The following is a 60,948-nucleotide window of genomic DNA, read 5'->3' as shown; positions in this document are numbered from 1 at the left end:
AGTTGTTGAAATTGTGATAAATTACCAATTTCAGCGCATTACTGTGCTTCTTTAATGTATAAAGCAGAAAAGGTCAGAAGTAAATCGGACAGAATAAGATGTGATTTGATTAGGTTGTCTTTTATATATACATGTATATAGATGGGATTACTTCAGTGTATTCCTTTTAAAGGGCTGTGAAAGTCTTGGCAGAGCATCACCAGCTTGAATCTCCAACAAGTCCTCCAAGCTGAACGACAGAACAACACACACACAAGCCCAGAGGCAGAACATCATCATTTGCCAGTGCCTCTCTTTAAAAACCTCTCCCAGTGACGAGAGCAGGAAAAAAAAAAAATCATGTGATCATTTTTGAACTGCTTTTTTCCTGTTTGTCTTTAAAACTGTGGCGGTGAAGGTTTAGTCAGGCTTTTAGGGGATAAAAATATCTCCTGGTTGAAGGTTAGGAAACTATCAGGGCCAGTGGCTGAGAGAAGAAGTGCTCACGTAAAAAGGAAACACAAAATGAACAGTGTCCAAGTCGCTATGGTCACCATTGTCCACACTCTCTGCAGTTGAGTGTGATCTTGCAGTGAATCAGCCCATTTATTAGTGTAATCTAAAAAAAAAAAAAAAGCAATAGGAGCCAGTAGAAAAAACATATGACCTCATAAGAAAAAGTACAAATTTAAAGTCTCATCCCTCCACAAAGTTTTGGTGAAAATCGGCTGAATATCTTTTTTTGTATCATCCTGCAGACAAACAAACCAGAGGCGAAAACATGTGGTGAATAAATTATATGAAAGGAAATGGAAAATGCTTCTGTGCTTAAAGCTGCAAGTCTGATCTCAGCTTTAAATGTGTTTAGTTGCTCAGATTTTATCCGTCCCCATTGCTAACAATCAGCCTATCAAAGCACTTTGAGTCCGTTTTTATTATGGTGCTTTACAGTGCATGTGTAGGCTACACCTTGAAACCTTGCCACTTAGCTTACATTACTTGTAGCTTATCGCCGTGGCTTGGCACTGGCAGCATGAGAGGAGCTCAGCGGAGACGAGTCTGCCACCCCGCAGTCCATCGCAGTGTAAGTAATGCGATGTAATTACAGTTTTACTCAGGCCAAATCAATATCTGCTGAATGAGAATGAGCTTTAACGAGCAATTTATTATTATGTTGCAGCGAAATGGACACCGTGCGGGTTCATTCCTCCTTTTTAATGCTCACATAAATTCATAAGGGAGGCCTCTGAGGGATACAATGCATGATGGGAACGTTATCTACACACGGGATAAACTCTATTTTAAGTAAATCTGGCATGGCAGCGTCTCCGCTCACAAAGAAACCAATTTAAAGTTGAAAATAAAGTAACAATGAAAAGATGTTGAAACATGAGTGATTAAAGCACCAAGGTCATAAACTGATTATCAGTCACAATAGCACATGCTACATACTGTACATGCTATAGTGCATAGTGAGTAGCTTTTATTAACATTCTGAGATATGAAGTGATTTCATTCAGTTTCCGCAGCTGAACATCCTTGACCTCCAAAGCAGTTGCGTGAAAATCCCAATAACAACTCAAAATCCACTTATTGGCTTTTACCAGAGCTTTATATAAGAAAGTGTTAATGAATAAAAACAAGATCCCACTGTTGTTGTCATGGCAATGATGAATACAATTATGATTACATGGATGTTTAAGGACTAAGTGGTCTTTTTTGTCACCAGCAGCTGATGGTGACAGGGTTGAAAGCTCTGGGAAAAAGTAGTCAGTAAGTTTTTTCAATAAGCCATTGAGAAGCTATTTGTGGATGTATTTACAAATCAACTTAATACACATCTAGAGCCGCAACAATTAATCAATTAATCAAACAATAATTGATTATTAAATTATAATTGTCAGCTATTGTGACAATCGAATATCGTTTTGGGTAGTTCTTTAAGAAAAAAAAAAGTCTCTTAAATGTGAATATTTCTGATTTCTTCATACCTTTATGACAATAAACTGAGTATCTCTTTGGTTTGTGGACAAAACAAGAGATTTGAGGACATCATCTTGTGGTTTGGGAAACACAGATTGACATTGTTCAACATTTTTTAACATTTTATTGACCAAACAACTCATCGATTGATCGTTTACATAATCGACAGGTTAATCGATAATGAAAATAATCGTTAGTTGCAACCCTATACGCGTCATTACGTATACTACTATGTTGTACTGTGTAATCAAGCATTCAATCACTGCATGTTTCATAGAAGTTTAAGGCTCAAAAAGATGTATTTATCTCTGCTTGATATAGTGTGTGGGAAGCTCTTACATGCTAAAGTAACAGCAAAAGAAAAAAGAAGATGTTTATAGATAATATTTCATCTTGTGTGTCTCTGAATTCTTAAAATTTCTCATATAAATATAAAATTCACATAAATGGCAGACAGGCTCGCAGTCAAACCGCAGCTGCCAGACTGAATAGACGTGATAAGATGACATGAGCAGCCTGCAGGGCGACATGTAAACTGTGACACCACTGTTGATTTCTAATATTACTACACCTCTCTGTGCAACTGTCACTAATATTGAATAACAGGTGCTTTCAGGCAACAGGGGCCCGTGTTTAAGGGCTCTGAAGACGTGTCAGAGTCGGGGCGGGGGGGCACGCTGAGGTTCATCATGTAACATCTGATGACAGTGATCCAGGCTGATGGGTTTTTCAAAATGGCGCAAATATTTAGACAAGACAATGACATCCATAATTCATGGTGCCAACAAAGTACATTCACAACAAATGATTGCAGTCAGTGGTGGCCACTGCACAGAGACGGTGATGAATTATTAATTGTATTTATTATTTTTGATGATGACTGACTGAGTTGCTCTTGAATCCCATTTTTCACAGTGATTGCTGGTTGTTTGGTGATTTTCCGGCATAATTAAGATGGAACAAATATGCCCTTTTACCAGACAGTGTAATATCAGGTGTAATTTGTCACATCATCAAAGGTGCGTTTAGGTTTTTTGTGTTTTTTTTTAGGTTTCGCTGCATTGTCAAACACAACCCACCTGCCTGATGATGGATGCTTGGTTCTCTGTGTCACCTCTCATTCCCATGCAGCTCTCACTCGTGGCAGCGTTTCTCCATAATTGCAGAGTGTGGTATGGTAGAGTATATCACAGCAACATGACAGAAAGGTCAAGATGGAAAATGCTGGGCTTTGAGATTGAAGAGCCAATCAGAGCGGCTGCTTTTTAACGGCATCTTCACACAATCTCATTAAAAAGAGACAAAAAATGTGTTCAGATAACCTTAGGTAAATGGATTATTGCTGTATAGCTGAAGTCTGCACAGGAAACGCCTTGCTGGTTGAGTTGACTGTCAGTGCCTTGTAGTCTCCTTTTTTTTAGCGTAAGTGTAACCAATGTTGCCTGGCCTGCTCTGAGTGGGTTTCGATGCTAACTGTTTCACCAAGAGGTCATTGGCCACTTGGCAAGTGGGTTAGCATGTTTTTTATGGGTGAGTGAGTTTAACTTCAGTACCGCTATAACCGCCACACGCTGTCATTTCTCCTTACTGGTATACCTTGTGACTGTGACTATACCCACGGACTTCCGTTACATAAGGAACAGCTCAATTGGCCTTTTTTGAAAGCCACAGGCCTGGAAAACACAAAACTGCATCATTGTTGCAGAACCAGATCTCCACATCATTTTTGCCCTATACCCTGCAGGCAGGTTGGCCCAGGATGGTGAAGAACGGAAAAGGAGGAGAAAGAGGAAGAGATTTTCTGTTGGGAGTCAAAAGAAGACGATAACTGGGATCTTTGTGTTCAGAATACAAGGAAAAGGCTCTGAGTCTCGCCCCGTCTTGTTTGTCTAGAGCCAATCGCAGCCTCTTCCACATCTCTGTGACTCTGCGTGTCCTCCAGTTCATGTGAGAAGTGTAATTTCAAGATGCACTGTGAGCTACTTCATCAAGCGTCACGCCCCGGCACTCTGCTGTTACCTGTCAGCTGGTTTTTTTATCCATGTAGCTTCCCATACCTCCCTCCCCCATCCATCATGGTTGATGCATAATGTGATGATCCTGCTCCACGCACCACTCCTGCATGAAGCCCACTGTAAGGTGAACTGTGTGCATGGGTGAGGTGTGTTGCGCAGTTGGAGTCAGCCAGAGCGGTATAGCAGATGGGCTACCGGGGCGTGACCTGAATGCTAAAAAAGCAGCGTTCAACATCTGCGCCTCCTGACTGTCAATTCAAATCTCACACAGGTTTTTTTGGAAAGATTTTTACCCCCACTCACACAAAAGAAACACTCAGACCGTCCCAGGACGAGGGTGAAGCCTCATTTCGATCAACTAGTTAGTCAAGTCGGCACTGCTGATCTTGAGTAACAGAAAATCCAGCTTTGAGATATTCATTGTTTCAGCTGATATTACACTTGCACGGTGCATAATCTTATGGCTGTTTTGTATTTCACCATGGAAACACTTAATAGTATTTAGATGAGGAGGATGTGAAGGTTAATAAGGGCCCAGGAAGCTTATTTTAGCTGCAGATCCCCTAAAGCAGGTTCAATGTTTTTAATTCATTTTCCAAAGCAGAAGGATATTAAAGAGAAATGTTATGGCTCACGTCTTCCTCAGTGACTGTCACAGTCCCACCTGCTTTGAACTGTTCGAATGTTTCTGGGGCAAATCAAACACTGATGGTGGTGGAGTGATACGAGAGTGCTGGTGATGTGGATGCAATATATATACTGTATGTGTGTGTGCATTCGTGTGTGTGTGTTCGTGTGTGTATACTGCTGCTAAAACAGGACCACCTGATGTGTATAAGGGCATATGTGAGCATTTGTTTTCTTTTCTTTCCATCTCCCTGAGCTCATTGTGTATGCATGTACAGTGGAGTGCACGTCTGTGTGTGAGGGTTAATTAACTCCCAGGACAGGGGCACACACACACACACACACACACACACACACACACACACATACACATACACACATACACACATACACACACACGCATTATATGTGATGATAGGCTTTGCATTTGGGGGATTCAGGACACCAGGACTTGCTCTGTGCATGCAAAGGCCTGGTTGCCAGGGGCGATGAGCGGCGCGTGAAGGATGACTTTTCTCTCCTTGTTTACCTTGAGAGGGATCATCCACCAGGAGAGAGACGACTATGTGTGTGTGTGTGTGTGTGTGTGTGTGTGTGTGTGTGCGCACGTTCTCTTATATTATAGATTGCCATCAAAGGCTGAAAAATGTTTTAATGTCACATCACATTTACATCCCTGAAGATCCAGTTTTAATCAGAAGCCATATGTTAAGATTTATGCTGCTGTTAACATTTAATTGTACGTGTAGCAATAGCGTGGTGAGAATAAATCCTGTAATTAACATGGTCATTCTCTAACTGGGATATGTACTGAGGGAAATCACATTCAATTACAATAAAACCTCATTTTGTTACAAAGGCCTCATTGTAATTGAACATATGTGATATCAGTTTGTGTCCACATGTCTACCCCTATGTAACACGTTTAGGTCAGAGACACCTGAACTGACTTACTTCGTATCTTAAAGGGATAGTTCAAATTTGCCTCTAAAACAACTCTGTCTTGTAACGTTCCGTTATTATCTCATAGCGTGGTGAATGTGCAGGTCACAACTTGTCCACCAGAGCATTTTGGAGTTGTTGGATTGTGTATTTGATGAGTTTGATGAAGGAAACCAAGAAATCCCATTAGCCTCCGTAGTGTAGCTCTGAGCAGCTCACGGCTCTGCTCCGCCGTTCTAAAAATAGCTTGCACCAACAATTAAAGGAAACGAACCTACTCCTAAAATATAGGGATTATGGCAATGGGCCAATTTGTCAAAATATTGAACTATCCCTTTAATATGTGAATATTCTTATGCATTGATTCTGCTGTATTGAGGCGTCTCCTTTAGTGGTGATCCATCACTGACATGCTCATTCTCATCTGCCAGATAGAGAGATATATGCTTTATTTAGCCCCCTGGTTCACTGCTACTTCTGCCACAACTACTAATATTTATAATAGTAAATGATCAACAATAAAAAACTGGATAAATTATGGGTGTATGCTTGTCACAAAGTCAGATTTAGTTGAGTTTGTGCTGCAATAAAGAAAATATTTTAAAAAATTCCACCACTATATTATTTAACAGGCCGGCCTACACACTGAGAAGCATAATGGGAGTGTGCATGTATAACAACGTCTCTGACCCTTATCGTCCTCAAACTTTAACAGCTGATTTACACATTGGAGGAAGCCTCCTGTGAGAGAGGCTCATGGGAAATGTCAAGGCATATTCCCTTTGTGTTCTACTGTGTGTGATGAGCCAGTTGGGGGGCGAGCGTCTGAGGCCGACCGGCCGGGTCCGACTCCACTTGACTGGGCAGAGGGATCCTGGGAGGTCGGGTGGAAAACAGCGGGGGAGCTGGGCTCACATCTCCTGGGGCATATGTGTGTGTGTGTGTGTGTGTGTGTGTGTGTGTGTGTGTGTGTGTGTGTGTGTGTGTGTGTGTGTGTGTGTGTGTGTGGGAGAGAGAGAGCTCATGGGCAGGTTACCCGCTGAGGGAGTGGGGGCTAAATTCAGGGCTGTACTGGGAATCCACACTGTGTGATGCTCAAGATTTCCCATGATGCCCTCAGAGTTACAGCATCTACCTTTAACCACAAGAGTCAGAACCCAGGGACCGGTGATGGAGTGTGTGACTGACAAGCTCAGGGTCTGTTATAATAGATGTGTATAATATGAGAGGATGGCGCCATCTTCTGGAAGGAAGACAAAGTGCAGCCACCTTGTAGGAAAACATTTAGGCAGTAATAGAGCGCCATCTGCTGCACAAAGGAGGAGCAACATCATCATCTAAACTGCTTTCGCTGTGTTGTCTCAGTTAGGGGTTTGGGCTTGTCTGCTCACAACACAACCACAGAGTATAGCTAAAATGTAATGTTTTATTCCTCATTATGTGTCATATATGAAGAGTTCATTTGCAAAAGCAGATAGGCCTAAGTGCCATTTAGCTGAAGCTTTGTAATTATTCTTTTCATAGTGTTTTTTGAGATATGTCTGTTTTGTTACATCTCAAAGTCACTCAACTTTGGTTTGACTGATATCACCTTAGCCTATGTAAATACAAAATGAAAAATGAAAATTCTAGATTTTTTTTAAAAAACGGATCTGCTTTTGCAAATGAACTCTTCATATCCACACTTTGTTACACAAAAGTGTGGTTTGGAGTCTCTGCTGTCAACATTATATGAATTATATAATAACAGAATTGGGTTGAAAAGGTAAGGAAATTAATTAATTTCCTTAATTAATTAATTTCCTTACCTTTTCAACCCAATTCTGTATTCAAAAAGCCAAATTAGTAGGTTTAGCTTTTTGGCAAAAAGAAGAGGGCCGGGGTCTGCAGCTCCCCGAGGCAGCTAGGCTGCCTCCCACCCGGGCAGGTAGCATAGGTCCCCATGAAGGGGCCCCGATACCTGCCTCCCTCAGCAGCTATGTTCTGCTCGGTGCTGGGGAGCGCCGAGCAGAACATAGCTGCCTACCGAGCTGCAGCAGCGGCTTGGAGGACCAAGCTGCTGCCTCCCGAGGACCAGGTCCCCGGGGAGGGAATCACGATCCAAGGGATCGTGAATGAAAATGTATTAAGATTGGGTCCTATTTACAACCTCGGTTCGGGAGAAGTTGTGACGACACAATGACGTCAAAATACCACTGTGCCAGTGAATGTGGCTTTGATGTGTGGATAATGTGACTGCGATGTGTGGAGGGATACCACTATGCCACGTCATTAGTGGCATAACTTCTCATTAATGACGTCATATAGTGCTAGCACTCCACACATCAAAGTCACATACCACTGGCACATTGTTTTGCGTCAGAATAGCCTATACTGTCATAAAATCTAGTGCTTTAATCCCCCTTTATGGTGGACTGGTGAAGACCACAAGTCATTTATTCTGTGCAATACTGTGTATTACTCATAATAAGTAACCTTGGTGAATATGAGCATGTTCTCTCTTTCACAGCCAAAGTTACAGGGGAAAACCCTTTTTTTTTCTTTTTTTTTTTACAGTCTATGGGGAAAACATATTATTTCAGACTTTTCCACCTGCCATGAAACTTATCCTCCCCTGTGGTGGACTGGTGAAGTCTGACCACCAATTAATTTATTCATTGATGCTGACTGGTCCCCCTAAATATGTGTACTGCCCTGTTAGGTTATACTAAAATCAAATAGCTATATTCAGGCCGGCCTACACACTGAGAAGCATAATGGGAGTGTGCATACAACCACGTCTCTGACCCTTATCGTCCACAAACCTTAACAGCTGATTTAGGCTACACATTGGAGGAAGCCTCCTGTGAGAGAGGCTCATGGGAAATGTCAAGGCATATTCCCTTTGTGTTCTTCTGTGTGTGATGAGCCAGTTGGGGGGCGAGCGTCTGAGGCCGACCGGCCGGGTCCGACTCCACTTGACTGGGCAGAGGGATCCTGGGAGGTCGGGTGGAAAACAGTGGGGGAGCTGGGCTCACATCTCCTGGGGCGTGTGTGTGTGTGTGTGTGTGTGTGTGTGTGTGTGTGTGTGTGTGTGTGTGTGTGTGTGTGTGTGTGTGTGTGTGTGTGTGTGGGTGGGAGAGAAGAGAGAGCTCATGGGCAGGTTACCCGCTGAGGGAGTGGGGGCTAAATTCAGGGCTGTACTGGGAATCCACACTGTGTGATGTTCAAGATTTCCCATGATGCCCTCAGAGTTACAGCATCTACCTTTAACCACAACCGTCAGACCCAGGGACCGGTGATGGAGTGTGTGACTGACAAGCTCAGGGTCTGTTATAATAGTGTCTAATATGAGAGGATGGCTCCATCTTCTGGAAGGAAGACAAAGTGCAGCCACCTTGTAGGAAAACATTTAGGCAGTAATAGAGCGCCATCTGCTGCACAAAGGAGGAGCAACATCATCATCTAAACTGCTTTCGCTGTGTTGTCTCAGTTAGGGGTTTGGGTTTGTCTGCTCACAACACAACCACAGAGTATAGCTAAAATGTAATGTTTTATTCCTCATTATATATGTCATATATATATATATATGAAGAGTTCATTTGCAAAAGCAGATAAGTGCCATTTAGCTGAGGCTTTGTAATTATTCTTTTCATAGTGTTGTTTTCAATAAAACTTTATTTTTTTGAGATATGTCTGTTTTGTTACATCTCAAAGTCACTCAACTTTGGTTTGACTGATATCACCTTATGTAAATAAAAAATGAAAAATGAAAATTCTAGATTTTTTTTTTTTTTTTAATCTTCTTTTGCAAATGAACTCTTCATATCCACACTTTATGTTACACAAAAGTGTGGTTTGGAGTCTCTGCTCCATTATACATTATATAATTAATTTCCTTACCTTTTCAACCCAATTCTGTATTCAAAAAGCCAAATTAGTAGGTTTAGCTTTTTGGCAAAAAGAAGAGGGCCGGGGTCTGCAGCTCCCCGAGGCAGCTAGGCTGCCTCCCACCCGGGCAGGTAGCATAGGTCCCCATGAAGGGGCCCCGATACCTGCCTCCCTCAGCAGCTATGTTCTGCTCGGTGCTGGGGAGCGCCGAGCAGAACATAGCTGCCTACCGAGCTGCAGCAGCGGCTTGGAGGACCAAGCTGCTGCCTCCCGAGGACGAGGTCCCCGGGGAGGGAATCACGATCCACGGATGGATCGTGAATGAACATTTATTAAGATTGGGTCCTATTTACAACCTCGGTTCGGGAGAAGTTGTGACGACACGAATTACGTCAAAATACCACTGTGCCAGTGAATGTGGCTTTGATGTGTGGAGGGATACCACTATGCCACGTCATTAGTGGCATAACTTCTCATTAATGACGTCACATAGTGCTAGCACTCCACACATCAAAGTCACATAGCCTGCCACTGGCACATTGTTTTGCGTCAGAATAGCCTATACTGTCATAAAATCTAGTGCTTTAATCCCCCGTTATGGTGGACTGGTGAAGTCTGACCACAAGTCATTTATTCTGTGCATTATATTGTGTATTACTCATAATAAGTACCTTGATGAATATGAGCATGTTCTCTCTTTCACAGCCAAAGTTACAGGGGATGGGAACATATTATTTCAGACTGTCTTTTCCACCTGCCATGAAACTTATCCTCCCCTGTGGTGGACTGGTGAAGTCTGACCACCAAGTCATTTATTCATTGATGCTGACTGGTCCCCCTAAATATGTGTACTGCCCTGTTAGGTTATAGCTACTAAAATCAAATAGCTATATTCAGGTCTAAAATATATTGTCTACTGTTTTGATAGAAACAATCACAGGAGTATGGCATTTGATTGATTTACTTATCAACTGCATATAGCTTACTTCTCCAATTTTCTCCATGTCTGGCGTCCATCATTTATCCATCTACTGATGTGTGTCCATAGGCAATCCCAAGCTTTTGCATGCCACTGTGTAGGTGACATTTTTCTCATTCCAAAACGAGCCCTTTAAACTTGCTTAATGTTTGTTTATTTGTTTTAATGGCAGGAATTCCTTGTGAACATCCCCCTCAGTTCTGCATTTCCCAACTGAACAAAGACATCATGTGATCATGATATGCTCAACTCAGGACACATGAATGCCATTACACACCAGCAATAAAATCCACAATCTTCCATTGTCATCATCCGAATATCTGCTTTTAGCTTCTGACGTCTCCTGACATCCCAATCTGAGAGGAGCCCTGAGGGCAGATGCAGCCGCTCACACAACACAGATCTTGGTATTTACAGTGTGTGGAGGAATTTTAACAAGCAAAGCCGTCGCTGATGAAGTGAAACTGACATCAATACAGTGGTCAGTCGAGTGAAAATGAGGGAAAACAAGCTAATAGAGTGGCCTGTGTCAGTTCTTTTTTTCTTGTTTTCTGTTGCCTGCTGTTCTGATTCCTGTTTGATCTTGGCAGAGGTATCGCAGTATTTTTAGCTCCAGCTCAAGCCAGGAGTGTGTGAAAGCGGAGAGAAAGAGCAGCTGAAATAAATGAACCACTTTCACGTTGTTTTAGAGGGGACAAGATTGAAATGCCTGTTGCAGCTGAAAGCGCAGCCCCCCTGCAGTCTGTGCAGCTGCCTCTACACTACCCCGATCTTCTCTCCTGGCCTCCCCCCCCTAACTAACCCCCCTGGACTCAAAAGGCCTCAGTCAAGCTGCACAGGAACTAAAGAGCACATGCACACATGCAAACAGTACAATGTGAAAACACGTCAAGGCTTTAAACTGCCCATGATTGCTTGCTGAAGCCTGGAAGAGTGCTGGCTTTGTTCCCTGCTCAGGCTCAGGCTGGGGCGGGCGGAGTTAGGACCAATGAGCGGAGAAAAAACATGCAGCAGAGGGTCAGGAGAGGAGGGGAGGAGGGGGTCGTGTTGTGGCCAGCAGCGTCGTCTCCTCCAGAGGGACAAACGCTGCTGATCTGTTGCTGCTGCGCTGCTGGGCAACAAGTGGGCAACAAGTTTCTCTGGAGCAGAGAGTTTTGCAGATGCACACATGGACGGGACGCAGGTGAAGAAAGAGGAGGATGACAAGAAGGGGAAGACGGAGGACGAGGTGGTGCACCTCCGCAGGGAGATAGGCCTGCTGCCGGCGGTGTCCTTCATCATGGGGACGGTGGTGGGCAGCGGCATCTTCATCGCACCAAAGGGAGTCCTGATGAACAGTGGGAGCGTGGGGCTCTCTCTGCTGGTGTGGGCGCTGTGTGGGGTCCTCTCATTGTTCGGTAAGAGACCAATCTATGGAAAAACTGTGATTTAAAATCGTTATCTATGAGGGATTTATGGAGATGAGATATGATGACAAACAGTATTTTCATATTTGTAGACAAAATAAATGACTAAGCATCAAATTTAGTGATCATATTATAACACTTTTAAAGCAATAATCAGTCAAGTTGATAGCTCCTTTGAGGACAGGGACTCAGAGTGAGTCAGTGAGGAACATTAATGAGTGCCTGCTGGGTAAATCACAATGTGTGTGTATGTGTGTGTGTGGTCAGAGCAAGTCTGCATGGACCACACTCAGACAACCCCCAGAAAAAGACACACATGTCTCTAAGAAAGGTTAATTATGCAATATACACCACCTACAAGAGGTTATATAACAGTATTATGACATATTTGTCCCGTGGAGATATAAAGAGTGTGTAACATGCATGAAATACTCTGTAAAATATGAACAGACTGTATTAAATCAAATTCATATGGTATGTCATTTTGCAACCATGTTTTGCATCCCATCCTGCAAAAGTGATCCCAGACTTTAGTCAATTAGTCATAGTTCCTGTCAGATATAATTCTTACATGTGTGTTTTCTGTATTATATGTACATTTCATTCCATACAATGTTTGAGACGACACACAGAGCTTGAATAGTTTGTGTTTCTCCTGCCTCTCCCATCAGGGGCTCTGTGTTATGCTGAACTGGGCACAAGTTTCACAAAATCCGGGGGCCACTACACGTATCTGCTGGAGACACTGGGGCCGCTGCCGGCCTTCTTGCGACTCTGGGTGGAGTTCATATTCATCAGGTTAGTTCTGTTTTGATGATTGCCCTAAAAATGAAGGTTGATTTCATTGTCCAACCACTGCTTCTCCTTCTTTTCCTCCTCTTCCTCTCAGACCGGCTGTGGCTTCATACGTGTCCCTGGCTTTCGGCCGTTACGTGGTGGAGCCCTTCTTTGCGCCTTGTGTTGCCCCCATGGTGCTGATCAAACTTGTCAGCATCCTCGGAGTGAGTGAGTGGTTCTTATTCCTCCCTCTCTCTACCCACAACATCTTTCCATCACTCTCCATGTGTCCATAAGGAGAAAGATAAACCTTTCTTTCACTAAATATCTCTTTGTGTGTCTGCAGCGTTTGTTGTGGCTGTCAACTGCTGGAGCGTGACCCTGGCCTCTCGCACTCAGGTCACCTTGACTTTCATCAAGATCTTCGCTCTGGTGCTCATCATCATCCCTGGCGTCATCGCTCTGGCCAAAGGTGAGCGGATATAATCGTTACCTGTGAGGGTCCAGGATGCTGTCACGTGGCACCTAGCTGGCCTCTGGTGATAACGACCAGTTTCTCTGTGTGTGTGTCTCCTCCTTTTCCAGGAAAGACAGAAAATTTCCAGAACGGTTTTGAGGTGGACTCGTTAACACTGGATAAGCTGCCACTGGCCTTCTATAATGGTCTATATGCCTATGGTGGATGGTAAACATGTTGATACTGTGCTTTGGAAGAGACATGGCAATGGCTGTAACATTTCTGTCTGTATCCTAGAGCTCTTTTCAGCCAGTAGGTTCGAAATGTAGGAAAATATAGTTGCACAAACAGAAAATACAAGGAATTAGTCCTGGTTTGTTGTAATGTAGCATCCAGGAGTGAAATTAAATATTAGAATAGCAGAATTAAGGTCAAATGAGAGAAGATAAGATTAAAAAAAGGGTTTTATTCAACCCTTAAATGTGCTGCTGTGTACTTTTTTGTTGTTGCTATTGCTACATAGCTAAAGTAGGCCCTCATTATGCTCTTATTTCTTTTCCAGAAATTGCATGCTAACCAGCTAGCCCCATCCTCTCCCATCTCCCGTCTTGTAAACAACAAGTTGTGTATGAAATATATCTACATAGACGGACAATACTTTTAAATTATTTTTATCTTCCAAATTTAGCTTTGTCTGCAACTGGGCGCTAGCCTACTTCCTTATATGTGGAATAAGGACTACATATAACATAGAAAGATGATTCAAGATGATTCAAAACTAAATATAGCCTATTAGTGGCACATTGACCTGCCTCACAACCATCCTTGTTCTAATAATTAACACATTTTAAGATAATATTCATATACAAAATTCTTCCCTTTTTCTCTTCAGGTTTTATCTGAACTTTGTCACAGAGGAGGTCATCAACCCTAATAGGTATTTCCCATTTGGCATCAGCTCTTCTGTCAATCCCCTTTTTAAAAAAGGGCCGTGTTGCCTTGGATGTGCTATTATGTCTCTCTGTGTGCGTCCTGTCCTGTCAGAAACATCCCGCTGGCAATAATCTGCTCCATGGTGGCAGTGACATTCCTCTATGTGCTCGTTAACGTGGCCTACTACACCATGATGACCCCCGCTGAGCTGCTGCTGTCTGACGCCGTGGCTATGGTCGGTAGTATCCTGGCATCACAAGGCAGAGTCGGAGGAAGTTAGAGCAGAGGCCTGATCCTCGGTTTCTGTGTGTGTTTCTCTGCAGACGTTTGCTAACCGTGCTCTCCAGGGTTTAGCCTCTGTGATTCCCATCCTCGTGGCTCTGTCCTGCCTCGGAGCTCTCAACGGCGGCTTCTTTGGATCGCCTAGGTAATCAGGGTGCAGAAAAACTATTATTATTATTGTCCCAGTGAGGCCTTAACAGCCTGGTTTCTAAAATCTTCATCGCTCATTGTTTTTTTTTGCAGGATGCTGTTTGTGGGAGCCAGAGAGGGCCACTGGCCACACATCTTCTCCATGATTCACATTCGCAGACACACACCTTTACCTGCTGTGCTGTTTCTGGTGAAAACACTTGCTACACAGCATGATACAGGAAGATACTAGTTTCTAATTTATAATTTCAAAGTCAAAACAATGCATTGATAAAATTTTAACTTCCAATTTACCATGCTGTGAATATAATGAGATTGAGGAGACTCATATAATTTATAATTTCCCAGATGATCTTCAGTCAGCTGGAAACTGAAACTAAATTCTGGGAAGAGTTTTATATTTGCAATTTTCTTAGATTCTTAGAAGATCAGCTGTATTGACAGATCGAAAAGATATTGAAATTATATTATATATAGAAATCCAAATCTAGAGATGATTTCCATTGATAATTTATAAGATATAATGATTTAAATTTACATCTTCAGCCAAACTATGACAGAAATGAAAAAGGATATATGGATAGGTTGATATAGCGGTGCTGTCTGTCTGCAGTACCCCTTGGTGGTGCTGATGTTAATCAACGGAGAGATCTACCAGCTCATCAACTTTGCCTCCTTCGCTCGCTGGTTCTTCATCGCCTTGGCAACCCTGGGGATGCTCATCCATCGTTACCGCTTCCCTCTCCACCCACGGCCTTTCAAGGCGAGTGTCTGACCGTCGCCGCTGCACTGGACTGTAAAAATACCTCTACGTCCCCACCAAACACTGTTGTTGTCTTACTCTTATCCACTCTGTCGACAGGTGCCGCTGGTCATCGCAGTCACCTTCACCGTGGTCTGCTTCTTCATCGTGGGTCTGTCTCTGTACTCGGACCCCTGGAACACGGGGAGGAGCTGCGCCCTCACGCTGACCGGAGTCCCCGTTTACTACGTCACCGTCCACCGCTTCCGTCTGCCCCACAGATGGAGACGAGTCTTCAGTAAGTCCCAACAGGACCTGATCTGACAACTTGTCACTGCTGAATCGATGTATAAGAAAATTAAGTGCATGAAGACAAAACATCAGCTGCAATGTGGATGAAAAGGAAAGATTAGAGCTGTGCATTTACATACATTTCCAGATAAAGACAGAGGACAAAGAGAAAAAGCAGTAAATATAACAGGCTATTGCGTTAACTCTCTTTTGGCATGTAGAGCTGAGGGTTCATTTTTTGGGGCCAGGGGTGAGAAAGACAAGAATGAAAACTAAACTCTCTGAGCTGTTGCATAATCCTGACTCTCCTCTACATTTCCAGATTACTGCAGCAAGCAGCTGCAGATCCTCCTGGAGGTGGCCAAGCAGGAGGTGCAGACGTACTGAAGACGTCCTGTACAAGTCCTAGAACTTGGTGTTGTTTACAAGTGTAGTATGCTGGTACCAGGTATCTGAATATCTGGCTTCTTTTGCAGATTATTTTTTACACAGATGGCTTTTTGACAAAAAAATAGACAAAAAGGTAAATCTGCTTATGCTGGAGAAACTTTTCCTAATCATTATTCTTCATTAGCCGACAATGGTCTTTTCTATTTTTTAAGTTTTTCATTGCATTGTAGCTCGTGGATGTTGTTAAAATTGAACTCTGTCTGTTTACATTGATTAAAAATGTGCTGATCGAAGCGTCCGACTCCTCACTGTGGCTGAATGAACGCTCTTCACGCTGTATGAGGCACCAACACCAACAGTTTTATTGTACAGTCATAGAAACACCAACAAGGCACATGCTGCGAGAGCCGTCAGCCAGAAACCACAACACTCCTCCTCTACATGCTCCATCAGCTCCATTTGTAAACATATCAGGTTACTGCAATGTTAAAACCCTACTTACATACGTATATACACTCTTGTGCTAACATAGCTGAAGCCTTACATTATTTTATCTTCTTAAGAAATGGGAGCATATCCCATTTTATCCTCCAAAGGTGGTGCTGCTGAAAACTGTTTTCCCCTATTCTCCTGTTTATGCTTCATTACATAAAAGGCAGTATGCATTCTGATTGGAAACAAATACAATCTGTAATCAATAGATACTAAATATTGAGCATTTTGTTCCCAAAGTTGATGTAAAACAGAGACTGTCCCTGCCCTGAAGCTGATACTGGCATCACTGTGGAGCAAATACTGTGAAGACTTGTGATAATGAGTTTGATAACAAACAAATCCTATTGCTGTTAGTGCTACTTATATTACATTGCCATTTTTTTTATTGCTAACAATCCTGCATCACAATCTAAAAAACAATCTAAACATCAATTCCTGGAAGATGAACTGAACACATTCGGCGCAGAAGCATCTCACTGGCTGATCGGGCAAAATATATTGTCTTACCATTTACATATGTAAAAGCTAAATTATATATTAAAGATGTGCAAAATCAACATACATATACACATACACTCATACATACAGTATTTCTCTTCTCTAGCGATTCCTTCAAAGGGACAGAAATAAAAAAAAAAAGCGACATAGAGGAAGATATAAGTGATACAACTAATGAGAAAACATGAGAGCCGCCAGAGGTGGAGAGAAACATCCAATCGCATTTGAGCAGCTTGCTAATTTTGACCTGGTAATTAAAATTAAAGTGTCATCCCTGTCGTCCTTTAACAAAAAGAAAATGGATTTGATTTCCCAACGGCAGAACAGAAATGTCTGAACGGAGCAAAGCAGATGCAAAAGGAAGCAAACGGTCTTTAAACGAAGGAAGCTCAACGACCACAGTGAACTGTTAGATCACGGCCTTCATACTGAAGCTGCAACTTGTACATTTGAAGCTACAGCAAAGACTTTCTATGTGTCGCTTTGGTGTTTTCATGCAGTGAAAATAATCAATGGAACAAATTCAATAAACTGTGAGTGCATTTTTTTGTGCTCTGGATACAACAATGTACTAAACTATAAAACTATCAAACATTATGAATTCCAACTTTAATCAAAATACACTTAAATTAATCTAATATCCATCCACCACCTGGGTAATTCCAAAATTTCTAATTGGCAAAAGCAAATTATAAAAAAAACTAATTTGCTTCATGTTCTTGATGATTCACCTTATTATGTTACCTGCATGTACTGATGTCTTTGGTGTTAATTCACTTGTTATGTAACACTTGTAATAGTCTCCAAATCTGAAATCCAAATTTCCACAGTTATTAATTTCTCCTACATTTGCACCTGCTTTTCCGTCTCAGTGTGGGGCCGTCCTGCCTGTAGTGTTTTGGAGAACATACGACACTGCCATGTGAACTATAAGAAAATGTCTCTTCCGGGCTACTTAAACTGTGGGATGAACTCAGACCAGCTGATGTTGGCCATACCTAGGTCGTCATCATCCAGACCAGAGAAGCTAATGTCCACTAGTATCTTGCTCAGGCTGTCGTTCATGGTGTCCAGGACCAGGCCCTCCGTGATGGAGCGGTTGGCCGGCGTGGCGCCCCCCCCGGCCTGCAGCAGCTCTCTGGAGCAGCTGCTTCGGAGCGGCTCCATGGGAGAGTCCGTCGGTCCGGTGGCTCTCGGGGGGGCGGAGGTGAGCAGCTCTCTGGGGGAGTTGAAGAGAGGCCAGTCTTTGAAGGGAGTGCTGTTGAAGCTGAAGGTGGTGTAGTCGTGCCGCGGGGTGACGGCCGGACCGCCCGGCGTGCGGATGGGGCTGAAGTCCAGAACGCTCTGGTTCCCTTTCCCCACGGGCGTCACCTTCCAGGGCTCCGGTAAGACGTTAGAGGGGGGCTTGCTGGGGGTGGAGGAGGCCAGGTGGCTGCTGCTTTTTATGGGGGTCTTGAAGGAGAACTCCCGGTCGGGGCTGTGCAGCTCGTGCCGCTGCTCGTCCAGCTCGCTGTCGGCCATGTCGTGGAAAGTGGAGGCGTCCGAGGCGACGCCGGAGTCAAAGAAAGTGTTTTCGGGGCAGAGGAGGACGGGCTCCTCGTGCACCGAGTGAACCAGCCGCTGTTTACGCCTGGAGCTGCTGGCCTGTCTCCTCGGAGGAGCTTTGGGGGTGTCGCACTTGATGGGATGACAGACTGGCTCCTCCTTCATCTCCACCTTCATCTGCTCACTGGTCTTCTGAGGATACACCACCACAGCTGGAGCATCGCTTTGTGTCACCTGTCAGACACACAAACACAAATTTTAAAGGGGAACTATGCAAGTCTGGCTGCTTTTCTGCTGTTTTGCTAACCCTCCTTCTGGCCATGTGCATTTGTTTACAACGAAGCCGGCAAAAAAAGCATCAATAGAGCGGTGGATAACGTTATATATCACATACGATGTTACAACGTGTATATTTGTGTGGTCTCCGAAGCTGTTTTAATAAAAGGTTAAAATGTAGCATAGTTAAGCTAAAAATCCTGCATAGTTCCTCTTTAAAATCCAGAATGGCCTCTAACATCTTCAGATGCACACAGAAGATGTTTGAGGCACTTCTGAACAACTCAGATCATTCACTTCATAACATCTTAATGGAACAAAAAAAAAACACAGCAGTGATGGACAACTCCTCTCTTTGCTGCAAGACAAAGATACAGACGATCCTTCATACTTACAGCCATCAGGCTTTTTAATTCTTCTGCAAATGGTAGATGAGCTGACAGACAAATGGATTTCCCTTTGGGGATTAATAAAGTCATTCTTATCTTCTTATCTTATCTTACATAAATATGAAATCCACCCACCCCTACACAAGCTAAAATATCTCAGATGTATTCATGAAATGTAATAATTTAAGAGTGTAAAGTAGGTTTGGCTGTAATTTCAAAGTGTATGACAGAGTGAGTGTTCACCTTAGGAGCTATGCGAACTCTCTTGGTTCCCCGTGAAATGCTTCTCTTCTGCTGCTGGCAAGAGGAGGGAAACGAGGCCGACGAGGAGGGCAGGTAGACGGAGGAGGTGACGGGGAGCTGGATGGGGACCAGGTAGGAATCGGTCCGAGGGAGGAGAGGTTTCATCCTTCTCTCTGGACACAGAGCAGACAGTGGTTAAATAATAAGAGGAGTGCATCTTAATGACCATTTGCCAGATTCAAGCTGCTTTCCCCAATTTAACTGAGTGCTTTCATCTCTGTTAACTCACCAGAGCCGCCCGGTGCCTTTCTTGCATCAGGAAGCATCCTCTTTTGTTGCTGCGAAAAATAAAATATATTGCTTTAGTGCTCATCCTGTGCTCTCTCATCCCTGACTGCACTTGTGCGGCAACATGTTTACGTTCCCCTGCCTTGTTTTAAGCTATAACAAGGAGGAAAGTCAACATTAGATCTCTGCTCCTGCTTTACAGAGCAGGCCTAATGGTGGTTACATTATAAATATACACATGATGGACCAGCAGTATCATCTCTGTATCCTCTCTGCTGCTCATGCCTTCTCGCCCTGCAACAAAAAACATTTCCCTCGTCCTCAGATCAGCAGCTGCAACCGTCTGCTGCCAAACGGGCTGAACTTTTAATCCTGTGATTTTTCTGTCCCTCCTCTGCTTTCTGCTCTCTGACTGAAGAGGAGTGAGAGAAATGTGGATCAGTCTTACTTGGTTGGACAATAAGAGCATTGGCATCGGGGCAGGAGAAGTCATTGGGTCGCAATCGGGCTGTGGAGAGGGATGTGGAGTGAGAGGGTGGAAACACTAGAACAAGTCAGTCCAAAGTTGCACAGAGTTTACCCCGGAACACAATAACGACTGCTGTACTTTCATGAGGATATGAAGGTGTGCTCACCTTGTAGACCTGATCGAGAGTGAGGCATCGATTTGCCTCGGGCCTGATGGTCCAGAAAGAAACTTTACCGTCCGGTGACGTCTCTCGAATGAACATGTCGTGCAGGGAGAGGTTATGGCGGATTGAATTCTGTAATAACAAATGAACAATAAACGACCGTTAACGCATGTTTCAGTACGATACACTCAGAGGCTTCTCAACCCATCCGCTGAGAGAGATTAAAGCACCTTCCATCCTGGTTTGGCCACCTCTCTGAAGTAGGGAAAGTGGTCCTCGATCCACGTGTAAATCTCTTTCAGTGTCATCCTCCTGTTCTTCCGACTGTTGATGGCGAACTGGATCATGGCCATGTAGGAGTACGGAGGCCTCTCTGACAGCGGATGCTGAGCAGCGTCAGCATCCATTTGTGTGGCATGTGTCTGCAATAAAAAAACAAACATGGAGCAAAACATTTCAGATTGGCTTTATCACTAACACTGATCGCCATGAATATAAGAATGTAAGACACATGCAGGTTTGCAATAACCAACATCTAACTTTATAATCCTCAGTTTAAGGGATAGTTCAACATTTTGGCAGATTGGCATTGCCATAATTGCCATAATCCCTATAGTCATCATAGCAGTATGTTCGTTACCTTTAATTGTCGGTGCAAGCTATTTTTAGAACGGTGGAGCAGAGCCGCGCGCTGCTCAGAGCTACGCTACGGAGGCTCATGGGATTTCTTGGTTTCCCTCATCAAACTCATCAGATACACAATCCAACAACTCCAAAACGCTCTGGTGGACAAGCTGTGACCTGCACATTCATCACGCTATGAGATAATAACGGAACGTTATGAGACAGAGTTGTTTTAGAGGTAAATTCATGCAAAACTGCTGATGCGCGTTGCCTTCAGGGGCAGTTTTTCAGCAAGCAGTCTCTACATTTGCCTCGAAAACAACTTGGTCTCATAACGTTCCATTATTATCTCTCATGAGCAGCTTGTGGCTATACTCCGCCATTATAAGAATAGCTTGCACTGACAATTAAAGGTAACAAACTTACTCCTAAGACTATAAGGATTATGGCAATGGGCCAATTTGCCAAAATGTTGAACTATCCCTTTAATTTCAGAACTAGCAGCATCGTTTTCAGTATAAGTCAAAGTGAAGGAGCAGCTGACCTGGAAAGTCTGTGGGAGTGGGGTTTGGTTCTCCTTGTTGAGCTGCTTGGTTGGATCCGAGTCCAAGGCGCATGTGCTCATTCTGCCGAGCCACTGGATATTGGTGAGACTGTCATCTAAAGGACCACACTCCAGGTCCTTATTCACTGATAAGAGAGGCAAAAAAAACAATAACAGTTGCTTATTAAACAAATATTAATAACCCTGTCAGTGCTATAACAGAAGTGCAAAAATAAATTATTTCCATACGTGGTTTAATTGCAGTGTGAGGTTTAGCATCCGGATCCAGGGAGCTGTGACTGGTTTCTGCTTTCACTGGTTGTCCATCTGCGCTCTGTGTTGAGACCTCACCCCCCTCAGCAGCAGTCTGACAAAGGGATCCATTGTTGCCGCCACCACCACCACCACCATTACCATTCTCACTCAGGAGGATGAACTTGTTGGGCCCCTGAACACCACACTCTTTGCCTTTGGCGGTGAGGGCCCCGATGACACTTTGGAGGTCTGCTGTTTTGGGAATGACGACCACCTGAGTGTCAGACATGGAGGGGTGGTTCATAATGCGGATCCCATCAGGGAAGGTCTGACTGGTGGCGGTCGTCGGATTTGGATTTGGATTTGGCTCTGGCTCCTGGGGGCCAGACGGGCTAGACTGGCTTTGCGTTTCAGCTGCTGGGGGGTCATTTTGCTGAAAGGGCAACTTCCTTCTCTTGAGGATCAGGGGTCTCCTTGGGCTCCGTCTCATTGTGAACAGATCATCAAAAAGCACCTGAGTCTTCACTGGCATTCTGTGCAAAAACAACACAAAACAAAACACAAAAAATAGACTTTAAAAAAACACAGATCGTGTCCATAGATATTTATCTTTGATCATTGCTACCATACCAACAAACTGCTAACTGTAAATTACCGGTAGATTAACGTTTACCTGGCAGCAGGCGAGAAGTCGATGCTCAAAAATAGTTAATTTCGGCTGGATTCACCGCTCCTTTTCAAACGATCATCGATTTATAGCAACACGAAGAGATCAATTCATATCAGGACATCCTGCACACTTGACTTTTTCAACTCCAAATTATCCGTGTTTCTGGTTGTTGTTTTTTTGTGTTTTTGTTTAAGCTCTGCAGTTGCTAAGAGCCCGTGTTCAGAAATCGGTTGGTAATTCGCCTTCTAGAACAACAGTCGTTAAGCTCGATAACGTGCATTGTGTGTGTGACGTTTACCGCTAACTTCCTGGCACACATCCAAAACATGTAACATATAACACATTTATGTGCGAGTTATCCAAATATAGTAAAATATAATTTGCCTAAACGGGAAGCTTTGACTCGCTTAATTCACTCGACAGGCTCCAGTATGAAACAAACGTTTCTAAAATTGTAACGTTACAGCTGATTGACGCCCTTGCACCATAATGGAGGATAATGGAGCGGCGAACTCCATTCGAACAAACGATGTACTGTTTTTGTGAGGTATGCCGAATTAAAGAGCTGGATGTAAATGTTCATAAAACATTAAATTGCTTTCACTTCCGTGGTTGGATTAGGTATAAAGTAGTGAAAACATTACAATACCACAAAGTCTAAATTGAGCTCCGTGTGACATTCCCGTTGACACACAAGAATAACACGACAAAATGGCTTAACGTTATAATTATAGGAGGAGGATGAACACTGTGTTGCTTTTTAACTGTTGCCGAAATCCAGCGTAAATTCACTCTTATTACAACCTTCTCTCTCTCTGCTAACTGACGTTGGAAGCTAAGCTAGGTTAGCTATGTGGCTAGTCCTCAATGCTATTATTGTGGCAAACAGCAAATGGAGATAAAGCCAAACCTTCACATCACTGCGATGATTCAGGCGGTTCCACTGGCAGGTCTGCTACTGGTCGTGGGGACGACGGTCTATTCATAATCGGCGTTGGTTAATTGAATACATGATAACTGTAACATTTATATATACAAACTTTCTTTTAGTGTTATATTTACATGCCGTCGGTCGATTCAGTAACGTTTTTTGAATTTTGGCGCTGCGGGGACTGCCCCCGTCATTTCTGATCACGTGGTATGAAATCTCACCAATTGGAGCAGAGTATACGATAGAGCCAATCAGAGACGAGAATGCTGAAAACCGGGAAATAAACCGGAAAACAGAAATTTCATAATACATCCATGGTAGAAAGCGACGATGGAATAACAATATTACTCACTAACTATTAACTCATTTATAAATATTAATTGCATGTAATCATGGCTGTGTCTTACCCAGAGAACAACACCGGGGTAAGTGTAACACCGGGCTTTTTGTTACGTAATATCATATTCAAAGATAAACAGCTGGTTATCGACGTAAACAGAACTGTGGCTAAAAATCTGGTAGAAGATGTCACAATGAATGATGTATTTTTTTTACAGATTTAATTTGTTTTTATCCACCCCTAGGCATTCGTTAGTGATTTATATTAATGCCACGTAAAGCCAGGAAGACAGACAGATCCTCCCTGCTATTTGTGGAGCGGCCTTTGTGTGGAGCCAGACTCCAAAATGCTCCTGAAGTCCGAGCAGCACTCAACCCTAAGGAATTTTTCACAGAGACACAAGCACACAACAGCTCAGCACTCAACTCTTGGGTAAGTTTTCCAATCATGTCCAACCAAGTTCAAACAGCAAAACAAACACATGGTATTCACGAGGTACAGGGAAGAAGAGGGGTGTGACCAACACTAGGGTTCTCACGTTTTGTTTATACTTGTTATTTGTTTTTAATTTATTTTGTATTGTTGACACAAGCAACTATGTTTGTTATGTATGTTTGTGTTGGGTGTATGTAATTTACAAAAAGAAACAGGACACACAGGAAGTAGGCTATTCAAGTACTAAAGTACTAAGTGGAGAAGCTAATGCAGGAAGTTCCTACTCCTTTTCAAACATGCAATGTGTTATACAACATTACTCACATGTTCAGAATAGCCTTCATTCATTCATTCATTAATTCATTCATTCATTCATTCAAGTTTTTTTTCATTCATTTTGCAGATGAGTCTGAAAGGTTCTGGGGTTGAAACATTGGGATTAACTGTTATAATGTCACTGAAATGAATCTGTTCTAGCTCATGGTCTGCTAATAAAACCAAATTTACATTATTATTCATACTATTTATTGTAAGACTCAATGCTCTTTCTAGCTGTTTATTTGCTGTGTTTTTTTATTTATTTTACAGGTAAGCCCACAATTTGACGTTTCAGTTGCAGCTGCACCTCCGGTGAGACGAGGGAGGAGACAATGCCAGTCTGCCACAAGCATCCTCGACGGTTGCAGTCAGCTGTCCAGGAAAAACAGTGTGTGCAAATTCCCCTCATTAGCTTTTCAGACAAGGTCAAAAGACCAGTCTCGTCCTCCAAAGCGCACAAAGAAAGTTGCAGAGCCTACTGTTGTGTCAAATGCAGTGAATCAACCACAAGGATCATGCCAAAACAAAAAGACAGTTTCAAGTGCACAACATGTAGACACACCAAAAAGACAGTTGGCCCCAGTCAGAAAAAGGAATGATGGGAGATTTTCTGATGGTGCTGCATCCTCCAGCAGATGTTTGGATCAACCTGCAACTCACTCTCTTCAAGGGAAGAGATACAAACCACCAGCAGATAGTGCTTCAACACCTGCCTTCAGTAAGACCAGCACCACTGAGTTCAGCGACGTCAGTCCAGCGCCTGATGTGGACACTCCAAAAGTTATGCAAGAAGGGAGTAGTTGTCCACCCTCCCCCGCTGTGCACCTGCTGCTGGCTGAGTTATGTACACCACCATGTAATCAGCCACCTGACATTTTAGCGGCGGACACACCAGAGAGGGATTATGGTTTGAAGGTGACATGGAGGAGGAGAAGGGGTCTGATGTTGCTGTTAAAAGACAGAGGCCATCTCTCTGATTCAGATGTACTGATTAAAAGCTGATGATGTTTGGTAAGAAGAGGATTAGGCCAACAGAGGATCCCCTTTTTATTCACTGTACCATTTCCGTAATCAAAATACTTACGATGAATTATTTCTTTACAGAACCGTGTGGATTGATTTTTTAAAATAAAATTCCAGCTCAGTAACAGTTTACTATGGTGGTTTTGATTGTAGGATGACATCAAATACTTAATAAATCTAAATTGCAGTTGAAATGCAGCAATGTCTAAGTAGCAAGCAAAAGACTACCTATAGAAACTAAATGATATCACATGTCCAAAATCAATATTTGAACTGTATAGGATTTATCGCCAACATAAAATCTTATTTCTTTAGTTTAATAAAAACCAAGAGCGCTGCAGAGGGATGCTTTGAACACTATTTTGGTGGTTGTAAGCAATGCTGTGTTTTTCAACTATGTTGCAAAAAAGATGTGGAATAAACATGTAAATATGAAGAGAAAACTGCAGTTTTTTTCTGAGTGTGAAAAAACTAAATGCAAAAAACAATGCACTGATTAGTAATATGTTCATTTTACATTTTACAAGAGAAAATACAAGCTACAGTACAAGATACAGACCTTACAATGTCTTGATGGGTTCCTCGGGTCTGTTGAAAATCTGTTGTCATGGTTTCTATCAATTTAGCCAATTAAAGCCTCTTATGTATAGTTACATACATTTTTTTCATATCTCCTGTGATACATTTGTGATTTTCAGGCTTTTTTGAGGTAAAAGGAAAACATCAAGAGCGCTCCTCTGCGAAGTACTCTCTCCACCCCCTTACTGTGGAATATCATCCAATCAACGCCCACCTAAATAAACGGCGGACCAATAGCAGCGCCGCTTCTTGGTGCGTTCGGTAACTAAGGACCGAGTAACAGTTCTCCCCAACCGCGTCCACAAAAAGTGTGCCGCTGGATCTTCCTTAGCAACGGTGGACAAACATGAGTTACTACAGCATAAGGTAAAAAATACAATACACTTTTACGCTTTGTTCGTATTTGTTCTATTGGAGTAATTCTACACTGTGGAGCTAACCGACGTGCTTACCGTTTTCTTTTACGCCGAGAAACTTAAAACTGTCGCCCACAACTTTTTTTTTTATAAAGGCACCATTACACACACAGGGGAGGCTGTGCTGAAGCAGCTAACGTTAGCATGTAACGGTAATACGCTGGCATTACATAAAAACAAATGCATGTAACCGTGTCTGTTCTCTCCTTTTGACCACCAGTGTTATTCCCTGAACGCCAAGCACAGCCGAGCGAGCGAGCGAGCGAGCCGTCGTGACATTACAGCGAAAAAAGACATAAACGCTTCGGAAATTACTGAACGTGGTAGCCAGCCGCACAATAGAAAAGAAAAAACATTCCTCTAAAAAACCACAAGCGGCTTACGTTATCTAATCAGTCAAATGTATGTGTCCTGTATTATGAGAGTGGAGCAATGATGTGAAAACGAACTTCAAAACCACGCATCCATGTGTAAAACGATGCTCGAGTTGCATTTCGACAAAGCCAGTCAGTCATTTTTTATTTATATAATCTCGAGAGAGTCTTCTTCTTTTTTTGTTACAAATGAATCCATAACATCTGGGCTGCTGTGGATATGATTTAGGTGCAACAGCAACAACAGCATGTAACCCACCGTCCCTAAATATGTAGAATCTAAACGTCGGATTGTTTATTATGAGGGCCACAAATCCAGCAGGCTCTGTTTAATAACAATGTGTCAAATACTCGGCAGTGAGGCACTCAGCCTCTTCAAAGCTCTGACAAGGCTTGGCTTTGAAATCAGTGAGTGAGAAGCCTGAGAGAGAGACGACACAAAACACAGAAATGCTTGCATGTCATGTTTGAGCATGCCTTTCTCCATCTTCTTGTCCTGTGTCAAAGCATTCCTGTAACCCAGAGTTCGTCCTCACCACACAGATGAGCAATAAAGCTGTAAACCCAAAGAATTAACGATCAGTAGGTAAATAATCAGTCAGTTAGAAAATGGAAAAACATGTAGACCATGTCATCTGAAAATAACAGGGAGGGTCAGCCACACTTTATACACAGAATTTGCTTTAGTATTACACCACAGTCCCCCCCACATCCGCTCTGCTGGTCATGCAAACAGGTGTGTGCATGTGTATATGTGTGTAGTGGTAGCACTGATGCTGGAGCAGAGGCTTTCATTTTGCAGTGAGATTAAAATCAAAGTAGCCCCCACCCTTCCTGTGACAGTTACAATCTGTTTGTTTGATTTGATCCGTTCTTACAACACACACCCATAATGCTAGATAATGTTCATTACAGTGACAGTGTCTGTGATCATTGCACTGTAATTATGTTGTTTGCTTTATGCAGGCATGTACTTGTTAAAACGCCTTTGTAGGACATATACATCCATAATATGTGAGGTGCCTGACTGTGTGTCCATGGGATAGAAAACGACCCGGCCTCGCTAGCTTCCACCCTGTTTATGTTATCTCCAGATGTCAAGCGCTGCGATTTTTACACAGGGAAAACTCTTGGCCTTGTAACTGTGTCAGTTTAGTAACACGAGACGCACCAATGGGCTCATTTCTGATCAGCTCACCAGCTGTGATGCACACGGTTTGTGTTTAAGTTCACCAAAGTCTGACTCAGCACTTGTGACAGTCAGCCTCGAAAGACAGCAGAATAAGAGGCTCTTATCCACTTTTAATCCCAGTTTATTCATCTCTCATAAATGTAGCCTAATCATGACTGTTACTATTGTTCTTATTATTTCTTGTTGCATTGTGTTTCTGCAGAGGTTTTTTTTTTTTTTGGATCACTCTGCAGAGTAAATCTGTCGCAAATTTCAGTTTGAGAGATGACACATCTGAGGAGTGACAGCTTTCGTGACAGAATCACAAGTGTAATGTTGCAAAAACTGCTGTGTTGTGTTGTGTGTGTGTGTGGTGTTCAAAGTGGGAGGCTGATGTGATTTTCTTTTTTTCCACACTTGGTTTCATTATGCATACATCCTCAGGTTTATTGTGTTGACGGACAACATGAGAAATAGGACATCTATGGTAAAGAACTCCTGTGACAGCGTGGGGCTTGTGTAGTGATAACTAATGAGTTGTGTAGGTCAACATTGCTGATTATTGAAGAAAAACACAGTATAGGATCACCATCAGCATTACAATTACAAAAGCATCCATTATTGTTGTTCACAGTATCCTTTAGAGTCGACAGTCTTTGCGGAGTACATTATTGAACGAGGTCAGAAAGGTCACTAATGAGCTTCCACATCGCCAACAGAACCTCAGCTGCTTTAGCTGAATATTTATCAGTGGGTTTCTGAGTGCACAAGGGTTTGGCTGAACCTGCTAAATGTACTATGTGTCTATCCACCCCAAAAAGGAATGAGTTTGATACTGAAACCAGCATCTTATCTGAACAGTGTGACACTATCATTATGAATTGATCGATTGCAAAGAAATTCTCCACAACGGTAGTGGTTGACCTCTGCAGCGACAAGCATGGCCTGTGGTTGTGTGGTGATTTACTGTGGTTGTCCAGCGGACTCCAAACACATGGCCCAGCCAATCAGGGTAATACACTAGTTCCCATGGGCTAAGACACTGAAGAACCATTTCTATTGTTTGTAATAGACTCACTGTCCTTGTTTTAAATGGCACAGCAGCATGATGTTTCCTTTTAGACATGGTTACGGCAGAGTATGTGACTCCAACTGCCAAACATTTAATGGACAGTAGCTCACATTCATTTGAAAGCTGTCTAAACAACATGAAGCATCATAGTCGTAGAGTCATGAGTGAGTGTTTCCCTTGGATCCCTCAAGGGAAATAGTATTATTATCAACTCCTGTAGCTTATTTCCATCATTTGTTTTGAGCTCAATAATTACTCCCTCTGGTGAATGATTCCCCTGCTTATCATCCATTGACTTATATGCCATTTTCACCGCCCTCTCTCAGGGCAAACACACACACACAAACCCATCATTTTCTCTGTGCTTTGGTTCTGTTGCTCTTGCAAATAGGCACAGAAAAAAAGAAAAAAAAAAAATGATTGGGAGCCTCTGGTCTCCTAGCAACTAGATGAAGTTCTTCACAGCGTGTCTGTTTTTAGACAGGGCGATCTATAGGTTTCAAGTTATTGAATTAGTTTTATAATGATGGACACAGACTGGGCTGTCTTGGTCATATGCTGACATTTGAACACAGTCGATCTTTTAAGGGAGATTCAGGCTATTTTAAGTAAAACAAATTCCCACTATTGCATACACAAGTCAGATGCCAGACAGATTGTGCATCTGTGGTTTGATATATGTCGTGTCCGGCTTGTGAGTCAGAGGAAATGAGCGCTGCGTCTCTCCGAAAGTTACTGGAAAGTAGTTGGTCAGTAAAAAAAGAGGAACTTAGTAGGTGATAGCTAAGTGATATTCTTAGAAATATTTCCGCAGCATGCTTACCTCTTTGTCCAGGGGTGTCGAGGCCTGTTCTAGGTAGAGGAACTTCCCCAAACTTCACAGAGCATTCGGACCTGGCTTTGTGAAGGTTAATAATGTGATGCAGCAGCGTTTCGGCCTGTCACTATCCCCAACCATCCCTGGCTGAATCCCTGAGTGCTGCCTGAAGTGTGAAGTCATGGTAACAGCTCCAAGCCTCCCCGACCTCAGCCTTGCCTCAGCAGTGGTGGATGTCACTCCCCATGGGTGGGACGGAGCTACTCTTTCTCGGTGACATAATAGCAGAGACCTTGGAGTCTGCAGGGCTTGTTGCTGCTGCTGCTGCTGCTGCTGCTGCTGTTGTTGTTGTTAGGACTGAGCACAGAAACTCTTAGCCCCGGTGTAAATGAATATTTTTGTGATACTGTAGATAGGAGAAGCCCTGGACTACTAGCATTCCTGCAGCCGCATCCATGGACACTGTAAAGAACGGTGGAGCTCAGCCTGTCTACAGCCGCTGGTCATACAGGTAGCTGCACACGTATCTGCATTATCATCTTTGTACTAGAAGTTGGGAACAGCTGTTTTGTCGTCATGTCCTTCAAAACTTGTACTTTGTGTCGAGCAGGCTAACAGACCACATCGTTGACACAGAAAGAGACACTTTGGCTTCAGTTGTGCGTGCTGTATTGGGTTTTCAGGGCTGAGGATTGCAGAGCAGCCTGTGCCAGGGTAGAGGTTAGCAGCACTACTATAATGTTTCTTCCAGTCGCTGCTCCATCCCTGCGGCCGGCTGAGTGGCTGACCTGCAGTCAAAGATGTGCCTCTTGCTCATGTTTCTGCCATCATGCCTTTACTTATTCAGGGCATCAGGCTGCGACTGTGTGCGCTGTAACCAGAGTTGGTGATTTCTGTGCGTGTCTGTACGACTTGTTTTTTATTTTTTATTTTTATATGCTGCTGGCTGCTTGATTGGAACATTCATAGCACTCGACACACATGTAACTACGTGCTTAGAGTATCCATCCCACTGATCGCTAAACCAGCTGATGTTACTTTCACTGTATAAATGTGTCGTATCGTTTCCTCGGCCGAGACTCGGTGATGTCTAAGATTCTGTTCTGATGACAGTATCACGTACGTGCTATTCTTAGCCTCTTGCCTTTATCACTGATCCACTTCAGGAAAAGTACACTGCATCTGGAAAGACTTAGGGCAACCACTTCAAGCTTTTCTCTCCTTATAAACTTATAGTATCCTGTAAACTGCCTTTGGAAAAAGACTTTGAGGGTGACAAAGTGATGTTAAGAAGTGAACACAGAGGAAGCCAGAAGTGTTAAAGGAGCAGGTGATGACGTTGCATTTATTTATTTTCCTTCTGTGAGTGAGATAAAACATCAACATCGATATATGCTAATATGCTGCATATCTTTTGAAATGCTAATTTATTAATTGATTGATGATCTGTTTTGCATGACTGTTACCTGTGAAAGTGATTTTCAACTGATGCAACTAATGTTGCAAATTGTACAAAGATGGAAATCTGGTGTTTTTTTATTTTTTATTTATTTTTAATATTCAGGTCTACAACATTGAATCGACCCAAAAGCTGTTACTTTTATGGACATTTATTTAACATGACCCACTCCAGAATTAAACAGTGCAACAGTGTAATGGCATAGGCTACATCAAAAGATCGATCTAAGGGTTTTATCAATTGATATTAGATCTTTCAAATGAAGATAAAAAAGAATCAGGAAATCTATTTTTTAAACTCAGCCCTATTACTAATTAAATAATTTAGTCAGAAATGTAGAAAATGACAACTGGTAGTGTTGGTTCCTCACTGTAACTATCTCTGGTGATAACAGCTGAGCTTCTGCCTTTACAGTCTTGTTGTTACAGTGAAGTTGCCAGGTTTGATTCCTTAGAGCCAGTAGAAACACAACCTCTGCTCCCTGACTGTAACTGTTCACCTAAAGCTACAGATGCTGGGGATTTTCTCTGTTTCTGAACTCTTTAGTTGAAAACTAAACTAAATCCCACCAGAGACTGCTTGGCCTCAGTGGCAGATACCGTGCCTGTCCCTTTTTTCATGTATTTTAGTATAATTTCTCTCTCTTACTGTGCGAACCTTGCTCTGAGCCACGGGGGAATTAAGCATTTAATCTTATCAGCCCTCATTTTCCTCCGTATCCTCTTTAAGTTGGAATTGCCTGTGGCAGAAAATAAGTTACGCTCATTCAACTTTCAGATTTCTTTTTGAAGTGGGAAAGTGGAATAATTTTTAATTATAATGAACAACAGAGCAAATGGACTCTCATACAATAATAAGATCCCACTGGTCAGTGCCATTCAGTTTTTATACTGTCATGATCAAAGCTATTTGTTGAGAGTCACTGGTCAAAATTTCTTTTACAGCCTTTGTGGCATGGTTGTCAGTTATTACCATTTCATCATTCACAGCATTTATAGCATTAAAATCAAATTAGGTCTTGATAAATAATATTCAGTTTGGACGTGCAGCTCAGAGACAATTACACGCCTCGGTTGAACCCTCCCTGTGTTTCGTGGTAAATCTTTACATGGCGGTGCTAAGGCGTCCAATTACAGTGAAGCTGGCTGCAGGTTTTTTAATCAATGCTGGTGGAGGTGCGCCGTCGACGGAGACGAAGATCTCCATGGTTACCTCGGTCTGACACACAACGGGAGGGGACAACAGTGGCGTGTCCTTCTCTCTCTCTTGTCACCCAAGCTGTGACAGACTGATGAAACATTGATCACTCACTCACAACTGTGATGAAGCAGGTTGTGTGTGGTTGTGTGGGTTCTTGTGTGATGTGTTGTGTTTTTTTTTACTATGCATGAAAGGACTAAAGGACTGACAGCTTTGACTAACAGACAAGATGCTGGGCTCCACAAGTTTTTAAAAGTGTCAAGAGCTGGTATTAGGGTTTGGATTAGAATTAAGTTTAGTGTTAAACACTCAGAGATGATGGTTGGTTAGATTCAAGTGCTATGGACCCCATAGAGACAAAGATGAGAGTGTCATCCGTTGTGATCATACTCTCTTGGATCTTGGATAGTTCAACATTTTAGGGATTGCCAGTTTTAGCAGTAGGTTCGCTACCTTTAATTGTCGGTGCAAGAACGGCGGAGCAGAGCCGTGAGCTGCTCAGAGATACACTACGGAGGATAATGGGATTTCTTGGTTTCCCTCATCAAACTCATGAAATACACAATCCAACAACTCCAAAACGCTCTGGTGGACAAGTTGTGACCTGCACATTCACCACACTATGAGATAATAACAGAACGTTACGAGACGGAGTTGTTTTCTAGGTAAATTCATGCAAAACCACTGATACGCGTTCCTGTCGGGGGCAGTTTTTCGGCAAGCAGTCTCTGCATTTGCCTCGAAAACAACACCAAAATGTTGAACTATCCCTTTAAGGTTTTTTTTAATCCAAATCCCACAGACTTTGATCTTGTTGTTAATGTGTCTCACTTTCTCATTTTCAACATGTCCTGTGCTCCTGGTTCTGATCTGGTGCCACTATTGAAGACCCTCCAGCTCTGCCAGCTTCTCCTCTAACTCAACAGCAAGGTAACAAGCAAGAATACACACCCTGAAATACAAACTCTCTCTCCAACACACACACACACACACACACACACACACATACACATACACACACACACACTCACGTCACACCCCCCTCTTTCACATCTGCTGGTTGAATTACCTGAAGGTCATGGACAGACAGGAGGGTGGCTTGAAGCCCCTGCTGTTTTAATTAAAGATCAACATGAATTTATAGAATGATGAGCAGCTTTGGTGTGTGTGTGTGTGTGTGGCTTGGCTGTGTATAGATTAGGCGCCACAAGTAACCATTATTTTCCTTATCGATTTAATATACAGATAATTTTCTCAGTTAATTACGTTCTATAACATTTCAGAAAAGGGTGAAATTGCCTGATTTCAAAGGTAACATCTTTAAACGTCTTGTTCTGTACATAGGTCAAAAGATATTCAACTGATAATGATGGAAAATAGAGAAAAGCAGCAAATCCTCACATTACACACACTGGAAGCAGAACATATAGCTTAAAAAAACCAAACAAATGAAATTCATCTCTAGTCTGCTACCACGTCACTAACCCTAAATGCCTCAGTGTGACCAAGGTATGCTGGGTATTTTGAGGTTCAGTCAAACCACTTCCGATTATGATATCCTAATGATTGCGGATTGTTGGAATAAGTCGACTTGCTGTAAAATATGTGAAGGACTTTCATTTTAATTTCATCTTCTGTAATTGTTTTTTTTTTTTTTACTTTTCGCATTTTTGAGCACGTTGCCGTCCAGTGTTTTCCCGCTGAGCCTCTTTCATCTGTTGCTATTGCTCTCTAGGCTACAAACAGACTTAATGTTCTTCTTCTTCTTCATCATCATCTGCTGCTACCGAGTGGCGCGTCTTTATCTGGGAAAACATTCTCTGTGTCGAAGTTGCCATAAAATATTCAGACGAGGATCACCTCGGGGATGTGCCGCGGCAGCAGCACAACACAGAGATTGTGTTGGAGGCGGAAAACATCAGGGAAAATCTCATTTTGTATCGTGATGTAGAGGGTGCGTCTCCGCTCATTAATCAGACCGCGCTTTGTACCATGGAAACAGCAATATTAACGGCAACAGCCCAGTGGGAAATCTCAGTAAACATTTTAATCAGAGTTATTCATGCCTTGGTCTGATTGTTGGATAATCACATTAGTTTGAGACAAACAGTTTGTAAATCTTTCCGGGGCCTTCGATAAAAATCTCTCTGGAAGAAGTTCAGCTGGCTTTAAAGTCTCACTCTTCTCTCTCCTCACCGATCCTCGTATCTGATGTCTGATTAAAACTACTATCATCATCTTCCCCCTCTCTGACTCTTCTCCCTGTCACCAGCACCTGCTCTCCGGTGCCATCCCGGCCTCCCATGGCACCCATCTGTTTACCATTATCACTGCGGGACCCTGGGAGAACGATTTACTTTTACTTATTTATTTATTTTTATTATTATTACTATTATTGGGTGCTAAATTTTACAGGACAAGTGGGAAACAAACACAAGCAGAGAAGAACATACAAAAAGCAACTTATTACAAAGTTTGACAAGACAAAATTAGACAAATGAATGAAGACAAGAATATGGTGCATATGTGTGTGTTTGTTTGAATGAAGCATGAAAAAGAAATGAGAGTGAAAGCAAGAACAAACAATGAAAGAGAAAAATAAATAAATAAATAAATACATACAAGAGGAGAAGGATTTACAAGTCATGATGACATGAGAAGCTGGTGCGAGATGACTAAATCTAACACAGGGATGACAGATCATGACTAGAGCCTCATACAGGCTGCAGATGATGATGATGATGTAAATTGTCAGTCTGTGGGCTTGAGATGAGTGGAACAGGCTCATCAGGACACTTGTGTGTTTCTTGAGTTTCCAGCTTATGTCACCTTTTGCCACCATCACGCACGAGGACCTCAAGCAGCATGTGTCATCCACTACACACTAGAAGCTGTGTGTGTTTGTGTGTGTGTGGGGAGGGGGGAGTCACTGAGGGAGATGGAAACAGGGAGCGAGTCAGATATCTGATGAGAAGATGGGGAGTGTGAGTCGAAGACTTCTCATCCTATACCCTTTATCCTATAAAAAAAACTAATCTCAGCCCAGCCGAACATGTAACATTTAAAGATTTACTCGACAGGGAAAAGATTAAAGACGTGAGGAATGGAGTCGGTGACCTGCACTGTAAGTCAGCCCATGTGACTGACTTGTGTATGTGTGTGTGTGTGTGTGTGTGTGTGAGGTAACTGTAGGTCTCTGACTCACACACCGACAGACAGTACCGACTCCTGCTGCTGTTGCCCTTCTCTTTCCTCACTGTAGCTAAGCAACACGGGCCCAGTCCCTTCAGATAGGTGTCCGGGGTGAATGCCCAGAGGACCCAGAGTGCGAGGCGTTTTCTCAGCTGGAGCTTTCTCCTTCTTTTTCCTCTTCTCTTTCACGCACAAATGTGCTTTTTCTATCTTTCTTTCCGTCATTCTCACCAGTGACTCAACTCACTGTTCACCTTCTGTCTCAGAAGATCACTGATCTCTAGTCTACGGTATACACTCAGTCTAGACTTTTGATTACATTTTATGGTAGATATTTCTGATTCTTTTTTATTTTTTGTATTACTCCCTTGCTCTCACTACTGCGACTAAAACATTTTGCACATCCTTAAAAGTTTAAAGGAGCCTTGTGTTAATCCAACAGCAGTGGTGCCCTCTACTGGTCCGAGCGGGAAAAACAAACTCGGTGAAGATGCTGCCACAGATGAAGCTCTCATTATAATGTTCTCCACTTTCTCTGCAGTGGTATCGAAGATGACAGCGCCAGTCTAATGCAACAGAAGCTGGAAAAACAGGTAACTTCAAACAACTCGCTTTATTCACTCTGTTGTTGTGTTTTGTTGTCATGAAAGCCGTCTAACTCATGCATAGATGATGCTTCAGTTTGAAGGCCTGGCCTCTGTTACACCTGCATAAGACTAGTAGATGAAAGGACTCAGATGGCCTGGTGTTCTGCTGTTTTCACCACAGGGTGCCTGCATTTGGCAGAGAGCAGCTCCAGCATCGTGTGTGCAATTCAGCGATTAATGCAGCGGCTCTGGAAATCTCCTGTTTTTCACCTGCCCAGTCACTTGGAATTTAAACGCTTGCTCGCTCGCTAAAGCCGAATTGTTTCCTCTTGTTGCCGATTACCTGACACAGCCCCTTCCTCTGTTCCACATTTGTACTCTTTTCATCCCTCCCCTCTCAGGGGAGTGGGGGGTGGGGGGGGGGGGGGGGGGGGGGCGCCCAGTGAGGCGGCGCTTTATCCCCAACCTTGCTGTAGAGTCGCGGCGTAGAGGCTTTGATTTTAAGCTGGAAGCCTTGCTCCACTATCTCACACATTAGGCAGGAAAGAAACATGAGCGCCAGATTGGTGAGTTCAAAGAGAGGGAAAGGATTTAGTGCGGGGCGCCTGGCTTTGTGTGTGTGTGTGTGTGTGTGTGTCCTGTGGTCCCACTGTGGTTCAGTTGTGCTGCACACTTTGTGTAGAGTCCAGACAGCCTCACTTGTGTTCTTACATAAGTCATGAGGACAAACACACAATGCACTTAATCCCAGAGCGGGATCGGACGCAGGTTATGGAAAATATGAGAAAGTGTTTAACAGAAAAAAAAAAAAACTTCCTCTTTGTCTGTTTTTTTTTTTTTTTAATTCAGTGTTTTCCCCATTTCAAACAGTCAAATCAAAACCACTCAGAGACTCATTCCAGGAGCGTATCTCACATGGGGCACACCTCACAGACTCCCTCCCTCTCTCTCTCTCTCTCTCTCTCTCTCTCTCTCTCTCTCTCTCCTGCTGGAGTGCTAATGACTACTGATTCAGTTAGCAACGGTGACTGCGCGCACACACACTCACACACACTCTGGTGCTCAGTGTTTGGATGGAGAGGCAGATTCTTTCCTGCCAGAGGACCACATAGAGCCGAGGAGGCTGTTGGTTTATTGATCCTCACGTTCAGCTGCAGAGGAGGAGGAGGAGGAGGAGGAGGAGGAGGAGGAGGAATGAGGGACAGGGGGACAGAGTTGTACCCAGCAGGATCAATGCTGTTCGGGGGAGAACAGAGCTTCGTCTGACCTCACCACAAATGGGACATGTAACATTTTCCCGGTAGTGAAAGTTGTTAACTTTGGCCAACTCTTGTTCAGGATGTCAATGGAACGGGTTTGTAACTTTTTAATATTTCTTCAACAGATATGTTTTTTTTTTTCCATCTTGACTCATGATAACAATTTAATCGAGATAAATATCTGTGGCTGCTTTTTAAATGTTTTCAGACTCAGAGCAAACTTTAACTTCAGCTTCTCTGTGTTTATAATTGTCTGTATAATCAGTATCAGACTGTTAGGGACACACTTGATTATACAGTGTAATTAAGTTTCCTCTGCTTCCAGTGTTTTGCCAGACAAAGGAAGGACTGTAAAAGCCTGAATTAAGTCACATCCTGGTCTGAAAATGTCAAACACCGAGTCTTTACAAAAGGAGGGAATGTTACAATAGATTGGCTTAAAATAGCAGCAAGAGGAAGGAAAACACACCCGTCAAAGTTTGATTAAATGAGGAATTAGTCCAGTGTGGAGACATACGGTGCAGGACGTTTCATTCAACAAACTTTGTGTGGTTGTGCTTAATTCTGTGGTCACTGTAAAAAGTGGAATTTTAATTTTAAAAATTGATTTGATTAAAAAAAATAACACAATATAAATTTGGCAGGGAAATGTGTAAGCCCCAAGAAAAACCATTTCCCTTTTCCCTCAACTTTATCATCATCATCAGGATTGTGTCATTTTTTTCCCATCACCATTGATGTGCTTTCTGATATTTGGCGGTACTTCCATATCCATTTATTCCACCAACAGTAGTGATGATGATTATGATAATCCCGCTTGATGTTTTATTCATTTGTCGCCTTTTATTTATAGCCATAAAGCGAGCATGCTAATCCTGGGCAGGGTCTTTTGAAATGATAACACACCCATGTCTGGTTCATAAACGCTCCCAGGACTCAAAATCATTTTGAAACAATTAACATGATGTTTTTTTTCTTACATAACATATTTACTCTTTCACCTTTCTTTGTTTTTATTTTATATCACACAAATACAGTTTTTTCACATGGAAATCAGCCACAGCAACATCTGCTCTCGCTGTTGTGATTTACGAGTGACACATTTCAAAGCTCTGTTGAGTTATGAAAGTGTGTTTTTTTTTAGTCCGACAAATATGAGACGAGGCCTCCCGGTATCTTCCGGCTCAGGAGGCAGCATCGCTAAACAGGACTTGTTGTTGTGCATTTGACGCGCTAATTAATGCGCTTGCGTAATCCATCGGCCAACCCCGACCACAGAGGCTGGAGCTCAGGGGGGGGTGGGGGCTGATACAACATGACCAGGGTGAATTAAGGATGTGAAGTCAGGATGTCACAGTACCTATAAAAGCACTTCTTTGATCCTGTGTAGTCATCAGGGACAAACGCTAGTGAAGTTATCACATTTTGAAGAGCCTGAGAGACCAAATGATGAGGCAGGAACCATGTGCACCAATAACACCAGTGAGACCCTCGGAGCACCCATTACTTTGCTCACTGAACTCATTCAGTGCACTCGGAGGTATTCCAGACTTGGCATGACTGTGGGTTTGTTTTTTTTATATTATGGCCACATTTTGCCTCCCGCTTCCTCTTTTTGTCACACTCTTGAGGTTATTAATTCGGTTGAACTGCATGAGTCATTGGGTATTCACAAAATATCAGCTGTACTGTACGACTCCATTGTTAATGGAGTGTTGATCACTGTATTCACATTTTGAATAATGATTTAAAGTTGTCTGGCCCTAAAAGGCTTTTACAAGGTTGTCTTTTCTATTTATGTGAGATATTCAGATGTAAAAGATCAGATGTGACTCATTCCATCATATAGCTATAGAAGACTTATCTGTACAGGTCTAGACAGGATGTCATTTCCTTTCTTCCTGCCATAGTGTGTGTGATTACCGGTAAATGGGCTTCTGACTTTTTTTTCCCCCACACAATATCTTTATTTGAGTTTTAAGCAGCAAAAAGAAGTGCGGTCTTTGACATCCCTGCAACATGTCATACATACATAGTACATACAGCATATGTTAGCTGCCTTATTACAATGAAAACACAACATAAAACAAAAAATAAATCACATAGAGAACACAAAATAACATGCTTCTCTTGTTATTTAAACAGATGATATACACCACTTAATGGAGTCCTATTGAATGATACAATGAAAAACTATGGGTATCTGAAAGAAAAACAGAAAAGAAAAAATGACAAGTAAAAGCTCCAAAGTAAAAATCACAAAAAGAACTGGATGGACTGGATGCATTGTACAGACATTCATGGTCCCCGGAGGATAAAATGTTCAAGTATCTGATTAAATTAAATTCTATGGCACAATATCTCTAATCAAATTCCCATGAGCCTCAGCTCTCCTCTGAGGATAATACTCACTGTGCAGTGCAGCTGTGACCTGTGTCTTTTATCTTTAATGTTATGCTCCTGGCCGTTTGCAACACGGACTGACACACACAGGTTGTAGCTTACCATGCATGCTAATGTAATTACACTCAGCTCGCAGAGTCGATGTTCTCCAAAGCCTCGGCTAAGTGCTCTTAACCTATCTTTATATATAATAGAAGACTGTTATATCATACATGTATAGGGTGATGTTTTTCCAGTCACATGGCCGTAGAATGTAGAATTAAACTTCGCACTTCATTTCTGTTTCCCTGTTCGACCCACAGAGGGCGCTGCTGGAGCAGAAGCAGCGGAGGAAGCGGCAAGAACCTCTGATGGTGCAGCCCAACACGGAGGCCTGGCCCCGGCGCTCCAGGACGCGGCGAGGCGAGGAGCAGGCCCCGCTGGTGGAGTCTCACCTCAGTATCGTCAACGATGTCATCATGGATGGTGAGGGAAAACATCTCACGTCGAGAGACATTTATCTGCATTCAGATGACCATAAAACCATTACACTGGCTATAAACAAAGACTGAACTGAGAGGAACTGTTAGGTTTATGTGTTCGTTTAGGCAAATTCAAGACAGAAAACTCACAGGGTTTCTTCATTTTTGCTGCAGGGAGTATTTACATAAACAGGAGTGCATGTGGCACTGTTTAGAAATATGTGACACCAATTATATGTTAGGTACCTCCTCGGCACCTCAGGCAAGTCTTAAGCTAATTAAAGTAGTGTAGCTTTTCAGTCACTGTGATGACTCACGTGCAGCAATCTGTGTAATCAGCACAACATGAGAACTCCAGCAACTAAGATTACGTCTCACTGACTTGGAGCTGTTTTTCCCGTACTGTAGGTATCGACGGCCCAGCTGCCTTCTTGGGCTCAGAGGCCCCTGACCTGGGAATGAAAAAAATCCAAATCCTCTCGGTGAGCCAGTCCCAGCCCCAGTCCCTGTCCCAGTCCCAATCCCAGTCTCAGTTCCAGCTTCAGTCCCAGCCCCAGTCCCCTGCCGCCGAGGAGCCCGAGAGAGACGGAGACACCGAGACGTTGCTAGAGCCCAAGACAGACATCCATGAATTACTGCAGAAACAAGGTGAGTACTTTCTCCTGCTCTTATACTGAAGGAGTAACTTAAAGTTAGTTAAACTGTTCATTTTTACAGTATATTACAGACATGACCTGCAGTCAGTGTGATTTTCTGGAGTTGGATCCCTCCACTTTCTGCAGCTTAATGATTTTTATGGTTTTAAACGGCATGATGGAGGTATAATTGAGGTATATCCAGGTCACTCGCTCCCGCTGAACACTGTGCCGAAGTTTCCATTGAAAGCAGCAGGAGATGAGATTGCTGTGCACCTCGTGAAATGTTACAGGTTTCCCAAAAGTGATAATGGCAGCTAGACAATTATTTCCATGGAAACAGCTGAATTTTACCACCCGTTTCATTGCTGTTAATTAATTGCATGTATGTAACACAAAGACAATCAGATCAGGATGACAGCCGTTCACATAAACTGTCATCATGATGAGTGCATTTGATATTAATCTGCTCTTTTGTTCATGTCATCACCGTTCTTAAAACCGCTCCAAATTGGTAGTTACTGTTAAACAAACTCAGACTTTTTGACATCCTTTAAACTTTTTGAAGCGCTCTCCTGCTGCAGTAATGGAAGCTGGAGGCAGACGGCGAGATGATTGATGGCGACGCAGTGAGAAATGGGTCACTTAATAATAGGCCGGAGCATTGTTCACACTGCAGTGCTCATCTGTGGCATCATTATAGCTACTGCCACCCACACTCAGCAGCAGCCAGCTGGCAGGGATTTATAAAGTTTATGGAAGGTGTACTCAAAATCTAGCTCAGAGTGGGTCGTGTACTTTTTTTTTTTCAATCCTTGTCCCACTGATGAGCAAAAAACCCCAAGTTTCTCAATCCTAAAAAAAAACCAAAACACGTTAACTAACCATTAAAAAGTTTCAGGCTGCTTTCCTGCTGTTATGTAATTTTGGCGACGTGGAACCACTTTGCCTTTTTGGAGGTGTATCCAAAGGCTGAGGATGTGAAATTTGTAGGCTGTTAGGTATTGGAGTCCAAAATTGAATCAAAGCTGCTCCAGTTATCATATCTTTCTCTGGGCTTTAGTGGGATGCGATGCAGCGGCAGGAAATGTCACCGTCCCTCTCAATAATGCAAAGCCTCATTGTTAATGTCAGCCCAGTTTAGCAGAGGGACATGTCCTCAGGAGCTCCAGCAGGTATTTTTGGCTCCCCCGTCCTCGCATATCACCCCGACCCCCTCAGGAAAGGGAAGAAATAGAAATTTTCAACTACATTCATTTTTGATCAGCTCCTTCAGTGAAAATCTGGATTTTTGGCCGTAAGGTTTAGTGTAGTAATTATCATGTGGATGTGATTCATTTTTCTTTTCTTTTTTTTGGTTTTATATACTAGGTTGCTGGTTAGCCCCTTGTGTGTCCTCTCAGACATTTCCAGATGGTTGATTTCATCAGCCACTGGCTCATACAACTTTGTTTGGTGTTTTAATTGGAGCCCTGGAGTCAGTGTTAGAGCGAAGCTAACATTTACAATCTGTATTTAATGATGACTCGTGCTTTCTCTCAGGGACAGCTGCATATCCAGGGTTCATCTCTCACAGATACCCCCAGTGTAAATATTGTGTTTGGCTGTGTTGACTGTTGAATTCACTTTGTTCAATAAGGAGGAGAAGGCCAGTTCTTTAACTCCGCTACTTCCTCCTCATGTGATTAGTCCAGGTGATGGAGAAGTGTGTGTGAACACTGGGTTACAGTAATGATGAGACAGACTTCAACAACACGCTCTTCAGCTTTTTATCACCTACATTATCATCATCAATGTCACTTCTGGTCAAGCAAGTTGCATTTTAATCACAGTCAAAAAGTTCTGACAGTTAAAATTACAACATTTCTTAAAACACCGGATGACACAGTTTCCCCCCCTCTCGCTGAGATGTTTCCATGCCAGCGGGCGGTTGTCATCTTCCGACAGCACATTGAGATGGACCGGAGCTGCAGCCAAGAGTTGCATCTTGGCTGAAAAATCCAATTATCAGCGAAGAGACAGATGTCTCGAGCGGTCTTCACTGGCTGCATCAGCTCGGCCCGTTTTACATCTGCACGACTGGTGTGACTGCACGGAGCTATGTGACGACGACTTTTATATATGCATGGCATGCTGGGACGTCGGCCCCCGTCTCCTGACACTAATCTCACCCCTCACAGAGACCGATGCCCTGGCTGTGATGGGTTAGGGCTTCGGTGGAGGCCACTAGCTCAAAGTGACCTTTGGAGAGCGTGAGCCGAGCAAAGTCAGACTTAATAGAAATCACTGAGGAGTGGATTCGCACGTCTTTATTCTTCCACTTTCCTTCGCTGCTGAAGTGCGGGAATCAGTCTCCCCTGTGTAAAAGAAAAACCCCCTTTGAATATTTTAGAGAAGTATAAAAGAGAGGGACTGTAGCTTTGTGTTTCACTGGCTATTGCTGAAGTATTGCATCAGTTTTTCCAAAATTTGTCCTTTACATATCAAAGACCACAGATGAACCGAAAAGCTTAAAAAAAAGGAAAAAAAGAAAAGCACCTCAGGGATAATTTTTGTAGCGCAGCTATTGAAACCTCTGGGAAGAAATAAAATGAAGTCTTAGAAATTCTTTTGTAGTTGGGGAAACACACAGAGCCTCTGGGACTCCTTTTTCTCCTCTGTCTCGCGTGAATGAGTTCCCCAGCAGGAAAAAAGCTAACGACGTTTCATGTATCATTAAAACTTTTGCCCCCTCTCCTTCGTCAGGTCTGTCTGGCAGCATGAACTTCGACGAATCCAGCGAACATGAGGACGACGTGGAGGAAGAGGGGACACGTTCCCTGTCTCCTCACACTGACACCAGGCCTGCGTCTGCTGCCAGCGGCAAGGATGTCTCAGTGAGTAAATTAAAGATTCACAGAGCCTCCGACACAGACTACACAATCCAAACCGCACTGGAATGAAGCCGTTATCTTCACAAACGCATGTCGTGTATCCTCTCGACCCACAGGAGGCTGTAACTCCAGGATCACCCACAGCAGAGAGCTCGCTAATCGACGTGGCCAACCTAGAGGAGTTCGTGCTGCGTCCAGCTCCACGCGGCGTCACCGTTAAATGTCGAATCAGCCGGGACAAGAAGGGCATGGACCGCGGCCTCTACCCCACCTATTTCATGCACATGGAGAGGGAGGATGGCAAGAGGGTGAGGGTGTTTTTGAGACAGTGTTTAGATTTTAAATATATAGTATTTGTTTCAAATTTAAAGCGACATCTCGATCTCTCTCTCTTTTCCAGGTGTTTCTGCTGGCAGGGAGGAAGAGGAAGAAGAGCAAGACGTCTAACTACCTTATTTCAGTGGATGCCACTGATCTGTCACGAGAGGGCGAGAGCTTCATCGGAAAATTGAGGTAAGATCACGCTTTCCTCTTAGGTTCACCAAGTCTAATGACATTTGTTGATAGCAAACTGGATAGTTCAACATTTTGGCAAATTGGCCCATTGCCATAATCCCTATAGTCTCAGGAGTAGGTTTAATTGTCGGTGCAAGCTATTTTTAGAACAGCAGAGCAGAGCCGTGAGCTGCTCAGAGCTACGCTACGGAGGCTAATGGGATTTCTTGGTTTCCCTCATCAAACTCATCAAATACACAATCCAAGAAATGCATGCTGAAAAACTGCTTCCAACGAGAACGCGCATCAGCGGTTTTGCATGAACAACTCCGCAGCGTAGCCAATTTGCCAAAATGTTGTACTATCCCTTTAACAAGGTCAAAAAGTCATGCTGGAGTTTGCCCAGTATTTCAGAGTTTTTTTTTACAGAGAGATTGTATGAAATTACACGACCCATGTCTGTGACAAACAGCTGCATTAGCCACTTAGAGCAAATTGTGCTCAACTGTAGACACTTTGCAGTGACTCATGCTGATTGCTGCGATTGCTTTCAACTGGGTACAAAGTATTAAAATTCACCTTTTTTTTATCAGTTATATTTGGTTGCTTTTGAGAAAAGCCACGCACAGAAACACTTTGAAGATCTTATTACCAATCTGGGTGTGTTTGTATGTGTCATTTCAGGTCTAACCTCATGGGCACCAAATTCACTGTGTACGACAACGGCACCAATCCCTGCAAAAACCCCGGGGCTCTGCTAGAAGAGAGCAACACCCGACAGGAACTGGCTGCCATCTGCTATGTGAGCAAATGACAAAGACAAGCACCATGCTTAGTGTGTCCCCGTTCATTCATTACATTAAGTGAAATTGTCACACTCTCTGTATCATTTGGCAGGAAACCAATGTGCTGGGATTCAAAGGACCACGAAAAATGACAGTAATCATCCCGGGCATGAACATGAACTTTGAGAGAGTCCCTGTCAGACCTCAAAATGTGAGTCAGACGTCCTTACTAGGCTGATATTGTACGGAAATGTATTTTCAACCTGACAATAAAACATTGCCTGTGGCGTGTGTATGTGTGACAGGAGCAGGAGAGCCTCCTCAGCAGGTGGCAGAATCACTCGCTGGACAACCTGATAGAGCTGCACAACAAGGCCCCCGTGTGGAACGACGACACCCAGTCCTACGTTCTCAACTTCCACGGCCGCGTCACTCAAGCTTCGGTCAAAAACTTTCAAATAGTTCACGACAACGACCGTAAGTTGAGGGCGGGGTGCACAATACTACACCTCTAAAATAATTAAGAAAAAAAAATGACCAGGACACTTAATTAACAGACACAAATCTGAATATAACCCCACAAACCAGCCAGGCTGAGCAGCAGCGAACACAGCAGCCCCCGTGTTAAAAGCTTCTGACTGCTGGCACCAAAGCTTTTATCCCCTCTCCTTAGACCAGGTGGAGCTCATTGAGTAATCAGGGCCTGGCGCCACAGGGGAAACAGCAGGGAAAGGAATATGACAGAAAAGGACTAATGCCACTCTTACAATAGTTTGCATTTGATCTACACATCTTTGCTGCTCTGGATTTGTACTCCAGTGGCCTGTAGAAACTTGGATGTTGGAATCTTATTCTTGTGATTGTTATGGTTAGTTTGAGTACTTGAGAAACAAGCAGAATACATAAAGAAACATCTGCCAGTATGTTTAAGAGACCACTTCAAAATGATCAGTTTCTCTGGTTTTACTATTTATAGGTATGTGTTTGAGTAAAATGAACACCATTTATACTGTTTTGTAATATAAACTACTGACATTTCTCCCAAATTCGATATAAAAATATTGTCATGTAGAGCATTTATTTGTAGAAAATGACAACTGACTGACTCTGTTTCCTTTCCATCACCCCAGCTGACTACATCGTCATGCAGTTCGGCCGAGTGGCTGAGGACTTCTTCACGCTGGACTACAACTATCCCATGTGCGCTCTTCAAGCCTTTGCCATTGGCCTTTCGAGCTTTGACAGCAAGTTGGCCTGTGAATGAGCCTCAGGTTTTTACTCCCACGACCACACACTTTCCTGTCCATCCTAAGATCCGCTCGACGGCGACACAGAATCAGGAATCAGTCCACACAGACAAGACGAAACAAACGTGAGACTGATGTTAAGGACGTCTGTCAGAGGTTTCTCTCTCGATTCCTGTATTTTTAAAAAAGAAAATGCCATTTCATATCAGTTTATCCATCATGTGCAGTATGTGTGTATGTACACATGTACACACACTAAAAGGGAAAAAGCAAAACATGGCTCTCATCTGTGCTGGAGACAGGTGCTTTTTTGATCACCTAGTGCAAAAAGACCTGATTTTAGATTTAAGGCTCTGATTGAAGATATGTGATCGATGTATTAATTGTGTATTTCCTGTCACTTCTGTTGCCTTTAAATTTCTTTTCAGTCAGTGTTTCTGGCCACTCTAGCCGCAAATTGCTGAGAGTGTTCACTCCACACAGCCGTAAACCATTTTGAGACACAGAACAGGATCTCTCCTCTGCTGCCACCTACTGGCTGAGTTTGAGTTATCCAGGATTTAGTAAGGGACTGTTTTTCATCCATCCTACACTTTCCTCTCTGCTGTGTAATGAACCTTACAGTCTTGCTGCTAGTGTGGCCACAGAATTTTAATCTTGTTTACATCTTCAAATGTGACTGCATGATTTAATCTGCCATTTACTTCTCACTAATGTTGACATTATTCTTTATTATCGTATTGTCATCGCTCTTTTTTTTTTATTATTGTGTGGAAGGTGCATTATTCAGAGCAGACCTGTCTTACGGTTTTACGTGTTTTTTTGTGATTAAGTGAAATTTTTATCTTGTGACTGTGATTTTTCTTTGTCTTAAAGTAAGTTGGGTAACCTTAAAAAAAGAAAAAAGAAAAACAAATGCAGAATTGCACATTTTAAGAGATGATATACATACTGTATATAAAAGACAAGTTAAAGCCTTCTTATATTATTTACTATTGCAGTTTTTAAACAACAAATCACTAAATCTCATTTCCTGGTTGGGAATTTCAAAATTATGTAAGTTTATCATTGCCTCATTAGACAGAGAGGTCTATACAAACACAGATTTAACAAAGGAAACTACAAGAACTCTGCTGTATTTACGTTGAGTGTACAGGATTTAAGTGACATTTTACTGAGTTGAGATAAGGTTGGAGTGTAATTCTCCTCCCTTGTTAGACTTAAGGGACAATTAAGGGAAACCAGTAAGGGATTAAACAGTTTACAAGGCTTTATGTCATCATTAAATGTCTCTTATTAGTTTGTCCATTCACTGTACTGTATGTTTGTAAAGGGCAAGTGAAAACATCTGTATAGTACATTATGTAAGGTCATGTTACAGAGCCAACAGTAAATAATTCAAAGTCACAGTTACATCTGGATGTTTTTAAGACAAAAACATCTGACGATGCCTTTCTCATGTGACTGCTATTTCATGACTCAATTTACAAATTCAAATATCTGGTTTTAAGGCAAAGTGCAGTTAACTGTGCCAGCAGTTTATGGAAATCCTTATTTGTGATTTTAGTGAAGATATTCTGAAAGTGTGCAATGGAGTTTTGCAGAGCGAGAAAGAGAGAAAAAAAGAGATTTATAGAAGATATTTTGAAATATACGCTTTTATTACAAGAGACTTTGTTAAAACACATTCCAGTCTGTTATTTTAATAAACACACAATCTGATATTTCAACAGGTGAAAACATAACAATGGATGATCAAACTTGTTTATCATGCGAATACAATGAGAAATGAATGTATTCAGTGAACAGTTTATTTTCATAAACGTGACAAAAGTCAATTTGATTCTGAACAACTTAAAGTGCTTATTTCCATCAGTGTAAAATGTTTAAATAACCAAAATAAAGAGATTTTGAAAAATAAAGTGCTTATCATGGTTTGGAATACATGTTAACATTGTAGCTGATGTGTCTGTTGCTTTCAAGTAGAACTGCATCGCACATAATCTCTGCATTGTAAACTTAATGTTGGCAAACTGAACGTTTGTGCAACTGTTCAGGTCGTCTTACAACTGGACACCTTCTGAGGCTTCATGGTTGAACAGCGAACACATCACCTAACACACCCGCTATCATTACATATCAATCACTTTGGGGACGTCTTTGAACTTGATCAGGTAGTATGGGTAGCACTGACAGCTATCAAAGACTACATACATGGTGGGTTTGGCTAAGCTGTCCACACAGGAGTCATAGAGACGGTGCTGGTTTGTCTTGGAGGCGAGTGCAGGAGGTCGGCGGTACACGCTCCTTCCGGTGATCACCTTACCCACCAGGACTTTGGCCAGGAACATGTGGCCAAGCTGCTCTGGACCCCCCTTGGGTGAGAAGCTGTTGGACAAGGAGGCAGTGGTGGAGAAGTAGGTGCCATGACCGAAGGATGCTCCGTTGATGCCCGCCAAACGGGGGTCAAAGTTGTTGCGGCAGATGTCTTCTGAGGCATCTATGGTCGTCCCGTGGAAGAGATGTCTCTCCAAGGGCTCCTTGGACTTGTGCAACTTCTGCATGTGCATCTTGTGCCTGCAAAGACAACACAGAAGTTCATTGATAGACAGCTTGTTTACATTGTCCATGTATGTCAAGACAGGGAAAGAGGCAGCAATAAACAGCAGCTGGACCTTTGGTACTTGTCCCAGTGGAAGATGTTCTGAACCTGCTGGATGCTGACGATGTCAACTTTGGTCTCAGGGAGGCTCTCGAAGAACAAGCTCTGGACCTTCCTGTAGGCCTGTGTCCCGGCTGGAACATCTACTAAGCTGTACTCCTCCTTGGAGACAGGGCACCACACCGGAGGGTACCAGCTCGTGAACTCCTCCAGAGGGCTCACGCTGAAGTTTGCCCCTACAGGATCACTCGCAGGCTTAGTGGGGTCAGTCTGGATTACTGTCCTGGGTGTGGAGAGAGGAGGAAAGACATAGGGAGCATTCAACAAACAAATAACTTTCTTTTAATTTTCATCTGAATAAGAGCCGTTAAAACAAGAGACTGTAAAAAGATCCACAGGACACCAACTTCAGGTAAGGTTGCATGGAATCAGGGGAGCGGAAGACCGGTCGGCAGCGGACGTCCCTCTGGAAGCCGGTGGTGACGTTGGTCTGGCTCATGGCGGTGAAGTCCAGCTTGTACTCCTGTGAGCTGATGAAGAAGGAGCACTCAGGCTCCTTTTCACTCATCTTCTTCAGCAGCAAGGTGGAAATGTCCTATGAAGAGATAAACCAGAAAGTGAACAAAGAGTTTCTTGGCACAACACGACAATGACAGTTGTTTTAGGGGAAGTCTTTGTTTTAGCTCAGGGAAATGAAAAACCGACCTTGTTGTACTCTTGCCAGGAAAAGTTGTTCCACCAGTAGATTTTAAATTGGCTGGGAAAGTGAGGGTTCCTGGTTGGACTGTCAGAGTTGGTCAATCTTCTGACTCCGTCATACTCCAATGGGTCGTCCAACTCCATTGAGTCAAAGTCCAGTCGGCACTGCATGCTTCTACATGGTTCATAGCACAAAAAAGGAGAATGCAATCAGAACCCACTCACTTTTGTTTCGATTCAAGATCATATACTGTCATAATGGTCACATGCAACAAAAACTAACTTCAGGTTTTCCCTCTTACTCACCCATCTTTGATGCAGGCCGCGTCTTGGTCGACATCGCAGTAGGATCTTTCTAGTAGGACCTGAGACTGCGGTTTGATGTCGATCCACTGATGGGTGTTCACACACCACAGCTGCCAGTGGAAGGGGTAGAGCGTGTGGTGCATCTTACACCTTTTCCCTGAAGGACACACGTTTAAGAGGAAGCTGTCGCAGATCTGGATGTCAGGGGAGCTCCTCGTGTGGAAATGTAAGGGGACAGTTGCTTTGGTTGGGGGTTGTGGTTTGGTGGGCGTGGCCGTTGGGGTCTGGATGGCGGGTAGGATGGCGGGTAGGATGGGCTTTAACGTAGTGACACCTGGCTGACTGGCAGGCGGAAGTTGGTTTATGATGAGAGGCAGGGGGAGGATAAGTGTGGTGGACGCCGGGTTTGTTTGATTTGGAGGTTTTTTCTGGTGTTGACTTCGAGTATATGGCAACAATTGGGAGCCATTTGGGGAGAAGGTGGTGAGCATGACCTTCGGTGAGGTGCCATCCTGCTGACTGATGGACTGGATGATCATCTGAGGCGACTGGATGTTGGCGAAAAGCATCGCGGTCTGTGACACATTGGACTTATCCTCAGTGTTGCTGGAAGTCGATGTACCCTGCCCTTGGCTGGAGGTCACAGGGGTTAACTGAACACTGACGCTGTAGGGGTTGACAGTCCATGTGGCGCTGACCTGTTGGGATTTCATGGCCTCCCACACTGGGAGACCGGTGTTGGCGTGAGCAGGGATTTCCAGAAGGAGGATGGACGGGCTCAGGAGGGTGACTTTGGAGGATTTGGGTGGCGGTGGTGCTGCTAAGTTGCCAGCTGCCACCTTTCTCTTGACACCTTTACAGTATGAAACATCAGCCATCTTGAACCTGAAATATTTTGAACAATTCAGTTTTTAGAAATTATCCTGAAGATAATATACACATATATATATATATATATATATATATATACAGTATATATTATATAATAATAATGTGGTTTCAGTTCAGGCTTAAGTTAACCTCAACCATTTTTTTTTATCAGCATCATTTGAAATTCCAACTATTTTCACCAACAAAAGAAAGCAAAATCATGCCATGTTGAGGTTAAAATGTTTAGCCTATTCAGTACATAAATATTAATATATTCGACTGGAGCTCATGATTCATAGGCCTACAAAAAAAGCCTATTGTAAAGATTTTTTCAAGCTCAAGCTAACCCCAAATGTTACTTGTACATTTGTAACACATTATCAGCTCGTAGCCGCAGAGACTATTAGCAATGCAGCTAATTAAAACAGGACAACACTGGGAAACTCATCAACGAGCTGGTAAGTGGATAAAGTTACCTGTTCTTGGTCGGTGAGTCAGATCAACGGCGCTGCGACGATTAAATAAAGTAGGCTAACTTGTGGGGGGGAAAAAACTGAAGATGTAGCCTAGGCCTATACATCGATAAAGGAAAGAAGGACCATGAGGAGCCTGCGTGGTTCAGTGGGAGTGGTGAAGTAAAGTTAGGTCATTACAACGTTGTGGACCAATTAGCCTACTGCAAAAAATACGAAAATAAATAAATAAATGGATATTTTTTATTTTTTTTATTTAGCCTTTATTTAACCAGGTAAAAGACCCGTTATATTTATATAAATAAATAATAGAGAAAAGAATCACAGAAAATAATCATAATTGTTAAAAGGGCAGTTATAGTTGTTATGATAAAATTGCAATAGATTTTACACTTTGGAGCCTGTGTATGAGTTGAAATGACTGATATGACTGTACTTAGGCCTATACTATTATTCAAGGTTGCCTGTTGAACTTTTTTTTTTTTTTTTTTTTTTTTGAGGAGTCATACTAAAAACAGTCATTGTTTTAGTTTAATAGGTCCACACCACAAGGGGGAGTTGCATAAAATCAAGGTAAGTCATGATATTTGTAAATTTATTTATTTAGTAACTTCATTTAACTGTGTATTCACATAAAGCTATGTAGTGCACCACAAATCAGTTGTTAGAAAAAAAAAGGCATTCAGACTTTGACATGCAAAGGTAGTACCATTACACAAAGGTCGATGCTTGAAAATCAAATCTTTCAAAAATAAAAACTGTTTTTTTTCTCCAAAGTTACACTGCACCCAAAAAAGAAAAAGAAAACTCCATAACTCTGCCACTTCATGAAAACAGTTGAAACTATATTTCCCCAAAATAATACTCCAAAGTCATGTAGGTTCAAAGTTCAAGTAAGAAATCACTTCATTTTAAGATAAGGCATTCATTGTATTGTACACTGAGAGAGACTGGACACACTTGTATTGAACCAGGAAAGAAGAAAAGGATATGACACCATTTGATTTCACTTTGCCAGAGAAGAGATGTGAAGCTGAAATGTTCTCAGTAAGAGTCAAACTTCAGTGACACCTGCGCTGGTTCGACTGTCAGAGGGCACTGCTGACAGCCCACCCAGAAGTAGGGGAAGACCTTCTCGGTGATGCTGTGCTTGAAGGTGTAGATGTGCGTGTTGTCCTCTGGGTTGTAGAAACCCACTCTGCCCTTGTCACAGTCCAGCTGCACTCTGATCCTCTGCGGGTTCTTCTTCAGGTTGAGCCGTGTCAGCGGAGAGGTGCCGGCGAAGTACATTTTGTGGTAGAAGTACACACACAGGTAACCGTTCCCCAGCACCGAAGACACTTTCTCTTTCTTCTTGACAGATTCTTTGGCCACGCCGACCACCCACGCCGTGTTTTCTCCCACGTTCACGTCCCAGAAGTACTTTCCCGAGGTGAAGCCCTCGTGGCCCAGCACGCTGGTGTCGGGGTCGAACCTCTCCGGGTTGTCGGGCAGCTTCTGCTTCTCATCACTGTCACTGACGCTGCTGAGGTCGTCTGACAGGACGAGCCACGGGGCGGCCGAGTTCGGGTCCAGAGTCACCGGGGCTGAAGAAAACATGGCAGATTGTCGGCTGTTACACACTTTTTACTGCATCTCATTCAAAATCACAACCTTTTCCACCTCCTCTGCGATCCCTGAAGCAAAACTGCAGCTAAAACTTTAAAGAATAAAACATCATCCTGGCGTGAGAAGAATCTACAGTATATTCTCACTGTATTTGATGATTGCAAGCATCTTCTCCCACACATCAAACGCCACGGAGCCCACATATTTGGCCACGTCTATGAGCGCCCCTGGAGCCATCACTGGATCTTCAATTGGACAGTTTGCTCTGCAGAAAACACAGAAACATTCTGTTCATATCTCACACCATGAAAGAAAAGTAAAACAAAAGTTTAAAATATAAAAAAAACCTCTTCCTACCTTGCAAGTGTCCTCTTGCATTTCTACAAAAAAAGAGGCAAATCCACTATTTCAGAAACTTTTTTTGTGCGAGTATCAAAGCTCGTGTTCATATAAAACATGTAGAAACTCACATGAAGCACAGAGATGCCCTCTGAAGCGATCTCCTCCTCCAAGTCTCTGATGGACGCAGACACGGATGTTATTTTTCTCTCCATCTCCTCAATCTTTTGCTTCATCTGCTCACTTTTCCACTCTTCCTCCCTCCTCAGCGCCTCCATCCGGGCCTCCTCCTCCGCCTGAAGGAAGCTGCGAAGTTTGTCAAACTCGTCACGGGTTCGTCTTTCCACGAATCGAGCCTGGACCTGAAACACAAAAAAAACCCGGTATGAGCACAGCACGACTCGGCTTGTCAATGTTGGAAAAGTTTGTAAAAAAGTATCACCTGAATGTGCTCCACAGTGTCTTCATAGTTTTTCTTCATTTTGTCAAAAGCATCCCTCTTCTCCTGCAGCGAGCTGAGGGCTGACTTCATTTTCTCCTGAGTGGATAATTAAGAGAAAGTTAATTTGAAAACCTGTTGACTCGAAGCAGATTAACTTAACCTGAGGCTCATGACAGCTTTGCAGGGAGCTCATAATGAAGTTTATCATTATTCAGGCTTTTTTTGTTTTTATCTTGAAGGATTCACCTTCACGTCCACGACAGCCTCGCTGACAGGGCAACAGTCGTGCTGTTTGTGCCTCCTGGACGTGTGACACACCACACAGATGGGCTCCTTGTCCGGCAGACAGAAGAGCTTCAGCTTCTCCCCGTGGAGGGGGCACAGCTCCCCCGGATCACAGTACAGCTCCCCCGCCCCCGCCCCCGCCTGGTCCTGCCCCAGCTCCTCGCTCTCCATGCTGACGTAGGACTCGCACAGGTTCTTCAGGGTGAGACTGGGCACGGGGTCGTCCACGCAGTTGGTCCTGCACAGGGGGCAGTCGCGGTCACGGCTCCGGCCCCTCCAGTACTCCTGCAGACAGGCTGCACAGAAGCTGTGGCTGCATTTGAGCACCACGGGGTCCCTGAAGATGTCACAGCATATGGGACAGGAGAGGTCGACCTCCGGGAGCGAGAGCCTGCCTGCCATCCTGACGCTGTTTACAGATCCGGGATTTACTGTGAACTGTGAAACGAAAGTAAGGCAAAGGTGATCAGAGGCAGGCAGAGTCCCCCACCCCCCACACACACACACATACACTCACACTCACTCACTTTGCAAACTATTTACTGCAGCATCTGAACTCACAGCTGTGTGTAAAGGCTTCAACTGAGAAACAGACGGGTTCATATGAAGTCAGATAAGATAGAGCTGGACATAACTTACCTGTCAGTCAGTCACAACAGTCCTGTAACAGAAATGCGTATCTAACTGGGAGCACTTCCTAGTTCCTGTTGTGCTGAGTCACCCGAAGGAGGCGGAGTCTCAGAGGCAGAGCAAGCTATATTAACCCTTAACTTACTCCTCGTCATTCCCCAGTAAAGAAGAAACATGAAGGGTTGCCAAGGACTAAAGGAACAACAAATACAAGTACAAATAAGGGGGTCAACACAAAATTAAGCCGATTTTCCTCCTGTTTTTGTCTAATTATACTTCCCTTCCCCTAAAATACAGCATACACCAATGCTCAGGGCTTGAAAAATTAAAGTGAAACAGGTTGAGGAAAAAATTCTTTGTTTTAACTTTTCATGAGTCACATTTTGCCACATTTGAATTTCCCTACTAGGGATGAATAAAGTGTTCTCTATTCTATTCTATTCTATTCTATTCTATTCTATTCTATTCTGCTTCAGTTTTCAAGACTTGCAAGCCTGAGAGGTTGGAAATAACTGGTCCAAGTATCAACTCACATAAGATCCCCCCCAAAATCTGACATGTTATATATTTTAAGAAAACATATAAGATACACTCATTATAAAAATAATTATGTGTGATTATGTACTGTAGACCTTTAGTCTAAATCTGCATCCAGTTCTCATTTGTCTCTAATGTGATGCCATCTAGTGGTGAAGTGCAGCTATGGTTTTCAAACATTTTCTTATGTATTTCTGACCTTGCACATTCAGCTTTTGTACAATCAGGGACCAACACATTCATTTGGTATTTTCAATAGAGCAGCTGCACTACACACTATGAATTTGATTAAATGCCGAGAAGAAAACTTTTCTATAACCGTATCATTTAGTATAGCCTATCTGCTGTTCTCTCTCGGGACTTTTATCACACAGTTTGGCGACATGACTTTTCCTCCTTGTATTTGATCCCTGTTTTTATTCCCCAGACTCCAAGGAACAACATCTAATAGACAGAGAAAAATGGAGTCTGTTCGCCGGGGTTCTTTCTCTTTGATAAATGTGTTGCACAACTTCAGAGCATCAGTGTGCACAGTCTATTTATCTTTATTTTTCATTCTGTCCACTTTGCAGTCGAGTTGTGACAAACCACGCGGCCTCTGTGATTGCGACTTCATTAACCAAAAGCTGGAGGAAGCTCCTCATCAGCAGAAGCCTGATAAGACGTCGTGTTCGGCCCTATAGTGTCCCTCTGAGGCCCTGGACTGCTCCTCCGGTCAATAATCACTTCAGTTATAGTGAGTTATAGTATAAGTCACCACATCTATCCTCTTCCAGCTGAATGCAGGGCATCGACTGCAGAAAACAAACAGTATAACATTTGCCAGAGGACAATTAATTCATTTTTACTTCTATAATTAAAGCTATAATTAATTAAACAACAGGCGTTAGCATTTTAGCCAAACACTGGGTAGCTTTATATTCAGCATTATCCTATAACTGTCATCTTGTTTTAATAATATACTTTCTCAGTTTTCACTGCTTTTGATTACACTGCGTTAATTAGTGTAATATTTATGCATAATTTAATGAGTGTGTTATTGTAGTGTGCAATAATCTGATACTTTTATCCACTCAATAGCTGCAGCAGCTGTGAAAAAGCAAAAAAATAAAAGTCAGATGCACAATTAAACTCAGAGCAGCAGAGGGAGGTTTTACTGACTGTCATGACAACCTGCAGTCTTCACCCCGACTGACGGGACTTGTCCCGTCCCGTCACCTTCAAGAGGAACTTGAGCATAAAGTGAAGTTTTTTCCCCCAAAAGTTACTTTTAATTGAGCTTTCTCCTCTTCTCCTAGTGTCCTCTATGCTTTCTTTCTTGACATGAGACTGTAATCACAGATGGTCCGTTTGTCATCCATAAAGGAGGATTTGAGTTTCCAGCAGATGCTCTCGTTGTTAATTTCTCCACTTCCCTCCTGGAATGACTCAGAGTTTTTAAAGGCATGCTGAGCTCCGCTTCATTTGGGCGATAAAGCATTTTACTTTTCCTATTTAGAAGAGCAAATCATAAATTATATGTAACGTCTTTACAAGCACATTTAAAACATTATCTCACACATTATAATTATCGTCAAGTTTCAGCGCTTTGTGGAATCTGTGCCAATATGGAATAGTATGAGTAATATATTAATTATAGCTCTGTATATTGAGAGATATATTTATAGAAGAGGATATGTCACATCAGTTGTCATTGTCTCAGAGAGACACAATATATGGAGGGTATGAAATACTTTTCCACCTTTGAATGAAACCAGTGCATGTTTCCCTGTAGTTGTAATTATTTCCAACCACTAGGTGTCAGTATTTACCCACTTATGGACCAGTCAACTAAAGCGCTAAAAGATGCTGAACTTCTCGCTGCAGCATTCTTTCAGAATTGTCACTGTTTTGCATCAAAATGACTCGAGGTGAAGAGACAAATATCAGGAGATAAGATATAATCTGTCTTATCTGGGCATCACAGAGGCTTTGAAACGTACCTGTTACCTCAGGGTAGAGCAGCTAAACGCTCACATTTACCTGAATGTCACTGTCTGCAGCCTCTCCTCGCCCGTAAATTGGTTGTCAGACATTGTGACCAAGGCTAATAGTGATTCATTATTGCTCACGCCCAGCAAGTGTTCACAGGGCTTCATCTGGGCTGAAGGGGAAAGGGAAAAGGAAAGGGAAAGGGAGGGTGGAGGGGTTGGTGGTGGTGGTGGTGGTGGTGTGTCAGTCTCTCAGCATCTAATGAGGACAGGCAGCCTAACACACAGCAGAGACAGCCCCAGTCAGACCTATCTCAGCGCCTGATACTTTACTTTACGGGGAGCATCAGGGCCTGTCTGACACCACTTTGACGGAAGCTGAGGTGCAAATGCCATCTCCACACGGAGCTGCATGCTTCTTATTTCTGGAGGAGGAACGTATAGATGACTGCGGCTGAGAAGGTGCATTAAAAACATTATCAGTGGACCATAACAGTTTCATATTTATTTCACCCTTGTACAAGCCTATACTTGCAAATATATGACAAAAAGTCAATAGTCTATTACTCTGCTGTGCTATACGGTTAAGCCGGACAATAAAAAGTGAACTAAAGCCGGTGATTTACGACGGGCCGTAAGTGGAAGAAATGAAGGAGGAATGAAAGAGAGAGAGAGATTTTATTTTATGGATTGATGGAGTTAAGTATAGTTCTCCCCAGAGACCCCTCCACTCCATGAGCGGCTATATGCTGCCATACCTGCTTAGCTTCATGCTGTAAAAGTGGTGAAGGATAACCTGTTATTAAAAGGTAGGCTACCACCCCCACATCATGCAACTTTGAAACGAAGTTTATGAACTGTAACGAGTGCTGTTTTTAATGGTTAATGAATTAAGTTAAGATATAATTAGCTAAAGGTGCATTAAATATACTTTGTGATCATTGGAGCACAATGGAAACAAGTTAAACACTGTCATCCACCTATTTTCAACTTACTGTTACAATATTCAGTATATAGAAACCATTTTCTGTCCACCAAAAAAGTCATTATTAAAGGCATTAATCTTATTTTAATTATTTCTCTCACTTTCTTGCTGGAAATGTCTTGTTGCAATGTTCCCTTAACTAGTTAGCCTACTACTAGTATGTAGGTTGTGTACAGTCTATTGGAAGTTTTTCCAGTGAAAGCACTTCCTTGGTGACTCAATGGCAGTGGTGAGTTTGAGGAAAAATGCATAAATTTGCACCAAAGCCATGAGCTAAATGGAACCACACAGCAAACAAAAGAACTGATAATTATTAGTTGGTTCATTGCTGCCTGTGATCCCTTTATTATTAGACATTTTAGATGTTGAAAATGGCAGCTTTCAAGTTATGCTAAGTTGTTGAGCAAGAGCAATAGCTTTTGGCATAACGCTCCAAATTTCCATTCACGTTGAACATCACATCAGTTTTCATCCCTTTTTACTTTCAGGAATCTGTTTGTTTGCATGTTTACTTCACACCGTTTACCACCTGCAGAGGTGTTAGCTGAAGCTAGCTGCTAGCAATGAACCCACTAAACCTGCTGTGACTGTGTTGTGTTTGCGTGACAGCTTAGTTCCTGAATCATGTCAACTTATCAGGAGTTTAAGTTTTTTCAGTTCCTCTTCTCGTCCCGTCTCTAACCTGACGCACCAGATGGTTTGTTACACAGAACCATCTGGGAAGGCTTCGTTGGAAAGAGTTTGGGAATGAGCAGCAGTTTTTCAAAACAACAACAACAAATAAAATACTTGGCACATGATTGGATCTGTCAGTGTCTATCATGGGGGTTACTTCAACCAATCAGATTCTGTGTCCTCACTTCGTGCGGACTGAGTAAATGTCGTCTTTCAAAGATTCCATTTGCTCAGACACTTTTCATCAATACACTAAGTATAGTTTGATGTCAATCAAAGCAATTTTCTCTTCTGATTCGCTGATGAGTGTTAATATAAATAAAATGCACTAGATTTCAGGTAGATGCTCACAGAAACCAAATCATTCAAAGTTCAATGGATCCAGGTGGTACTTGCTTTGTTGTGACATCACAAAGTTACAGAAGTCCCAACAGCTTGTTTTAAGGTTCAGTTTCTGGATATAGGCTAAAACTGAGCACTTTAACATTATAACTGTATTAATATCAAACATAGATCTAAATATATGTAAAATTCACTTTTTTTTTAATATGGGTCCTTTAATATTGAGTTCTACCACATGTCCACGTTTGCAGTATCACAAGTTTAACTTTTGCGTTTAGCTGCACTGTGCGTAAGTGTATCCAATTTTGAAAGATTGTAATCTGAGACACAAGTGTCCTACTTTGCTTTTTGACTTCAACCACACTTTTAACATTCCTCTGGATATTGAAATTCCTGCAGTTAAAAAAAAAAGATTACAGATGGCAGCAGGCTGAGTCAGTGGTGTAGTGTGGAGAGAGAGGACATTATAAGATGAATCTCTGAGTTTAGTCATAATTGTCATTGCTATCAGAGAGACAAGAGGAAGATCGAGGGGACAAGGGCAACAGAACTGAGTCATGTACTTTCTGCCGTATCAATATTTGATCTTTACAGATTAAAACACTTGTGACGCACTGGCAAAATCATTTTCATGCAATCCACATTGTGACTCGTGAGCAGCGAGCTGCGCCGCCGTCGTCAAAGAGGAAATACTGCACATCCATTTCATCAGAGGATGCTTTCATTTCGTCTCTCCTTTCACACATGAATTGAGTGCTCCATATAAATTGGATTAAATGCACAATTTGACTATGGCTTGTGAGGCACTCTCACCAAAGACCAGGAACCCTTTTTTTCCAGGTCACATATTGATTTTCTCTTTGGTAATAGCTGAGACACCTTTGGCAACAATTTAACATATTGCAAAGCGTGTGCGATGCCGTTTAGGTCTTTTCCTCTGACAGTGTATTTGGAGATGTGTGTGTGAAAGGGGATGCCTGCAAAAACACACTTGTGCATGAATGTGCACATCATGCACTTAAACACCCACCAATTCATTTGTGTCCCGGACTGGAGGTTCACTTGATCTTGTTGGAGAAGCTCCTTGAGTCTCTGGAAGGTCGCCAGGCCCTCCAGATTCACAGGAAACCCACTGTTATCAGTGTTTCCCTCCCTGTCTCCTTCCCTCACACACACACACACACACATACACACACACACACCTGCACACCGCGACCCATCCCACTGGAGTTTAAAGGAGTGACATCAATTCAATAAGCCCGGTCTGACAGGGACAGCGCAATACACCACAACACAGCTGCTCTCTCTATCTCCTCCTCGCTAACCCATTTCGCCTCCTGGCTTCCTCCCTTCCCTTTAAACTCTAGCTCAGCAAAGCAGAGTGATGACAATTTTGTTTTAGCCGGATGAATCTGCTGTCTGTGATGACCCAAATCTTTATTAGCCCCCCCCCCCCCCGACCCCCCCTCCACACACACACACTACTCTGCTATCAGAAACGCTATAGAGAGAGTTGGGAAATGATGCCCGTGTCAGGGAATTGCCTGCAATCATTTTCTGCTGGAATTGAGTTACGTCTTACTTCATCTTCTCACCATTTCATGTCATCCTGAATGGGGGACATGGGATATTAATGGAATTGCTGTAGTTCCTTCAGGATTCATTAAAAAAAAAGAAAAAGGAAGAAAAAAAAACTCAATCAGATCAAACAGATGAAATTGTGGTCTCGTATAAGCTGGTTCTCTTCGTGAGGCCAGGAGGAGCATGCTCT

The 60,948-nt window shown here is 42.8% G+C and overlaps 6 protein-coding genes across 10 annotated transcripts; 3 read left to right on the top strand and 3 right to left on the bottom strand.

Annotated features, from left to right (window-relative positions):
• Positions 1 to 11,563: 11,563 nt before the first annotated feature.
• Positions 11,564 to 15,820, top strand: LOC311006528 (cystine/glutamate transporter; the record flags this gene model as incomplete). The annotated part of the gene is made up of 12 exons (XM_083999375.1): positions 11,564 to 11,792; positions 12,473 to 12,599; positions 12,691 to 12,806; positions 12,925 to 13,050; positions 13,164 to 13,263; positions 13,928 to 13,972; positions 14,080 to 14,203; positions 14,292 to 14,395; positions 14,494 to 14,590; positions 15,014 to 15,163; positions 15,263 to 15,440; positions 15,756 to 15,820. 12 exons carry the CDS (start codon positions 11,564 to 11,566, stop codon positions 15,818 to 15,820), a joined length of 1,461 nt encoding a protein of 486 aa, XP_083855501.1.
• Positions 15,821 to 17,767: 1,947 nt separating this feature from the next.
• On the bottom strand, positions 17,768 to 23,356 carry foxm1 (forkhead box M1; the record flags this gene model as incomplete). The annotated part of the gene is made up of 9 exons (XM_083999456.1): positions 23,193 to 23,356; positions 21,607 to 22,145; positions 21,358 to 21,503; positions 20,420 to 20,611; positions 20,193 to 20,321; positions 20,006 to 20,065; positions 19,559 to 19,607; positions 19,270 to 19,442; positions 17,768 to 18,595 (listed from the first exon to the last, which is right to left on the bottom strand). The coding sequence occupies exons 2-9, from the start codon at positions 22,142 to 22,144 to the stop codon at positions 17,768 to 17,770; spliced, it is 2,115 nt and encodes a 704-aa protein (XP_083855582.1). The 5' UTR covers position 22,145; positions 23,193 to 23,356.
• A 136-nt stretch (positions 23,357 to 23,492) lies between these two features.
• Positions 23,493 to 25,311, top strand: rhno1 (RAD9-HUS1-RAD1 interacting nuclear orphan 1). The gene is made up of 3 exons (XM_083999082.1): positions 23,493 to 23,638; positions 23,798 to 23,985; positions 24,577 to 25,311. Exons 2-3 carry the CDS (start codon positions 23,821 to 23,823, stop codon positions 25,306 to 25,308), a joined length of 897 nt encoding a protein of 298 aa, XP_083855208.1. The 5' UTR covers positions 23,493 to 23,638; positions 23,798 to 23,820; the 3' UTR covers positions 25,309 to 25,311.
• Positions 25,312 to 26,203: 892 nt separating this feature from the next.
• On the top strand, positions 26,204 to 48,226 carry tulp3 (TUB like protein 3). 5 transcript variants are annotated; one of them, XM_083999851.1, is made up of 13 exons: positions 26,204 to 26,274; positions 30,171 to 30,269; positions 33,306 to 33,347; positions 36,151 to 36,202; positions 40,161 to 40,323; positions 40,728 to 40,967; positions 43,700 to 43,830; positions 43,944 to 44,135; positions 44,228 to 44,340; positions 45,007 to 45,124; positions 45,220 to 45,318; positions 45,413 to 45,584; positions 46,238 to 48,226. In XM_083999851.1, the coding sequence occupies exons 2-13, from the start codon at positions 30,214 to 30,216 to the stop codon at positions 46,369 to 46,371; spliced, it is 1,512 nt and encodes a 503-aa protein (XP_083855977.1). In that variant the 5' UTR covers positions 26,204 to 26,274; positions 30,171 to 30,213; the 3' UTR covers positions 46,372 to 48,226. The 5 variants fall into 5 exon arrangements, with proteins under 5 accessions (XP_083855977.1, XP_083855976.1, XP_083855979.1 ...); XM_083999850.1 differs by lacking the exon at positions 26,204 to 26,274 and having other exon boundaries at positions 30,050 to 30,269; XM_083999853.1 differs by lacking the exons at positions 26,204 to 26,274; positions 30,171 to 30,269 and adding an exon at positions 30,943 to 31,088.
• A 260-nt stretch (positions 48,227 to 48,486) lies between these two features.
• LOC311006527 (protein mono-ADP-ribosyltransferase TIPARP-like) lies at positions 48,487 to 50,899 on the bottom strand (the record flags this gene model as incomplete). The annotated part of the gene is made up of 5 exons (XM_083999374.1): positions 48,487 to 48,931; positions 49,030 to 49,299; positions 49,424 to 49,611; positions 49,722 to 49,890; positions 50,022 to 50,899. 5 exons carry the CDS (start codon positions 50,897 to 50,899, stop codon positions 48,487 to 48,489), a joined length of 1,950 nt encoding a protein of 649 aa, XP_083855500.1.
• Positions 50,900 to 51,975: 1,076 nt separating this feature from the next.
• Positions 51,976 to 54,730, bottom strand: trim35-14 (tripartite motif containing 35-14). Its single transcript, XM_083999294.1, has 7 exons — positions 54,678 to 54,730; positions 54,000 to 54,476; positions 53,754 to 53,849; positions 53,443 to 53,673; positions 53,330 to 53,352; positions 53,119 to 53,237; positions 51,976 to 52,950 (listed from the first exon to the last, which is right to left on the bottom strand). Exons 2-7 carry the CDS (start codon positions 54,438 to 54,440, stop codon positions 52,409 to 52,411), a joined length of 1,452 nt encoding a protein of 483 aa, XP_083855420.1. The 5' UTR covers positions 54,441 to 54,476; positions 54,678 to 54,730; the 3' UTR covers positions 51,976 to 52,408.
• Positions 54,731 to 60,948: the final 6,218 nt, after the last annotated feature.

This window comes from Trachurus trachurus (genome assembly GCF_905171665.1).
Source record: "Trachurus trachurus genome assembly, chromosome: 23".
Taxonomy (NCBI): Eukaryota; Metazoa; Chordata; class Actinopteri; order Carangiformes; family Carangidae; genus Trachurus; species Trachurus trachurus.
This window is presented reverse-complemented; position numbering and strand designations above follow the sequence as displayed.

Excerpts from the sequence above, each read along its gene's own strand:
- rhno1 (XM_083999082.1), top strand. The coding sequence starts at position 23,821 with ATGCCACGTAAAGCCAGGAAGACAGACAGATCCTCCCTGCTATTTGTG. Across the intron at positions 23,986-24,576 it reads GCTCAGCACTCAACTCTTGG|GTAAGCCCACAATTTGACGT; the intron begins GTAAGTTTTCCA and ends TTTATTTTACAG.
- tulp3 (XM_083999851.1), top strand. The coding sequence starts at position 30,214 with ATGGACACTGTAAAGAACGGTGGAGCTCAGCCTGTCTACAGCCGCTGG. Across the intron at positions 40,968-43,699 it reads TGAATTACTGCAGAAACAAG|GTCTGTCTGGCAGCATGAAC; the intron begins GTGAGTACTTTC and ends CTCCTTCGTCAG. Across the intron at positions 45,585-46,237 it reads AATAGTTCACGACAACGACC|CTGACTACATCGTCATGCAG; the intron begins GTAAGTTGAGGG and ends CCATCACCCCAG.
- trim35-14 (XM_083999294.1), bottom strand. The coding sequence starts at position 54,440 with ATGGCAGGCAGGCTCTCGCTCCCGGAGGTCGACCTCTCCTGTCCCATA. Across the intron at positions 53,353-53,442 it reads AGGGCATCTCTGTGCTTCAT|AAATGCAAGAGGACACTTGC; the intron begins GTGAGTTTCTAC and ends CTTTTTTTGTAG. Across the intron at positions 52,951-53,118 it reads GCTTGCAATCATCAAATACA|CCCCGGTGACTCTGGACCCG; the intron begins GTGAGAATATAC and ends TGTTTTCTTCAG.